The sequence below is a fragment of the Ipomoea nil genome, unplaced genomic scaffold (genome assembly GCF_001879475.1).
Source record: "Ipomoea nil cultivar Tokyo-kokei standard unplaced genomic scaffold, Asagao_1.1 scaffold0688, whole genome shotgun sequence".
NCBI lineage: Eukaryota > Viridiplantae > Streptophyta > Magnoliopsida > Solanales > Convolvulaceae > Ipomoea > Ipomoea nil.
The window spans coordinates 5,208,440-5,279,132 of record NW_017617116.1 but is presented as its reverse complement, the minus strand read 5'-3'; the positions used below and the strand labels follow the sequence as shown (position 1 = coordinate 5,279,132).

The following is a 70,693-nucleotide window of genomic DNA, read 5'->3' as shown; positions in this document are numbered from 1 at the left end:
GCATAAGAAAGTCCACTTAACACTTGCTTCTGGAAGTTCAATTCTTGCATTGAATATTGGAGTTTAGGTTTGAGTTGAATGCACATAAGTGTATAATTTGGTATAATTTTCATTCATGGGGTTGCTCGATATTCATAATTCAAAGCAAGTGATGAGTTTATAATTAAAATTTGGAATATATTATTTTTGGTTATAAAAACTCTTGTGATCCACACAAATTTGTTCATAGTACTTAGTACATGCATGTGTGAGTGTCTCAACCATATTCCAACGCAACTTAATTTGCCATGGTAAGCCATTAATAGTACGTGCTGGAATGATACCATCCAATTTTGTAAATATTTTTATTTTATTTGGAGTATGTAGTTTTCAGCTCTCGTGATTCGAATATAGAGACAAAAAGTCATATTAAGGTCATAACAACTTAGCTTAACTACTTATAACTGGTCTATATTCTTATTAAGAAGTTGATGTCAAAAAAAAAAAAAAAAAAAAAAAAATCTCGCCTCATTTCTGCAAGCGAATGTTAAATGGAGACTATGCCATATATTAAACATATACTTAAAATTTGATACATGATAGATAAAGGGAATCCAATCATGAGTCTACTCAGCTTGCTAGCTTCTAAATTAAAGAGTAAAAGTGTTGTAGGCAAATTGTTTGTCTCTCTATATATTGGGTAGGTATAGCAATCTAAAAGGTGGGATGGGATCATATTTTGTACTAAAAATTATAGTTATTAATAAATTAAATACACAGTTTTATTTCTTTATACTTGCATAATAATTAATATCGCATTTCGATAACAAAATTTTAGACTCCACTCTTCAAACTGTCACCTAAAAAAAAAAGGTGAACCATTAATTTTTTCTATTTTCATTTTATTATATTAATTTCTCCTATAAATTAGAATTAATATGAGGATGAGATTTTTAATTCTCTTTTCTCAAAAATACTGCCTACTAAATAACTAAACTAAGCATGTGTGGGCGAGATTTTTAATTCTTGTAAATACACTTATCATTTTCGAATAATAACTTTAGTAGAAATATTTAAAAAACACTCCAGTATATTTTGTATTCTCAAGCTATTCCACATGATCATATACCATTCCTTCTATGTAGTTTCGCAACTAAAGAATCCAAATATTTTTATTCCCCCCACCCCCCACATGAATAATTAACCACAAGTTGCAAAATTAAAATTAAGGAAAACCACAAATAATTAAATTAGTCTTTCCATCTTAACATGTACTGTACCCTCTATAAAAAGGATCTATCCCCTCCAAGCAAAACACTGCAACATACACACAAAGCTAATTAGGTTTCTTTCTTCTTCTTCTTCTTCTTCTTCTTCTTCTTCTACTTCTTCTTCTTCACACTACACACTACTAGACCCTAATTAAACCCAGAAGCTTTCTGAAATGGCAAGAATAGCTTACCCAAAGCAGAAGCTTGTGGATATAGGCTTAGATGGGTTTCAACATTTGGATAGGGAACCAATCTATGGAAGAACACCCTACCCCAGGCATCATCTTTATCCTCCTCAACCTATTAACTATTACCCACAGAAGCCCTTTTATCCTACTACTTATCATCACAAACCTAAATTTGCTGCTACCTCAGAACCCCAACAACCTAAAACTATGTTCTTCACCACCTATCAGGGCCCCCGGGCTTACACCCTACACCTCAACCCTGAAACCGGCAAAGAAGAGGTGATTTCTACTGTTAAGTATTGATGATATGCCCCCGGGCCGGCAGCTTTGAAAATAAGGATGGTATATATATTAGGTAGGTGCAGTATGGTGTCTGTCTTACGTTTTTAGTGACGAGAAAAATCTGCAGTAACTATGTTAATTAGGGTTTGCTGCAATTAAGGTGGTGTTGTTGTTGCATCATGCATGATACTAAGGAATTGCCTTTTTGTTTATTGAAGGAATTCCTTACTTGTATATTTTCTAAGTGTTGTACCAGGCCTATATGCTTTTATGTAAAAAAAAGTGTGGCTTTTTTATGGTTGTCTATATATATGAAGTTAATTTCCTAATTTTAGACTTTTTTATTCTTTCTCGAGATGATATTACAATATTAATATAATCTATATAAACAATCAATATTCTAAACACCTTGAATACTGAAGAATACGACCTTGACGGATTTGACCGAGAGTGGAGGACAAAGCAAGAGGATAATAATATTTGTTGAGCGAAATCTTATTTGGAGGGTCAAGTTCAACATCTTAACATCTAAACGTGCTATATATAAGTATAAGGACGAGTAGTAGTAAGTGTATGCAGGGGATATTGTATAAATTAAAGAAATAAAGTGGTAAACTAGTAAAATAGATCTTTGGTTAATTATATTAATTTCACGGTTTTAGTTCTCAACTTACCATTTCATCTTGTAATAATGTTCTTAATTATCATATATATTTTACCTATTTGAAGCTAAAATAGGTAAAACTTCGAAGAAACAATACATCCGAAGGACTAAATTAAAATAGACCCCTTACCACATTCGGAAATGGGCTATATATGTACTATCGGCACATTCAATTCAATAAAATTAAACTAAAAAAAAAAAAAAAAGTACCAAGCATGTGAAATATCAAAGAAAGATTAATTTTAGATATTTATTATAATTTTCAATTCAATTATATTCGATAATTTTTCGTCTTTTTCAAACTCATCTATCATCAAATCTATATATATGATCACTTAGCTTTGTAGTCTATAGTATGTATGTTCATACCTCGATCGTTTTAAATGTTCTGATCAAAATTTCATCTAATTAGATAATGTATGAACGCATACCCATTTGAGTGGTGAATTTAGCTTGCAGGCCTACAAGTTTTGCAACAAATTAAATAATCTTGAAAAGGGTGGCTGAATAAGTTAATTAATTATAATTTTCATATTAGAAGATTACAAATTTTATGTTTGTTCACTTTTTCGGTTTAATTCGTCGTACATGTGGTATAAAGTTTTGCACCAAACGGAAGGTTCAAAAGTTATAGATGTTGGCCTTGTTAGGTAACATAGTTAGCTTATGTCAATTTTGACTTGTTTGACCACTATTAATTATTTGACTTGAATTGGTTAAACAGTCCATATGAGTGCTTAATTAATTAGTTTTTTTGTAACAGCTTATTGCTCCAATACGCTTTCAAAACAGTTTTTTCGATCGCTTTTTTAAGAAAGTCATTTTTGCATATAATTAGCTATTTGCTAACAACTACTTTACTAATCATCTTTCAACAATTAGTTAATGTTATCAATTAGTCAAACACACTAACTCAATCAACTAACAGTTATTTACCAAACATGCCGTTGTCGTGTGAATGTGTGGTTTAACAAGAAAGCCAAGTTGATAATAATTTCCACCTAGTCCAGTAGTGCTCCGGGAATATTCTGATGTGTTATAAGTATTTTCGCATGGACCATTGACTCGTGACTTCCCAGTCGAAAACGTTACGAAGCAGCTTCTGATTTGTATGTATTTACTTTATAATATTACTTATTCCGAATTGATATTATCACTTTAATTTATTTTAAGACTTTGATTTACAAAAAATTGCATTGGTAATTGCTATTCGAATGTACATTTTGTGTGAAATTAAATAAAATATAGTATTACTAACTTGATTAAGTTGTCATAATTTTCTTGAAGAAATTTAAATTCATCACTGTGCTATATGTAGTAAACTAAACACTTAAAAATATTTTCGAATAAAATTTTTCATTTGCGTGCCCTTAAAAAAAAAAAAAAAAAAAACTTCAACAAGCGACCTAAGAATTTTGTACATGTTCTTGTATCTTATTCAAATCGCCCCATCTATCCTCCTGAGGAAGAGTTTGGTTTCAAACCCTAATTCGAACAGGAGTACGCCATGCTGATGTGCCTTGGATGATCCACATCTCAAGTTCAGGCGCTGATAAGCACATTAAACTATCCATGTGGCTGAGGCCTGAGAGTCCTCACAACCCAGACACAAAGACACAATTATCAGGGACGCACTCTACCTCTGAGTTAATGGCTCATTGTGAAAACCTCTAATCTCACTTGGGACTCGTTAATGGTCTACTATCTTTTTAAATCAATCAAAACGTGACACCTTTTAACCAGAAAGCAAAGTGAATAATAATTTCCACAAAGGTCAATAGTGCTCTGAGAATATGCTGTTCTTTACGAGTAGTATTTTTGTGTGGACCATAGACCCATGGCTTCCCAATGGGAAACGTTACGTTGCAGCTTCTGATTTGTATATATTGCTTTTTATATAAAACCCTTATTCCGATTTGGTATTATCACTTTAAATAAAAATATTATTCCAAAACTTGATCTTATCGAGTATGGATCAGAGTTGCAATTAACTATATTAATAATTTATTATAAGCTCCTTGCATGCACCTTACCAAGATGCTCAACCCCAAGATTATGTCATGGGTTTGCCGTCATCATTTCGCACTATATATGCCTTCCTACTCAATTATTGCATTATTTGATGATCTATGATTAATATCGGCATTTGATTCACGAAAGTGTGACTTTAATTAGATTATAAAATTATAAGTTTCGTCTTTAATTCCTTTGTGTGAATTAATTATTTGATTAATTTGTATGTGAAGTTACAAATTTTGAGATTCACCAAAATGTGACTTTAGATTATAAAATTTTCGAGTTTCGTCTCTAATTCTTTTGTGTGAATTAATTACTTGATTAATTTGTATGTGAAGTTACAAATTTTGAGATTCACCAAAATGTGACTTTAGATTATAAAATTTTCGAGTTTCGTCTCTAATTCTTTTGTGTGAATTAATTACTTGATTAATTTGTAAGTGATACAAAATTTGAGATTTTCAATCAACATAAAGTAATTAAAAATGACATTTTTGATAAATATTTCAACCATTTTGAGGATTAGATTTTTTTTTTTTTTTAAATTTTCTAACCACCCCATGCAATGGTTAGTAAAGTTAAAAAAATTATTGATCCTTTTAAAATTTTTTTATGATAAGAAAAATCTATTGTCAATACTTAGTTTTCAGACATGTATGGGGTAAACACTCCTCTTAATAATGTGTAAATCACACAAGAAAAATAAACTATACTAATATGATCATGTATGATAAACTCATCAAGATGGTATTAACAAAAATCGAATACGTAAAAGAATTATACTAATCATGGGCATAAAAGAAAGAATCCAATAAACACAACACTCCATTTAATTACTCTAAAACAAAAAATCCTCTATCTCATTTAATATGCTACCAATAATTGGAAGCATAGAAAAGGAAGTAATGGAATTGAAGAATCTTAGAAATCGATCCAATATTTACGTGCCACGGAAAGCAAAGCATATTCTTAGAGATTATTAATCACATATATATATATATATATTGGATAAAATGTGGATAGTATTTTTTGTAGGACCGGTGTGAATTCACCTTTAAATATGTAAAAATACACCACACAGTGTTCAGAAATGCACCACAAAATACACCACACCGCACCATACCCCAAAAAATGTACCACATCACACCACACACCAAAAAATGCACTAAACTGTACCACACCTAAGGCTGTATTTTTGAATACTTTGTGGTGTATTTATGCGTACCTAATGGTATGTGACGCACAATGGCACAGAAAGCACTATCCGAAAGAGTCTCTCTCTCTCTCTCTCTCTCTCTATATATATATATATATATATATATATATATATATATATATATATATATATATATATATATATATATATATATATATATATATATGAGAATGAATCAGCGCGCGACACGTGTCTTCGGTGCATGTAAAATGTGTTATATGTGCAAGTAGTTGGTGCACCTATCCAAGTAAAAAGTGCAGGTAAAATCACTTACAAGTGCACCTACTTTCACCTATAAGTGCATGTCATTTTGCCTTGTTAACATTCACTTATTTGAGTTCATTCTTGCAGAGGAGTTCACCGCGTAGTTAGTACCAGTGAAAATCACCCGCAAACATTCATGCACCTAGGTGCTACTTATAACTATAGGTGCACTTAGTATTGATGCTCAGTGTACATTTTACTTGCACCTATAATACATTTTACATGCACTTGTAATACATTTTGATGCTTGCACTTCGATGTTCAATTATTTACGAAAATGCCAACGTGATTTTTTTTAATCCATTAAATCTAGACACGTGTCGCGCACTAATTCGTTCGCATATTCTTTCTTCGGCACTTCATTCGCACCCGAGTGCAACTATATATATATATATATATATATATATATATATATATATATATATATAACGAATCTTGTAAGACACGGAACATTAAAAAAATATACTCCGTATATGAAATTAATAAAAGAGATTTTCATATATCAATTAATCTATACAACTTTTGCAGATTAAGAATTTCCCCAGAAATTACCTTTTTCATACTTCCCTTAGCTTCAATTCCACTCCTCTATATATATAGCTCCGGCCTTGCAGCCTTCTGATCTTCATCAGAAACTTAACAAAGTAAACCACTCAACAGTACATTTCTTGAAAATTTCTGCAGAAATGGCCCCTGCAAATTTCTACAGCAAGAAGGAGCTCGCAAAGATTGGGGTCGAGGGCTTTGCCATCCTTGATGAACATAATTATGGCAGAGGGCGAAACGGTAGAAGGCAGTTCCCTAATTACGGCGGCCATGCTACCTACATCGTAGCTTCCCGTCCACTTCCTCCGCCAGCGGCGGCGGCCGCCGCTCCCTTTGTTTCTGGTAATCGTTATTCCACCGCTAGTAGCAGTGGCGGCTACTCGCGGAGGCATCAGTACCAGAGTTACAACTATTATAATCGTTATTCACCCGCTGAATCTCACGTCGGGTGGGCTCCGGCGGCTGACATGACGGCGGAGACGGCTACGGTGGTCCGTGGTGGTTATGAAGCCGGTGACACCCAGGTCCTAATGAATAACTACAAGTACTAATGGTGTGAAAAGTTGGACTACACATCTATGTTTATATATATTATAGCTCAACGGAAATATTAGAATAAATATTGTATACTTAGTAATATATATATATATATATATATATATATATATATATATATATATATATATATGGCCATATGGGTGTGTGTATGTATGTATTATGCAATGGTTGCAGGTTTCTTGTGGTTTGGTCTCGAATATAATTGCCAGCCCAAGTTTGTAACAGTGATATAAACTTAATATTTATGAATATTTTAGTAGTTATTATTATGAGTACTTATATCAAGTTAATTTGACGAACAATTTTCTTTGTATAATTGAATTACAGCAATTTTTTTTTTTAAACAAATATATAGGATGTGTCTCAGAATCATATTGTACTTTAATTTGAACATATGCTCAATGTAAGTCATTAGTCATATAATATTCAAATAAATAAATGTACAGTTGAATTATTAATTTAAGTACCAGCCAAACCATCCAATAAACTAACACATTTGCTAATCTAAAATCTAAAATAATATAATGGTACTTTGGGATGAAACATTGTTTAATTTGCATCATTTAAACTTAAACAGGAGTACAGTAGCCTCGTTCAAGCAACAAATGATAAATGTTATAACTATCAGTATCATGTTTGGTACGATAAATGTTATAATTACCAGAGATCGAGTTTGTGGTCAATAGAAATATAATTTATTATAATATGAGAAAGTAAATTAGGTAACACTAAAAATATTAATTGTTTTGATACATTGATTTTGAGAAATTATTTTTCTGATAATTATATTAGTAGACGATGCATTATTAATTATGGATTAAGAAGAAAGGTGAGATAATGATTACCGGCCGGGCGGCCGGGCAACATGCAAGTAGTTAGTGGTCTGGGAATTTGCTTTATTATATTCCTCCGTGGCCGGCAGGCTTCCCACTCGGAAACGTACGTAAATTGCAGCTTCTCGATCGCTCATTTAATTTGTCTCACATATATATCTTTATGACTTTTAGGTTTGTTAGTTAATTCGTTTCATTTATTCCCATACTTAAAAGATGCTACAACTCTACTCAATTGGCACCTCAGACTGTAAATCATGGTAACTTAGCTGAACACAGAGGTTAGACATACAAAAAACCCCGTCAATCATTTTGAAAGGTTATTCCCACACTGCTACTGGTGAGACTCGATTTCGGATCATTGTTCCCAAATTTTACCTCTGTGACCGACTGAGCTCCCATGCCGGCATAATGTTGGTTAGTTATTGTTGTAGTTATTGGATGTTATTAATTAATCATTGAAAGAATAGAGAAGGAAGTAATGATGAAAGATTTATAAGAATCTTAGAAATTAATTAATACAATTGCATGCATTATTGTACCGAAAGCAGAACAGATTCTTAGAGACTACTGATAAATTATACATGGAAACTAACAGATTTTCATATTCGGATCTGAAACGAATCTTGATTATACTGTAAAACACGGAAGAGAATTAAAAATATATGAAATTAAAGAGATTTTCATATCCTTTCAAAAAAAGAAGAGATTTTCATATATATCAATCTGTATAACTTTTGCAGATTAAGAATTTCCATGGAATTTACTTATTTCACACTTCCCTTACCTCCCACTCCTCTGTATATATACCTCATACCTCTCAGCTAGGCTTCTTCATCAGAAACGAACTCAACATTCATTGAATATATACATTATTTCTTGAAAATTTCTGCAGAAATTAATGGCGCCTGCTAATTACTACAGCAAGAAGGAGCTTACAAAGATTGGGCTCGACGGCTTTGCTCTCATTGACGAATTTTATGGCCGGGGACGAAAGGGTAGAAAGCAGCAGCCTAATTACGGCGGCCGTGATTCCTACATGGTAACTTCTCGTCCACTTCCTCCGCCGCCGCCGGCGGCTGCGGCGGCGGCGGTCACACCCTTTGTTGCTGGTAATCACTATTCCACCGCTAATAGCAGTGGCTACTCGAGAAGACATCAGTACCAGGGTTATAATTATTATCACAATTCGCCTTCTGAATCTCACGTCGGTTGGGCTCCGGTGGTGGCCGTGACGGCGGAGACGGTGGTCCGTGGTGGCTATGAAGCGGGTGACGCCGACATCTTTATGGATAGCTACAAGTACTAATGTAATGAAAATGTAGTATATATATGTATACCAAGGAACATATATATGTACTATGGATGTATGGTGTGCTTAATGATTGGTTGCAGGTTTCTTGTGGTCTGGTCTCGAATAGGATTGCCAGCCCAGGCTTGTAACAATCATATACTACTTAATTTTGATTAATAGTTCTATCTGCAGTTATTATTGTGAATTGTGATCGAATATATATATGTAATATATCAAGCTTGAATAACGTTTCTCTTATTATTTTGAGTTGTTTGAATGAAAACTACTGTTATTTACCAGAATTGAAATCCAGACATATACTATTTATATGCAATTCAATAAGTTTGACTTCAATTCAGCGCGGGCATCTTAGCTTAATTATTGATCTTCGTTTGAGCTGGTCAGTTATGAAAATTTAAGTTAATTTGTATCCTTATAGTCTTTTACATGCACAAGGTTGAGTTTATCATATCATTCCAAAAATGTTGAAAAAAATCCTAGGTTCATTCAATTAAGGTAAGAAATTATGAGTAGACAAAAAAAAATTATTATAATTATTTTATTAACTAATTTTTACCATAAAATTGTTTCCAGTTAGTTTCTTTAGTACTATTAACTCTATTATAGCCGAGCTTGATCCTATGACTCTATTATAGCGGGGCTGGATCCGATGATGGCAATTTATAACGTGGACTCTGGTTCAATACACAAAATTTGATGACATAATACACATAAACACGATATAATTAACATGAATTCTGTGTATTATGTTAAATTTTTATGTGTCCTCAACTATATATACACATAATTCATGTTTATAACGCACATAATTCATGTTTATGTGTATATGCATTATGAATATGAATTTTGTGTATTGGATCAAAGTCCATAGTGCATTGTGAACTCTGGTCCACTATATAACGATTGATCCTGTGACCTTTCAAAAAGAGAGAGAAGTCAATTTAGCACAAGTTACTCGGCATAAATTTGGCCGGAAAATTTAATTGGTAATAAAGTAACAAACAACTTTGTGTTGATGAAAGATTGAAGTGAACCAAATAAGTTGGCATCGATCATTGATCAACCAGGCAAAAGATGTATGGAGTGATACGTTTTAATTTGCAAATAACAGGGAAGCTTCAATTCATTTGTGATAATTATATTAAAGGTGAGATGATGATAATTACCCGCCGGCCAGCATGGAATTTGCTTTATTTTATATTCCTTCCGTCCTCCGTGGACCGTTGACGGCTTGACTTGACCTGCGCTGGCCGGCGGGCATCCTACTCGGAAACTACATACTATACGCATATATTCTTCTGTAAAATGTTTCCGTTATGATCAATCGGAAAGGAATCATTTCAAACACCCACACATCAGAAGATTAGAAATATATGAAATAAATAAAAGAGATTTTAAGAATTTTCACTGAATTTACCTATTTCACACTTCTAGCTCGCTCTTAGCTTCCACTACTATACCACTCCCCTATATATACACCTCATTCCTCAGACCCTTCTTCATCACCAACAAACAACTCCATATTCATTATATATACACATTTCTTGAAGTATTAAATCTTCCCCAAAAAAATTCTGCAGATCAGAAATGGCGGCTTACTACACCAAGAAGGAGCTTACAAACATTGGGCTCGACGGCTTTGCTCTCATTGATGAATTTTATGGCAGAGCTGGAGGACGAAAGGGCGGTAGAAAGCAGCTGCCGCCTAATTACGGCGGCGCCCATGCTCGTTCACTTCCTCCGCCGTCGCCGGCGGCCGCCGCCACTCCTGTTGTTGCTCGTAATAATCATTATTCCACTGCTAGTAGCGGTGGCTACTCGCGAAGGGTTCAGTACCAGGGTTATAATTACCGTTATTCGCCCTCTGAATCTCACGTCGGTTGGGCTCCGGTGGTTGCCGTGACGGCGGAGACGACTACGGTGATCCGCGGTGGTTATGAAGCGAGTGACGCCGAGATCATTATGGATAAATACAAGTACTAACGTAAATCTTCTAGGTTCATTCTCACCGGAATAACTACTGTATACTTATATATGTACTATGTATGTAGCGGTGCATGCATGTATGCAGGTCTCTTGTGGTCTGGTGTCCTATATTATTGCCAGCCCAGGCTTGTAACAATCCTATGCTTTTCTGGATAAATTATTATTATAAATATATAAATTAAAGTTTGAAGAACCACCATTCTCCTTATGTTTTGAGTTATTATATATTATTGTTAGATGTTGGACTCACCTCTTTGAACCACTAATCGCCAGCCTCAACTACTACCCAACATGCTTTCAATACAATGAAGACATGCTTTGATACCATCACTAAGCCAAAAGTTATAGTGAATAATGAAGGCCCAATTTTTATTTATTTATTTATTTATTTTTATACTTGGATAGTAGTAAGTATCACGTTTCGATGACAGGATGTTGGCTCGACTTTTCGAGCTGCCACCCAACTGTTGCTTCAAATTGTTATCATATAAGATCATATTTTTTTTTACAATATGCATTGAATATTCATTTTTAATTTATACATATCCAAATTTTAATACAAATTGATACAATTTTATAGTCAATCAAAGCATGTTGAGATCGGGGCAACCCAGCCAAATTGTTCAGACAGTTAATGTGCTAATTATATGTTATAATTTTGATTGCCAGCGAGTTAGTTAGGATCACAAAATAAGTTTTACCCAGAGCATACATTTTTGTAGTAGTTGTAAATTTTCTTGTAAATAAAATATACGTAGAAGGCCAAGCACCTTGTGCTCAGATGACATATAGTGACCCTCTCATATGGTAGGTCATGAGATCGAGTCTCAAGTAGAGGTTGAGAAAATATGTATGAACAAACATTACAATAGCTTTCAAAAAAAAAAAAAAAAAAAAAAAAAAAAAAACACAAAAAAGAAAACACGAAGAAATAAAAAAACCACAATTTTGTCTTCTGATCAACTTGCTAAGCAACCGTCCAAACGGACATTTAGCATCTATAAATGTTGTTTTATGTTATCCGATCCCATATAATAAGAAGCTTTAGAATATGAACATATATGACAGCATCTTCTCTCCGATCTTAGGTTCCCTAATATGTAGTATTAATTAGGATAAAATCATTCCGTTATTAAAGTATGGATAAGTACTTAGGATCACAGTCATACGTGGATTATGTGACTCATATTCATTTATACATAACAACTACGATCTATTTAGGGTGATACCATACAGAGACCCAACTTTTCTCGCCTCGGCAAAACGTTAGATCGGGGACTAGGTTGGACAAATGGACATGTGGGCTAATGAGGGAATAACAACATAATTTTTTCTTTTAAAAAATTAATATTAAAATAAAGTGGTTCACTTTTAATATAATTATATTAATGGCACTTCGATCTTCATTTAATTATTAATTATTCTCCGTTAATTAATTTAAGAATTATACCTTACACTTTATGGTTTAAAAACTTAAAAACTTAAAAACAAAGGTGAGATGATAATAATTAATGGGTTCAATTTGCATTTTGCAGCAGCATGGAAGTAGTGGTGTGGGAATGTAGGTAGGTATGGTAATACATATACCATCTTTTCTCTAACTATTCGGAAACTTACCATCTTTTCTCTCTTATATCTTGTCCATAAAAAATAAAATTTATTAATCCCTACTACTCGTATCTCAGTTGAATAAGATAATGAATGAATAAATTATGTACGATAACTCAATCTGCTCATTTGATAATCCAAATGGATAGCTTAAGTGAAAAAATAAGCTTCTTTGTGGAGACGATTTTAGGAATAACCAAGGTTTGATTCTCACAAGTAATAATTTTCCTTGGGTCAGCTCACATGCCTCCCGAAATAAATGAGAATTAATCGGGTGTGGACTCGGACCTCTCCTATCTTTATGACTTTTAGGATTGTTAGTTCCTAGCTTGATTCCAAGACTTATGTTTTAATGCTGCAGATATGTATGTGTTACTTAAGATGGTGCACCTCAGGATTACATCAATGGATTTGTCGTCATCATTCTGACACCTGCCTTAAGATGCTCTCTCGTTGCAATTCAAGTTCAGATTATTTGTTATTATTATTAACTAGGATGACGATAGATTTTCGAGTATATATATAAAATGTTACATTTCGATCTAGTGATATAAAAAAAAAAAATGTTTTGCATAGTTTATGCCAACTATCACACAGTGTGATGGCATCCGGTTATCCATTCAAGTGGATGGTCAAAGGTTTGAACGCTTCTTTATGCTGAAAATGTTTGAGAAAGTATAGGACATAATACTACCTTGTAAAGAATCATAAGTATTTCAAAAAAAAATCAAAAATTTAAAATGATTTTAAAGGAGTAAAATTTAAACACTCCTTTAATTAAGGAGATAGTACTGATTCTAAGGCAAGCTAAGGTTGTTTAATTTCCACAGCCGCAATAATGGAAGAATATTAGAAATATATAGTGAAGAGGTAGGCTTCAGATGTGGATGGTAAACACATTCACCATTTTTTTAATTTTTTTTTTGTGCAAATGATTTGGAAAGTAAATTACATTAGGAAGAATCTGTTTGATAAATTTAAATAAAACAATATTGACAAAAAACTAAATTTGTGATATTCAAATACAAGATTTATGATTCACCTCTTTTGAACATTACCATGAGTACTTTAGTTTCTATTTCTGAAGTAGTTAAAAAAAAAATCATATTCCCACCCAACCACTTTAAAGATCTAAAAAAATACCCATTAGATCTCTTCCTAAGCTTAATTAATAACGGATTTATGGGATTCAAATATATATATATATATATATATATATATATATATATATATATAAAATCTTATACTGCTAATCTATAGTCTTAACAATTGAGAGGGTAGAAAAGAAATAATGATAGATGGATGGAAGAATCGTATAAATGCATGCAAATTAATTAATTAGCAAGGTAGGAAAGCAGCGCATGCAGAATCTTGAGTAGGGATGGCAACGGGGTGGGGCAGGGACGGGAAGTATACTCCCCGTCCCTATCCACGCGACCCCAACCCCGTTCCCGGTAGGGAATTGAAAAAAATTTTCTAACCCCATGAGAAATTTAGTGGGAACGAGGAATCCCCTTCACCGTTCAACCCATAATCAATGTGTGAAAGTAATACAATTTTAAAAAATAAAAAACAAAAAAAGTGAAATTCATAGTCAATATATTCTAATAATCTAATTAATCCAATATATACATATTCAATATTCACAGTGCATGCAATGTAATAAATATTCAATATATTCCAAATTTCAATTCATCCAATATATACACAGTGTTTGAATAGTTGAATAGTACTTATTGTGTTTTAAATTTTAATTTTAAAATATAATAAACTAATTAACTAAATAACTAATAATCTAATTCCTAATATAATATATAATATATATTTTTTAATTTTCAGGGACAAGGCGGGGCGGGGCGTCCCCGACGGGGAATTTAAAAAATTTTCTGTCTCCGTTCCTGGATTTTCGAAATTTTTCCCCATTTCCATCCCCACATCCCTACGGGGATGGGACACATTGTCATCCCTAATCTTGAAAGTATTATAGTGGTCTGAAAATTTTTATTGACTAACTACTTCTGTTGTGATCCGATCCATTTGAACAGAATCATATCATTCAAAACACGGAAGATTATTATAAATAAATATAATAATGTAACTACTTTTTGCAGATTAATTAACATATTTTCACTGAATTTATTACCTACGGAGTATTTCATTTCACACTTCCCTTTAGCTTCATTTCCACTACTCCTCTGATCTGATCTATATATAGGCCTCATGACTCACACCCTTCTTCATCACAAACAACACAACAACTCAGATCTCATCATATACATATATATCCTTCACATTAACACCAACATTTCTTGATAATATTAAACTTTCCCCAAAAAATTCTGCAGAAATATATAATGGCTTACTACACCAAAAAGGAGCTTAAAAACATTGGGCTCGAGGGCTTTGCTATCGTTGATGAATTCTATGGTGGCCGAAAGCGCGGCAGAAAGCAGCAGCAGCTGCCCAATTGCGGCGCCCATGCTCATCGTCCACTTCCTCCGCCACCGCCACCGCCGGCGGCGGCGGCGGCGGCGGTGGCCACTCCCTTTGTTTCTGGTAATTATCATTCCACAGATAGTAGCAGTGGCTACTCGCGAAGGGTTCAGTACCAGGGTTATAATTATCGTTATTCACCTTCTGAATCTCACGTCGGTTGGGCTCCGGTGGCTGCTGCCGTGACGGCGGAGACCACTACGGTGGTGGTCCGCCGTGGTTATGAAGCGGGTGACGCCGACATCCTTATGGATAAGTACAAGTACTAAATAACGTAAATCTTCTATGTTCACGTGAGAATAAATACTATATACTTAATACAATATAATATGCATGTATGGGTACTTAATGATTGGGTACGTTCAAGTTTCTTGTGGCCTGGTTTCTATTAGAATTGCCAGCCCAGCCTTGTAACAATCATTTACCACTTAATGTTTATTAATGTAGTAATTTTGCTTACTAAAGTCGATTTCTCCCTGAACACACTTTCTAGTAATCAACTTTGTTAAGTTCGAAATTATGGAATTTTCGACCACCTGAAAGTGATCTTATATCAAGCTGAAAGTAAAAAGTGGCTGGAAATAGCAAGAAAGGTTTTTCCAGATACTAAAAGTGGTCAGAACAAAGTTTCCGACTTGATTTAAGATAATTTTCAGGTGGTCGGAGATTGCATAATTTCCAACAGTGGTTGCCCCCTAAACACTACTGGAAATTCTGAAATTTCTGACCACCTGAAAGTAATCATAAATCAAGTTGAAAGTCTTGTTCCGACCACTTTTGGTATCTGGAAAAACCTTTGTTGCTATTTCCGACCACTTTTTGGTATCAACTTAATTTAAAATCATTTTCAGGTGGTCGGAAATTTTAAAATTTCCAGTAGTGAAAGTCCTTATTTTACACAATTTTATTGTCATCAAAATTTAAAAACATTGGGGCCGGGGCAACATAACCAAGCTAGTCAAGTTGTTCACTTGGTAATCACAATATTACAATTTCGACCCAGTAAAACTGACTTATTAACTTTCTTAATTTGAGCCGATCAATTTTTACTAGGGGTTTTCAAGTGCATACCCCTCAGGATACATGTCCAAAATTCATAACTATCCAACTCCGTCTAATTTTTAATAATGGTAATTCTTCATTTATTTGTTAATTATATTATAAAGGAAAAAAGAAAAGGAACGTAGTAAAATGACAATGATGGATTATTTCCAGTATGTAATTAAGTAGTGCTCTTGGAATGTACTGCTTTATTATATTCGTTCCTCCGTGGACCCTTGACCCGCAGTGGACCCTACTGGTTGGAAATGTTCGTACGTTGCAGCTTCTCAGTCATTTGTCTCTCACATCTTTATTCTGGTAGGTTTGGACGACTTGTCACTATTAAGATTATTGTTAGTTTGATTATATTCCAATTCCAAGATGTTTGGTCCCGATGATAAGTAAAAATTTATAACGGATTGAATAAGCTTTTTAATAAAATTTTGCTTTATTAAATATTTAATATAGAATACAAATTGATGAGTTTTTTACAAAGTTATGTTTGATCATCATTAACTCATGAGTAATATAATGTCTTTCAAAATTCCAGATATTCTGCAATTTCAAATCTATTGCAACTTTAGGTCTTTCGTAATTTGTTCTAGAATTTAACGTTATACCTTCTAGTAGCTTTATCAATGTTTAATAATTCGGGATTTGAAAGTAAAAATAAACAAATACATAAAAGGGGAAAAATTAATCATGCAAAAAGTTCACATAAAAAAGTGGCAAAATTTGAGTGCCTAATTTTTGTAGGGATGGAAAACATTTTTTTTTCAAAAAATATGTCATTTAATTTTTATTCATTTTTTTTTAGGGGAAAAATTACATTTTACTTAAAAAATATTTCTGAACAACACTTATTCAAAATTTAAAAAGAAAACTAATCCATGTATGTACAAACATTGGTTGCTAGTTCAATACTAGTAGTACTTGAAAGGGTAGAAAAAGAAGTAACAATAATGGAGTAGAAGAATCTTTAGTCTTCTTAGAAATCCAATTACCCCAAAGCACAAAGATTCTTAGGGACACTATATATATGTAAAAGAGTCAATACACATAATGTTCCCCAACCATTTCATAATTTCTAAATTAATTCTTAACTATTAATTTATTCAAAAACCATCTTTTAATTATATAAAATTTTACTTATTTTAGTTCTTGATATTTACACTAAGATTATATTAAATTGAGTAATTTTTGAGTAGATAAGGACTCATTTAGGGTGAATTGATAGTTCGAGAATTATGATTGTCAGCAGAGTCAAACACTTACCATTACATCTAAAAACTATATCAAATAGTGAAGGCCTAACTTCATTTCCTTATACTAACATAGCTAAGTCAGCCTTACATTGCAATAACGTAACAGGATGGTGGATTTGCCCTTTCAAAACGTTATCCAAAAATTATCCATATGAAAAGAATCATTTAACATACCCAACATCATTTTCATATATGAATCTATAACTTTTGCATGCAGATTAACAACTTCCATTCAATTTACATATTCCATTACACTTCCCTTAGCGTCCACTACATACTCCATCCCCTGGCCTATATATACACCCCATGCCTCATAGCCTTCTTCATCACCATCTAAAAAACAACTCAACATTCATTCATCATATATATATATATATATATATATATATATATATATATATATATATATATATATATATATATATACATTCAAAATTTCTGCAGAAATGGCTTATTACTACAGCAAGAAGGAGCTTACGAACATGGGGGTCGAGGGCTTTGCTCTCATCGATGAATTTTACGGCGGCGGAGGACGAAGGGGCAAAAAGCAGCTGCCGCCGCAGCCTAATTACGGCGCCCATGCTACATTCATGGTAACTTCTCGTCAACTTCCGCCGCCGCCGCCGCCGGCGGCGGCCCCCACTCCCGTTGTTGCTATCAATCACTATTGCACTGCTAGTAGCAGTGGCAACTCCCGGAGCTGGCGTCAACACGGCGGCTATAATAATTATCATCGTTATTCTCCTGCGGAATCCCGCGTCTGTTGGACTCCGGTGGTTGCCGTGACGACGGAGACCACTACGACGGTGGTCCACGGTGGTTATGACGCCCAGATGCTCATGGATGACTTCAAATACTAAATAATTTAACGTTAATGTTGTATGTTCCCAAGGGAACAAATATGTGTACTTGTAACAATCTTATCTATTTATACTTAACTGTATGTATGTGCTTTATATTTCTGTATAATTATTATGAATCAATAAAAAAGTTCCCTATGTTTTATTGTCAAATTGAATAGTTATCGCTACACTGTTTATTTTATGGAATAGGTCAGAAATGGAATACCTGATATCCAAATTTTAACATAAATTGATAAAATTTTGGAGCGTATTGAAATACGTTGGACTGTTCAAAATTCAAACAATTCAATTTTGTCTTAAACTCATAAAATTCTGTACTCTACTCTAAAATGATGTTAATAAAATATATACTACTCCCAATTAATTATTAGGTAACCTAGCTAAGAATTGAAGCTTTAGAACATGGCATATTATTCAATAGTCTTAGCTTCCCTAATACGTAGTTTTAATTTGGATAAAATTTTGTCCCCACCAAATTAGTTGGACAATTAGTTTGTAATCAAAAAGTTCTAAGATGATTCCTAATGAAAAAGTACTTTCGAATAACAGTTGCAGACTTTGTGCACTCAATTTGAAAGTCTTTTTAGAATTTATTATTTATATATATATATATATATATATATATATATATATATATATATATATATTAGTTTGGTTTAGTCTATTCTTGAGAAATGCACTCTAATAGAATTTAAAATTGGAATTATTTATAAAAATGTCATCTCATTTTTTCTTCTAAATTCAAATTCATTATTATATTATTTTTCCGAATGGATGACTATGTTTAGTTCATAATTCTCTCATGAGCGGTGGTTCTCACTTCAACGTCGTATACCCTATATAAACATATAACAGATAATAAATGTATTGTTAGTTTAATCATCAAATTGAGTAGGTAGAACGTTCTGCATTTAAACCAGTCATAAGTTGCAATGTTGAATATTGTAGTGATAAATTTTGCAGATCAGACAATGGAATCTTGGCTTTAATTCAGTTATTTTCCTCAGTTGTGACCATTATTTGCAGATTCTTATTGCTTAGCTTTATGCTTAAAGACGAAAGCCAGTAGAGATGACAATGATTTAAGGCTACCATCTATGGTCTGCAGGCTAGGGAATATGCTTTATTCCATCCTCCGATCCGTCGACGACCCTTGACCTAATCGAAGTCTTCCCTTCCTCGTCGGAAACCTTCTTTGTCTCTCGTATCTTTAATTAATTATTCCGGCATATATGGACTTATGACTTCTAAAGTTGTTTCATTCAATTGATTCGAAGCCCTAGGTGGTAATTAATAACATGTTTTTTTTTTTTTTTTGGGGGAATGTGGTTGAGTACGTGAAAGGGATTCATTCATCTAGCTTAATCAAACGTCAAGGGATCAATCATTGGCTTTGGGTATAGAGCAGTATGTGTTAAATTAAAACAACTAATATAAGGATTGCATCGTAACTATGACTTCCAGACATGTAAGAACCTTGCGGTGTGATATATATATAAATAAACTCACTCCTCACAATAACATAGTGAAATCTCTTTGACTAGCCACTGATCTAAATTCTCATAATTCTTTCCTTTCGAGTTCGTACATACAAATCTAGTTTTGTTCTTGAAATAATGTATAATTAAGTAATGTTCCTTCTGTTTGTCAAAGCATATAATTACCTAAACAAATTTGGTTCCTTATTTTGGTACCCCGGCCTAATATAAGTCCAAAACACCAACACCATAGTAACCTATTTCCATAAGCAAAATATATATATTCTTGAGGAACACAAAAGTAATGTTTTTGAAGATGGAATCGAATTATAAGTTGACGTCGTCGTCAACCTGCCACAACATGCATGCACTTATAAATTTTGCAGGTAATAATGGAAGCTTCGCTTCGGTTATTTTCCCTATTTTCAGATGCTTTATGCTTTAAGAAGAAAGCAGAGATGGCAAGTTGTGCTTTAATTATATTCCTCTTCTGACCCCTTCCTCGATACCAAATGTGAAATCTGTCTTCTAATTCGTAAATCAGCTTAGGTTGTTCATAATTTACTGTCTGAAACCAATAACGTCAGTAAATAAATAGATCTTATATTAAGTTAAACTTAAAATTTATAATTATCTAACTAACTGTCTGATAAATTCGATCTTCGCATAGCAGCAACTTCTGTGTCATTTGGCTCTAATATCTTTATTATATTCTGGTTTGGACTTATGACTTCTATATTAAAACTGTTTCAATTCATTGATTCCAAGACTTTTTAATGAACAATTTGGTGCAGATGAGATGTGTCTTGCTTAAGATGCTGCATGCACCACCTCAAGATTACATCACTGTGTTTATCGTCACCATTTGGGATTGATTGTGATCTTTAATTTAACTGTTAGCAGTAGTCACAACGCATTATGTTATAATAATTTAAACATATATTTTCTAATATAATTGTACATATTGGAATAAGTAGAGTGGGGCAGTAAATTTGATAACTACAAATTAAAGTTTAAGTATGACTCATTGTGAGAGTTGTTTATTTTTCTAAAAGGTTGAACCCCAACACTAAGGGCCCCCACACCCCGACCCAACCGAGCATTTGGGAGGAGCGAGTTGTTTATTAGTCTTTTTAGTTTAAGCCAGTCAGCTTGTGTAGCAAGTGCGCACCCTGGGACATGCTCTTATATCAATTATTAAGATAAAACGCTTATCACTGACAAACCTTAGTTAAAGCGCGTGTAACTATATGTCTTTATAATTACATAACATCCCGTGTCATGCGACATTTTAGTGATAAGATGCTGGAGTCAAGACTCAGCTCACTTGTAACATAATTTGTCATTATAAATTAATTTGTAAAATCCTATATCATATCGATGAGTGTAATTAGGTGAAGATTGTTGGTACCCTGCACACCAATAATGGAAGAATATTAGAAATGAAATGAAAATAAAAGGAAAATGCATGCTGCCGAAAGCACTGCACAACATACTGGGTAGACTTCCGATGTTGTCAACAAATCGGATTCACTATAGCTGGCTTCTTTGATTCCTGTTTCATTCGAATATGATGATAATGTGGGTTCAATGTATCCACCCCACTATTACTATATGCCCTAAACACACTACTTCCCAACTCTTTTTTCTTTTCTTCCTCCAACTATTATGTCTCATAATATAAGGTAAAGTGATTAGAAAATGATAATTTGTGTTTAAAAATGGTTGTTTCAGTAATTTTTGGCATTTAGAAAAACATTGATTCATACCAAGCGGCTTGTGGTCCACTGGTATCCGGTTGCTCCCTTATGTGTGAGGTTTAGGATCCGAGCTTAATAATATTGAAAAACTAATAAGGTTGATGAAAAATTCAGACAATTAATTTTTGACCACCTAAAAAGTGATATGACGATATCTTTTTCTATTCATTATAAGTTTTTGATGGAATTGGTCACACAGAGTCTTTCTAGATAGTGCTATTTACCTATGTGGTATTAAGTTTATTCAATATATACACACTCTTAAATAGTGGCTGTCAGATTTTTCACATCATCCAAAAAATAATAATAACATTATTCCTGGCATCTCCAACGTTCGATATACCTAATCCTTATCTGATCCAACTGAAAGAATTGAAGTAATCAAGAATATAATTCTTCAATAATTGGCCAATTTCACATTTGCCCTCCACCCTGAAATTAACCTCGTATAGTCCATTATATAAACACGTAATGCCGCTTAGGTTTTTTCATCAGAAACACACCAACTAACACAATCATTTCAAGAAAAAAAAAATAATAAAAATCTGCCCATTTTCCGAAGAAATAATGGCCGCTAATCGTTATTACAGCAAGAGGGAGCTTACAGAGATTGGAATGGAGGGCTTTGCTCTCATTGATGAATTCTACGGCGGTGGACGAAAGCGTAAAACCCTACCCAAACGCAATTATGTTTATTCTTCATACAAGGTAACTTATGTTCCATACCGTCCGCCGCCGCCGTCGGCGGCGCCGGCCACTTCCGTCATTGCTGTTAATCCTTTTACAGCCGGCAGCGGCGGCGGTGTTTCGGGAAAGGCTCAAAACTGTTGCAGTTACCGTTACCCACCGCCTCAATCTCTCGTCTGTTATGCTCCGGCGGTTGCCGCCACGCCGGAAACCGTTAGGGTGATCCGTGGTTACGATGAGAAAGGCAAAATTTCCGGCGGTGCGATATGATCCTTATGGATATATATACACAGTAATAAATTCTTAAATACTTGTATAATAATAATAATAATAATTATTATTATCGTACTATATATGTATTAAACAGTATATTTAGTAACATATGCACCATATAATGTAGCCATGCATGCAGGTTTATCGTGGCCTGGCTTGTAACAATGTTTATAGTTAATTACTAATATAAACTCGGACAATGTTATTTGTCACAGGAGTTGAACAGTATAGATATTAAAAAAAAAAAAAAAATCTATCTTGAGAACTTTTATGAATTGAAGAATTTTAGCTTATATATGGTTGTTATTCGTGATTTAATTTTTTTAATTTTTTTTTTTGAGTATTATTAACTTTATTATAAAAGCCTAAAAAGTCAATTTTTCTCTAGAGTTCAAACCTGTAATATATACATTGAACAATCTTTTATGGTGCATGCATATAATAGAGAAGATGCAAATTATATTAAAGGTGGGATACGCAGCCTAACCTAGCTAGTAGCTACCACCGTACCAGAAAATAGGAATAATTCGAACTAACTGTTTATTTTAAGGAAGAAACATGTCTAAAGTCTAAACTAATAGCACATATATCTAGAATTTAAAATTTGTCGCCATACGAGGAAAAAAAAAAACAAAATAAAATTATGGTATATGTCTCATATATTATCCGGATGTGAGAGATGTTGGAACGAAGCGAATGAAGCAGTGTTTTAAGGATTCACATATGATCTAACTAGGTTCGCCTGCAATACAATGTACTATAGGGTAGGATACCCTTGTAACCTTAAACATATGAACTGCTTTGCTCCTATAAACGTAGATACTTACACAATCAAACTATGTAAATCTTGTTTTGGTATTTTGTTTTTGTACTGTACTCAATGTTGAAAAAATCGCTAGGCTACTTACACAATCAAACTATGTAAATCTTATGTTGGTATTTTGTTTTTTATTGTATTCAATGTTGAAAAAATCGCTAGGCGCCTAGAACGCCTAGGCGTCGTTTTTTTTGCAACATTGACTGTACTATTTAATTTTTTTGTTGTATAGGTAACAGTGAGTTTTCAATGTCAAATATAAAGACTAATCTCTTTACTATTTAATTTTGATATAGATAATATTTGGTAAATAAAATGGATTACAATGATGACTAGTTGGAATCACAAATATAATTTAATTAGAATATTATATTAATTACATTTGAATATAATTTTGACTAATTGTGTAAGGGATATATGCCCATGGTATATACATAGATATATGTAAAATTCATTGTTTTCTATCCATAAAAATACTTTAACTATTCAGTCTTTTTAATTTAATTCACCATTTTAACTTAATAAAATCAATAAGAGATCCTAGGGGTGAAAAATGTTAGAGAATAATCATGCATGTTCCCATTAAAAATAATTCAAATTACTCATATCAATCCTTGCCCTAGCTATTTATTTTCCCCACCACCATAATCATCAAGTCTCAAGTCTAAAATAATCAATTTGATAACCACAAACTTTATTGATCTTCTTCATTTAAATCAATCAACTATGAATAACTTAGACTGATTTATATCATCTTAATCCTAGCTTTATCCACTAACCAAGGATCTTGTGGTCTAATGACACCAAGCTCCTCCTTCTTCATAGGAGAGGTTGTGAGTTCGAATTTTAGTGGAGGCCATATTAGCTCGAAAATAGTTATGAACAGATACTAAATTGTAATAGAGTCAATAGCATGAAAAGATCCTTTATCCACTAAAATAACAAGAGTCTCCTGGTCTCGGTCAAGGTTTTAAAAAATTTATGGCATTCAATTCCACAAGAATCTTAGAATTAAACCCAATTGACGCCGAAAGCACAACGCGCCACCGTCAACACCTTCACCATAGCATCTTCCATGGCCGGAGCATCTCCGATCCTTCGTCGAAAGTGCAGCAACCTTATCTCATCTCACCCGTCTGAAACCAACTAATTAACTAACAATTTCAATTTCACATTAATTTGTTTTTGAGTCTGAACAGTCCAGTATATAAACACACTGCCTCATAATCTTCTTCTTCATCAATCACCACAAACAACTCCTCATCTCCTTCATAGCCCCACTGCACATATTTCTTGGGTTAAAAAAAAAATGGCACCTGCGAACTATTACAGCCAGAAGGAGCTTGCGAAGATCGGGATCGATGGCTTCGCTGAAGGTACTAGAAAGCAGCAGCGGCCTAACTACGCCGCCGCCTACAGGGAAACTTCTCGTCCAACACCTCCGCCGCCGCCGTCACCACCCACAATCGGTGTTAGGTTTCCGGCGGCTAGTAGCGGTGGCAACACGCGGAATATTCAGCAGATTTGCAGGTATCCTTATTCGCCGGCGGAATCTCTGGTTTGCTGGACTCCGGTGGTTTCTGCGACCACAGAAACGACTACGGTGATCCGAGGTTATGAAGCTGCCGGTAAATTACAAGGTGGCGGCGCAACCCTTATGGATGAATAGCTAGTATACTTAGATACATATACGTATTACGTGCCAATACATGCATGCATGCATGCTACTTAGTGATCGTATATATATACTTATGTTTTGTATTGATCAAGTTGTTACCATTACGTCAAATTCAAACTCGTGACATGTTTTAATATCCATAATTTTTTTTTAATCATGATATCCATAATTAAATTAGACACTTATTCATACTTATTTAGTTGTCGGTGCCATGTTTCAATAGTGACTTAACCCTCTAAACCACTGTTTAACATATTCTTGTGTCGCCCCCGGTCTTAGTGCATAGTTGGTTTGTCGCCGCCTGATTTAAAGGTCATAATTGGAGACGGTAATATGAGATTCGAATCGCACTAGAAACATGTATAGAAAAAAAGTGTAAAGGATGCTGAAAAGTATGGATTAAACCTTGTGTGCGCACATGAACACTATAATTTGCATGAAGACTAGGCTCTAGGGATGGATCCTGTGAGCTTATGATTAGTCCGGCGGGATCACCTAAGTTTTTTTGTTTTTTTTTTTTTTTAAAAATTTTGTGCCACTTGTACTGTCCTGAATATATGATTGGATGCACTCAACATAACCTCGGAGGGTTGCTGCATGCATACGTGGAGGGTAACCTTTGGATAGGATCGAATATTATTGAGATATATTTTATGTTTTTAACTTGCCTTTGATCAAACCTTATAAGGAATCTGATTTGTACCCAACATTATTAAATCCTTGTTAAAACGAAGAATATTAAAAAAAAAAAAAATTGTAAATTTTGTACTGATGATTGTCGGGTGAAAAACCAAACGAATAAGGAAAGGATACAAGTGTTAAGAGATTTTAATTTCCAGTGATGGCGGGCCTTTTGGAGATACGCTTGAATTGAGGATTATGTATGAATAAAATATTAGATGTCCGTACGGACTTAGCTTAATGATTCAATACGCAGTATTTGAGAAAAAAGATCATAGTTCGAACCTCAGTCGTAGCAGCATGGGGATTCTGCCGACAAATCCCTTATGCGCACCGACATTTGATCATGTTTGTTGAACCATTGAGTCACCGTGATTTACATCTTTTTAAATATTCTGTCGGGTAGGATTGGAGATTCAACCTTTTGGAAGAAAAAAAATAATAGAAGAAACTAAATTGAATGAACTAAAATATAATTACGAATCTTAATTACTTGCGGCAAAGGACGTGGACACGTCGTAATTAAACATGGACAATATTTTATTAGTCCGTGGCAATTGCTCCATGTATTATAGTATATACGACATTCCCCATTTGATATGATGTATCCTAAAGATCAGAATCAAGTTAAGTGGTCGGGACTGCATAATAATTTATAAATACTACATGGTTAGTTAGTTTAATCATTAATGAGCTAGCTAGGTACTGATGCTGCATTGCATGCTCCTTATTAATTAAATTTTATCCATTATTGTGACCTTTAATTTGGAATAAAATCATACCCTCTCAATCTTATAAAGAGTCCAGTTGCTTTTGGTTTATAAGTTAAAGAAATAAAGAATAGGAACCAAAACGCTTATTGTTATGTCAAAAGTTATAACTAATAGCAAATATGTAAATTTATTTCATTATACTTGTGTAATAGTTAAAATTACGTACATTTTTATGACAGAATGTTAAACTTGATCTTCCTAACATCCTCGCCAATACGACATAATTTACGTCACATATGACATATATTATATTATAACAACATCCATAAAAGAAATAGTGAATATTTTCCTCAGGTGATATGATTGTTTGCACTTTGCTGGGAGTGGATGGATTCTCGGCCGGTGCAATCCCACGACACAAAGAATGATTCTTGGCCGGTGCACTTCATCACTCTACTCAACCTTAACTTAATCATATTATACCATATATAATCACTTTAATTGGCGCAAGTGTCCGTGCACTCTCATCTCTTAAGAACCTTTCTCGTATGAAAAAAAAAAAAAAAACAATATAATTAACACTTTACCTCTTAATTGAATCAACCGTACCCAGTCCTCCCATAAATAAGACCTACTTAGGAGTTAGGACACCTCATGGTCTGACTAAAAACAAAAAATTGTATCTTACCATATATATATATATATATATATATATATATATATATATATATATATATATATATATATATATATATATATATAACTTGCTACTCCGTAATACAAATATATTACAAAATAAGCTTACTCTTACATGACCATACTTTTGTAAATAGTCCTCCTTTGTACATAAACTTAATGTATAACTCACTAGTATACGTACTCTTACATGACCATATCTTGTAATTAAATAGTAAAAGTATACCACCTCTCTTAGTATTCCGAAGTAATCTGCCGAGCATAATATAATGCCGCATATTGAATATTCAAGACACTTTAGGATTATATTTCTCAAAGTGAATGCTTTAGAATTTAGTCAATTTACTATAATAAATGGACATCTCACATGTAACGATATTTTCGTATCAAACAATATACTTGATCTAGCTTTGCCTTGTCAACTTGTGGAATCGTTTGGAAGAGATCATTTATTGAGTTACAATTTATATAAAAAGTTATCGCATTTGTTATAATTTTCATCATTTAATATGATATCTTTTTCAAAAGAGCGATACTACATACATATATTCCCCTCATGATTTCAACCGTTTAACTTATAATATTCACTTCTTTACGTAGCAAAAGATTATTGGTTAAAAAAACAAAACAAAACAAAAACAAACAGGAGGGGGTGACAAATTATAGTGGGTCCACACAGTGTTATGTGGATCATAACAAAAAGTACATTTTTAATATACTAAGTGTATATTATTTTTGTACTAAATGTATATTATACAATATAATGTACACTCAGTATAAAAATAATGTACATCCCCTGAATATAATGTACATTATTTTTATATTGAATGTATATTATTTTTATACTGAATGTACATTATTTTACAATATACAAAATATGGTCCACACAATAATGATTGGGAGGGGTCACCCCAACAAAGCAATCGCTTAGCTTCATCTCACAGGACACATTTTCGGCAAATTATGTTGTGCATCCGTATGCACCATGATGCAAAAACGACGTCGTTTTAATAAAACGCGCGTCTCCCCTTTAAAAAAAAAATCAGGTTCGATTCCCAGCAACAACATATGAACTAAAATTTCAGAATCGATGAACTATAATTCCATAATCTAATCTATGAACTAAAATTCTAGAATCTATGAACTAAAATTTCAGAATCGATGAACTACAATTCCAAAATCGATGAACTATAATTCCAGAATCAATAAACTATAATTCCATAATATATGAACTAAAATTCCATAATGAATGAACAACATAATGTTGTTGCTAGGAATCGAACCTGAATTTTTTTTTAAAGGAGAGACGCGCGTTTTTAATAAAACGACGTCGTTTCTGCATCCGTATGCACCATGCATGGTGCATACGGATGCACAGCATAACTATTGTCCAAGAACCCATGCGGCCATGCCCCAATGCATTCCATTAAGAAGAGCCCACCCTTCCGCTTCGGAGTTGTTATACCATGGACCAAGGTTCATCTTGCAAGGTGAATCCCAGTCCTAAACGACGTATAAATTGTGTATTTTTAGTATTGGAATTGTAAATTTCTAGAATATAAATTGTGTTTCTGAGTCAAAACACATAGCAGTTGTAGAAGAGAATTTGTGAATACAATAGAAGGTCATCAAATCTTAATCTATTACTAGAGTATTTGAAAGGAACTTATGAATACAAAACAAAGTAATCATTTACATATATATATATATATATATATATATATATATATATATATATATATATATATATATATATATATATATATATGTTAACATTGTGTATTCGTAGCATACAAATGGTAAATTTTAAAAGATAAATTGTGAACATTTAAACCCGGGACCATAGAATAATCTGCGTCCGCTTCGATCGAGCTAGTTGCCTGAACCCTTCCCATAATATAATAGGGATACCATACTTAATTGGTATTCCATGGAAATTCTCAAAAATCTATCTAAAGACCAGCATCAAAGCATATAGACCTCAAAAAAGCTACACCCCGTATCCTAAAATTTAATATTTGCAACTTATATACATGCACTCCGATCCCAGTCCTATATAAAGGATCAAAGCTGCATAGTGTTAGAAACATACAGTACAACACAATACAATCCTCTAGATCAGTTTGTTTGAGTGTTGGTTTGGTGCATGGCCATGGCACGTCCTCGTCCAGCAGACAAGGCAGATCTGGTTAAGATCGGGATGGAAGGCTTTGCCATTGCGGACAAGGAATATCCTCGTAAGAGGTATAACTGGTGGAACTTTGTTGTTCCTGCAGCGAAAGAATCGCCGCCTTCACCAGCTGCTGCTGCCAAAAATGTTATGGACTGCAATCAAGCTGCGAAAGCATATGGAGGTGTGGTGGTGAAGGACTACTTTTTCCCCAGGAAAATGGCCAAGTTCAGGAAGAAGCAAGGTTACTAGCTACTCGGCTCATCTTCATCTCTTTCAACCATCAATACACCCATGGAAGCTGTTTAGTAGTATGTAGCAAAAAGCTAGCTTGGTGGTTGGGTTCAAGTTTGAGTTTAATGTGTCTCTGATCTTCAGGGGAAGGATCACTATATCTTGTATGGTTGTTTCACTAGCTTAACTTGTTTGTATGGTGTGTTTTTAAGTATAATAACCCGTTTTCCATAGCCCCAGGATTCGAGCAGAGCTCAAGTTTCCTTAACCTTAAACAAGCTAGGCCGATATCTAAGAAAATAAACATGTTAATGACATCAAAACAGCCATTTCCCTGTTATTGATCAAAGAAACATAAACTCAAAAATCTATGCTCCATAATACTGTGTAAAAGAAACATCCTCAAAGAAATGTTCCATTCATCAACAAGCACAACACATATCAAGAACAGTATACTTTAGAATAATCCCAGTCAAGTTGGTCAGGCTATTGAGCGGCCTATTGGCCTTCTTAGTTTCAGCCGGTCAACTATGTACACTTTCAAGTTGAAAGTAACCCCTACTCACCTACCCCACCAACTCCAACTTGGTCAAATATATGATTGGGATCAAAAGAAGAGAGACCAGAGACGTATACGCCATCATTGGAGTTCCATAGAAGCAACTAGCAAGTATTGAAAGTGAATTGAAGCAAGATTTGCAATTAATTTATTTCAAATCCAAGAGCCAATTATATGTTCAGGAGAATGAATATATACATTATTTACATTGAAATGTGTTCTAAACAATGAATCAGAGCACTGGAATCCTACACAATCATGAAATTCAAGAATGGAATTCAGTGAAGGATAGTTTTACCAATTCAGCAGACAGGGGTGAGTCTCATCGGAACCTTCTCCCTTGCAGGATCACCAAGTCCACCGGCCACGATTCTGACCACCTTCTTGAACGCGAAATGTAAGCAATTCGAGAACACTATCCAGCTTAAGACCTCGTAGACGAAATCAAAAGCCGGGTCGGAAATTGAATTGGACGAGGGTTCATCCCAATTTGCCCCGCCAAATCCACCGAAATTCCACCCGCCTCCTCCGCCGCCGCCCCAGCTATTCCCACCGCCAAAGGCTCCATCGTCGTCTCCCCCATCAAAGAAAAATCCGAACTCCCCGCCGTCATCCTCGCCCTCGCCGCCGCCGCACAACAACTTCCGCCTAACGCGCCTTGTTTTGCGGGTAAGTCTCCGCGGCGCCGTTCTGATCCGATTCATTATCACCGGCGGTGGAGCCACGGCGTCCGTAGGGGAGAACGCCGCTGAAATCGGGATGAAGCCGGAGGCGGAGGACGGCAGTGATTGCTGATCATCGGAGAGAGACACGACATTGTTTGAGGTGAAACCATGGTGGCGATTCAGAAGGAATTTCGAGCTGTGGGTGGAGGCTAGCGCCGTTATCGCATCGGAAAACACAGAAATTTCCATTGATTTTGGATCCGAACCCCGAATTGAACAAACTAGGGCTTCGCAAGAAAAGGAATTGGTGATTTTCGAGGGAAATTTGCAGAAGAAACAATGTTTCCTTTTTGGTTTGGATGAAAAAAGTTAGGATATTTATTTATTTTTCATGAAACGGACAAAACATGGTCAGATTCTTAAAGAAAATCTCAGGCGGCAAGCAATAGACAACCACGTATCCTCCGCCCGCCCTACTGCATTAGGCAACTATTGTTGTTTAGGGGGAAGTCAAAGGATACTTCAACCTAACGTGATCAAGAGATGTTCCATTTTGAATTCAATCATGGTTAAGTTTTTGATAAAATTTCCAAAAGAAAAAAAAAATATATATATATATATATATATATATATTGTAATTAAGTATTTTAACTAAAAAAATATTTCAAAGAAATCTCTTCTTCTTTCCAAAAGGTTGAACCCAATCCTAAGGGCCTCCACACCCCGACCCGACAGAGCATCTGAGAGGATGTAAATCATGGTAACTCAACTGAACATAAACCACATAGGCTAGACATTTGCTTACTGCGTACGAGAATCCCCTCACTTTGAAATCTCTTGAATCTATAAAATAGTGCAATTTGTTTTAAGGGTTAATTCCCAAAATATCATTCGATTATGATTTTTTCTTAAATTGGTTCATTGACTTTTAATTGTATCCAAAGTAATCCTCCGACTGGTGAATTTTAAGCCAAAACGATCATATGTTAACTTTGTAGGTGTTAAAATGAAGGGTAAAACAGGTAATTCAAATTTTGCCCTCCAATTTAATGAATATGCGACTCCCTTTCCGCAGCCTGAGCACTTTTTTCTTCAAATTAAGTTGTTGTTCTCCTCAATTTGCGATCAAAATGTGGATAATAAACTAGAAGACTAAAAAAGTTTGTCTTAAACTTCATCTACAAAATTCCCAAAGCAAATATTTCACTATGGGGATGTTCTTGTTCGTTTTTGTCAGTGCGGCACGCAATGAAGCATCCAAATATCATGAACTAATGAAAATCCCAGTCAAAAATTCTGGGTTTGTGGAAGAAGCAATGTTAGTCAAAATTGTTATTTAATTTTTAAAATTTTTGTTATTAATTTTACGGTTTGCAATGTTATTATTAATTTTGATTGTAGGTTGAGGTAGCAACAACCTAATTTCAAGAAAATCTTACGCAGGCCGCTGAAAGGGAGTCACAGATTTATTAAATTGGAGTACAAACTGTAAAATTAATAACAAAAATTTAACTCTTTGTTTGCAATTAAAAGTCAAAGAACCAATTTAAGAAAATACTATAGTCGGAGGACCATTTTGGGAATTAACTCTTTATTCTAATATTACATATTCATCATTTTGTCACTAATGGTGTGTTTGAAAACCAGGAAAATGGCTTCTGAAAAATGGGTCATTTTCAATAAAGCATTTTCCTTTCCAATGTTTGGTTGCATTCCAGAAATTGTTTTGGTGTGTTTGGTTCATTTTCCAGAAAAGGAGCAGAATTGTATTTATTTATTTTTTTTTTAAAAAAAAAACTCACTACAAATTTATATATATAAAATAAAATCAAAACACAATAACATTGTCTAGAAAAACACACAAAATCACAGCAAAATAATCGAAAACAATACAACAAAATCTGATTTTCAAAGCAAAAATCAATATGGCCGACTGGTTGACTAGTTTCCGGCCCGGCAACCATTTCAGAAGAAGTGGGAGGAAGAGGTGGTCTCAGTGCTCTGGTAGAGGGAGGGGGGACATGGTAGAAACTAGGGGTGGGCGTTTCGGGTTTCGGTTCGGTTTTTTCGTTTCGGTTTCGATTTTTCGCTTTTAAAAAAGTTAAACCATTCGGTTTAACATTAGAGTTCGGTTCAGTTTGAAACGGTTCGGTTTAAGATCCCCTAATTTCAACATTTCATAATTTTTCGAAATTGAAGCATGTGCTCCATCTCAACTAAAAGCTTAAGCTGATAGTTGGATACACATTAATGGATATATGCTCACACGCCCCCTCACGTGTACGATGGATTCCAACCAACACGTGGACCGGTAAACCGTAGTCGCTTACGAGTGGCGTTGAGATTCGAACCCATGACCTTTGGTCTGGCTCTGATACCAAATTGAAGCATGTGCTCCATCTCAACTAAAAGCTTAAGCTGATAGTTGGATACACATTAATGGATATATGCTCACATTCGAACATACTACCAAACAATACATAATCACATAATCCAAATCCAAACTCTAAACATTATATAACAAAATAGCAATCCAAAATTCAAACACAATACTAAATACTAATTACCAAGTATCAATTAACTTTTTTTGCACAACCGACTCTTCAGTTGGTTCATTTGAAATATTTTTATTGACAAGATGAATAATCATCTATCTGTATAGTTGATATTAGAAGAACAATGGTAAAGTACTATATAATTAATTTTTAGACACAATCTGTCATTGCTAGTGCACTTGCAATATATTCCAATGCTAGAAAATAATTCTAGTGCACTGGAAATCAAAATTAGAATGACGGTAAAGCACATTAAATTTATAGAAACATGAAACTAAGGAAAATACTGAATATTGTAAATATAACTCAAGTTAGATATAATTGTGAGGTAAAAAATAATTGCGACAAACAACAAAAGTGCAATGTAGAGAACAAGTTATAAAGAAATCAAATAAAAATTTAAGGGAGATACCAATGAGAATAAGAACTAAACGGCGGAGCAGGCATCAAGGGGCTTCGATTTACTTATTATTATTATTATTATTATTATTATTATAAAAAATCATATGATATTCATTTTGGTTCAGTTTTTGTCAAACTGTTCGGTTTCGGTTCGGTTCGGTATCGAACCATTCGATTTACAAGAATTCCGAACCGTTCGATTTTCTAATACTAGTTCGGTTCGGTTCGGTTCGATTCGATTCGGATAACCTGAACCCAAGTGCCCACCCCTAATAGAAACACTTGGAAAATGACTTCTTAAAAAAAAAAAAAAAGGAAAGTCATTTTATTAAAAATCTGATGTATTTTTTATTGACCAAGACATGATTTTCCATTGACTTTAAGTTTCCTCCTTGCCAAACACTGAAAATTCGAAAAATAATTTTTAAAATATTATTTTTTCAAGTTTCCAAACACATCCTAATTAAATACAGTACAAACTAGACTAATACTATGTACTTGGTATCTTAATGGTTATGGTTACTCTTTGTAACTAATTAATTATATAAATTTTAATCTAATAAAATTACTTTTATATAAATAAAATCATAATTTAAATTGGAGCATGACAGTATGTTATGTTAGAACATGAAACTTTATTGTATTACAATTATTATTATTATCATTATTCAAATAATAATTATTTTGTTTATAAAATAGACCAAAAAGAAAAAAATAAAAGTTTTATGAATTAATTTTCTTTGACTGCACCATTAGTATATGTCAGTCTGTAATAATTATGCATGTATGGACAGTTCAACTGATCATAGAGGTGAAGTTTTGAAAGAAAAAAAAAAAAGAAGTTACAATAAATATAAAGACAATTGTTTCAGAATAAAAGTATAACTTGCAGTTAATGTATATTATATATTAATAATAATTAACAATAACAAAAGTGACAAAAAAATTATCTGTTGTTGTTTGGCCCGATCCGGATAAATCGGGCTATCTGAACTGCGCTTATATATGACTTCGCTGCATGCCATTATCAGAAACCAACCTTTCCTCCGATCACAGCGCTCCCGCACAAGAAGAAGCCTTCTCTTCCTCTTCGCCGTGCATTTCTACTTTTTCCGATCGATCATCCATTTTTTCTCTTTCTAGACCTCATCACAAGCTCACATGAATTAATTAATACGGCTACGCTGATGATATGATGATCTTATACGTACGCAGCTATAATTATTAATTAATTAATGTCATTGAAAATGGCGTCGAAGCCGCCGCAGCCGACTGCTCCCAGCAGAGGAGGGTCAAAGTACGTGCAGATGCAATCGGAGCCTTCGCCGTCGGTCACCTCGTCGCTGCTGCCGCACCACCAGCAGACGAGCTCCGAGTTGACTCGGATTTTCGATGAGCTGCCTAAGGCTACCATCATCCATGTCTCCCGTCCTGACGCCAGCGATATCAGCCCCTTGCTCCTCACCTACACCATTGAATTCAAATACAAACAGGTTCGGGGCACTACTTGTATGTTTCGTAATTTTTTTTTTTTTTTCGTGCATGTGTGTATATTAGTAGTCGATCACTCAACAATCAGCGGTTAGCTTAGCTGCTTTAGAAGTTTGATGTTTAGAATTCTAGGAGTTGGATTAAGGTGGCGGGAACTTTTTCTAATATAATATTAAAACACATTTCACATGAACTTCAAAAGCTGGATCATAAGGCAATACGCCATCTCAAATTAGATATATAGGTGGGCAATTTGGTACAATATATTACTATGATACGAAAGGCCTTTTGTCCAACGGGATAATTGCATAAAACTTGAGATCTCAATTAAGAAATCACAAGTTGTGTGTGTGTGTGTATATATATATAGTAAATTTACTGATAACCTATAGTCCAAGTAGTGGAAGGAGTTTGGTTCCCTTAATTTGAACTCGCGAATGGAGCAGCAGGGATTAGGAAAGCTCCCCTAGTGGGAATATGGGATGCAATGGCAGCTCAACTCTGGATTAGCAGAAAACGCTGTGGGAGCTTAGGGGTGCTCTATTTTGAGATTGAACGATCAAGTGTGGCTTGTGATTAAAATAAAGTGATGTTCAATATTATCAGGAATGCAATTTGGATTTTTACTGGCTTAGAAGAAGAATATTGTTCAATGATGGATATAGTTTTTCCAATTAAACATCTTCCTTGGCTAACTATATCCCATTTCCCCCAGAATATTAGGTTGAATCTTTTCTAGACATAATTCATCATATCATTATCTGCAGTGTTTACATTTTTGTATGTTGGAGGGATGGCTCCTGTTTAAAAATTATATTTGATGTCTGATATGTTATACTATGGTTTTACCATGCAGTTCAAGTGGCAACTAGTCAAGAAAGCTCCTCAAGTGTTTTATTTACATTTTACATTAAAGAAGCGCTTATTTATTGAGGAGATAACTGAGAAGCAAGAGCAGGTATATTTGAATTTTCATCCATCTGTCTATAATCAAAACTCCATTTTGTTACAGAATTTAATCCCGAATAGCTGCTCTGTTACTTGCATTTTCGTATCTGCTTTAACAGTGAAGTTTTCATTATTTATGACTGGTGTTTTACTTTTAAAGGTTAAAGAATTACTTCAAAACTTGGGATTAGGAGAGAACATACCTCACACACCAACCATGCATGAAGATGATGACCCAGATGATGAGTCTCTCCCAATGCGTACTGACGAAAGTGTCAGAAACAGGTGATTTTTCATTCAGTGTGACTTTTCATAGTAGAAAGAAGGTATTAGATTCATTGTTCCCCTTATAATAGTTATCGTTCTTACAGGTGATTTTTTGTTCAGAGATGTTCCTTCTAGTGCTGCTCTGCCAATAATTCGCCCCACACTTGGAAGGCAACATTCTATGTCAGACACAGCAAAAGTTGCCATGCAAGGGTATTTAAATCATTTTCTTGGGAATATGGATATTGTCAATTCTCCTGAGGTATGTTAGTCTATCTTTTACTCCATAGTTGTTTAGTTTTCATAGTCCCATGAATCATAATAAGGTTATTGTAGTGTTTCTTCGTGAATGTTTTTGTTGGAATACTCTTTTTTTTTTTTCCTAACTTATCATGCCAAGGAATTATGCCTTGTAGGTTTGCAAGTTTTTGGAGGTTTCGAAATTATCTTTTTCTCCAGAATATGGTCCTAAGCTTAAAGAAGACTATCTTATGGTGAAACATTTGCCCAAGATACAATTTGATGGTGATAAAAGAAGATGTTGTTCATGTGACTGGCTCAGTTGTTGTAAAGACATTTGGCAGAGGGTAACACAATTATTTCATGAAATTAGCCCTTAGGTTGATATAATCTTGACCTGGATTTTCTGTATTTTAAGGATCTTTTTGTGTTTTAAGTGCAACCTTGAAAGGTGAAGTTTATCCTTTTGGTACATCTTGCTCCCATCAGGTTCACCTTTGTATGTTCTATTAGAGCTTCAAATTACCTTATTTTTCTTGAATACTTGTATTAGTTTGAGTTGTAATTAGGATGAAAATTACACAAAAAGTTTGGTGATATTAATTGTGTGTAGAACTATAGAAATGGAGGCATTTGCTGCATTTATTTGCATGACTAAGAGAGTATAGCTGTAAACATGAAAATAACTATGTTCATTTTATTTAATTGCCTCTTCAATTATCAGTTTACCATCCTAATACCTCTTATAATTACCATGTGGTGGTTGTTGTATTGTATGTAATATTTATTACCTTGAATTAAATGCTCGAAATAATTTTTCCGGTAGTGATAATTTAAGTTCCTCCATGGTGACTTGTGTCATGAACATGCTTGTTTCATGTTTCTTAGAGATATGCCTTCATTTATCAATTTCTGTCTGAACTTTCCCTTTCAAGTTCCTTGATTATCAATTTGGGTAATTTGCAGGTATGGGCTGTGCTGAAGCCTGGATTCTTGGCTTTTCTTAGAGATCCTTTTGACAATGTGCCTTTGGATATTGTTGTTTTTGACGTTCTACCAGTGTCAGATGGAGAAGGTCAAGTATCATTAACAAAAGAAATAAATGAAGGAAAACCATTACGCCATTATTTCAGGGTAAGGAACAGGTGTATGAATGCTTATCTGTTCTGAAGCACCTTTTGGAAGGCTGTGTTTTAACTCAATTAGTTTCATTTTGTTGTAGTGTCATGCTGAAAATCAGAAATTTACTTTTCAGTGCTAGAACTGAATTCTATAGTAGTGAACTGTAAAAGTTTTGGTACAATTTTATGTCCCAGGAAGTTGTGCAATGATTTTTCTCATATTTACATTGCACGCCTAATTGTTTGAATTTATAGATCAATTATGGAATCTGACTGTGAAGTTGTGCAGATGTTATGACTCATTATGTTATTCATGTTTGAGATAACTAACACATCCCAGTGTAACCTATTTAAAGGTATTATGATGTGTGTTTTCCCTCTGTCATTATTGCCTCCTTGCTGACACCTCACTACCTGACATACGATCTTAGTGAATGAAAAGCTTCTATAATTACTTTTATTCCATATCTATATCTATGTCATTGGCAATTCCCTTTTCTGTAGTTGAAATTGCATTTTTTGAACTAACTGAATTTAAAATAGGTGTCTTCTGGAACTCGTAGCGTAAAACTAAGAGTAAAGAGTGATGCTAAAGTTAAAGATTGGGTTGCTGCAATTAATGATGCTGGGTTTAGACCACGTGAAGGTTGGTGTCATCCTCATCGTTTTGGTTCTTTTGCTCCTCCTCGTGGGTTTACAGAAGATGGCAGCCAGGCTCAGTGGTTTGTAGATGGTCGAGCAGCATTTGAAGCCATTGCTCTGGCGATTGAGGAAGCAAAATCAGAGGTGCATTACTTTTTCCTAATTCATGAATGCATAACTCTTCATTATACCTCTTTTTAAGGATGTTGTGGGCCATTTGAGAGTGCAGATATTTATATGTGGCTGGTGGCTTTGCCCAGAGCTGTATCTGCGACGCCCTTTTCAGAGTCATTTATCTTCTCGACTTGATTTGTTAATGGAAGCAAAGGCCAAACAAGGTGTTCAGGTACATATCATAGTCTCATGCTAATGTTCAATTAGTTTCTTATGTAGCATAAAGTGCTTTCAGTTTGTTAAACTTTTTAGAAACCTACCTTCCAGTTCCAGCTTTTTAGTTCATTATTGAACCCAATATGTATGCGCACATACTTCAAGATCATCTTTGTTGATATGCATGTTTCATATTTTGTTCATTAATTAATGTCATCAGATTTGAGGTCTAGTTAGTTTGACTAATTTTGTTCCCCAATCAAGTATTTGTTGTTGAGACTTTTGAGCATTCACTAATTGATCTCTATGCTATGTGGAAATAACTAATTAAGCATAGTGAACTTGAAACGAAAATGAACTAATAAGATTGCTCTACGCTGTGTCCATGCATGTGCATAATCTGTTCCTAGTAATGGTGGCAACAAAACTTACATTCCCCTATATTTTTAAATTGCAGATTCCACCCCTATTTCCTTCCTTTTCTTATTCATTGTCTTCAAGCTACAATACTGCCAATGGCCAACACCATGCAAGTTCCCATCTTTCACTATAACGAAATGCCTTCAAATACCAAAAGATTTTCCCAGATCCATGCATAGATCTAGTCCAACCACTTACGCTCAAGTTCATAAACATTTTTGTATATACCTATGTTCATCAATGCCTAGATCTAGTGTGAGAGGGAGAATGGTAAAGAATGGCATGGATATTTCTAACTATAAAGTGATGACAACAATATCATTTCATATCCTATTTCAGTCCTGTTAGGAGACAAACTCTACTGGTGTGGTTTTTGTAAACAATTGAAAAAGCGGGCGTGTCAATGTGAGTTTGATTAAAATTATCCCTTTTCTCAATTGGCTTGTCAATAGGCAATTTATGGTATGACACGTCTGGTAAAATACTGTCTTAATGCTGTTGCTATGTTGCCTCTTCACTCATGCGGTAGTTACTTATTTCTCTTTCTGAACCTCTATATTTTTAACTGGCTGATGGTTTTGACCTATATCTTTGCTTCAGATTCATATTCTGCTTTACAAGGAGGTTGCTCTTGCTTTAAAAATCAACAGTGTGTACAGCAAGAAGAAGCTTTTAGGCATACACAAAAATATCAGAGTACTTCGTTATCCTGATCATTTTTCTAGTGGTGTCTATTTATGGTATGCACTATTAAAGGAAAATCCACTAGGCTTTCCTTTGTATTGTTTCTTGGAACTGGGAACTTTGGTTAATTATTTGAAAAATCTGGGAACTTTGGAACAAATATGCAGCTGCTGATATTACTTTATGCATATGTATAGGTCTCATCACGAAAAAATTGTGATCGTTGACCATCAGATTTGTTTTATTGGGGGACTAGATCTTTGCTTTGGTCGGTATGACTCTTTAGAACATAAAGTTGGTGATTGCCCTCCTATTACTTGGCCCGGAAAAGACTACTACAATCCCAGGTATGATTTCACATTCTACTAAATGGCATTTACCTTCATTGTATCTTTATGTTGCATTCCTTATTTGAAAATTTTGATCAAGAAGCAAATATTTAAATAAATAACTAAGGCCTTTTAGCAGGCACCATTCTTTCTAGGAATTTCCAAGTTGCTCATGCAGATCTATTTTCAGGGAGTCTGAACCAAATTCATGGGAAGATACTATGAAGGATGAATTGGATAGGAGAAAATATCCACGCATGCCATGGCATGACGTCCATTGCGCCCTTTGGGGACCACCTTGCCGTGATGTTGCTCGACATTTTGTTCAGCGCTGGAACTATGCTAAGGTTCATATTTTGCTCTTAACTACTATTACTAGTGTATCTAAACTTTTTTGGTAACCCTTAATAGTGCTATGTCATCTTTCAGAGGAATAAAGCCCCAAATGAGCAAGCAATTCCACTACTCATGCCTCAGCACCACATGGTTATTCCTCATTACATGGGAAAATTCAGCGAGAAACACACTGCAAATAAAGATGTTAGTATTGCTCATGACATTGAGAGACAAGAACAAGAGTCATTTTCATGCAGGTCGTCTTTCCAAGATATTCCCTTGCTTATTCCCCAAGAAGCTGATAGGATGGATATCAATGGTGAATCAAAACTGAGTGGGTTCAGTACAGGACATGATTTTCATAAACAGCCAAGCAAAAAAATTAGATCTCTTTCTCTCCGAAGGGGTAAAATGGAACCTTTAGTACCAGACATGCCTATGAAAGGATTTGCAAATGGAGTTGATGCGTTAGATCTTCAGCAGGATTTGTCTTCCAATTTGATGCACCGTGGCATCAAATCCTTAGATAGAGAATTGTGGGAAACACAAGATCAAGACGATCAAGTTGGTTTGTTGGATGAAGCTGGGGAAGTTGGACCATGTGTTCCATGTCACTGTCAGGTGAGATACAACCAGTCTAACCTGGTTAGGAATTAAGGAATTCTATTAGCTATTCCAAGTTTCTGATTACCATAGGCTATTCTGTACTGTTTTGCTCAATGCTCGAGATACATTCAGTGTCTAAACTGGTTAGGAATTTCATTTTTTCTTCCAAGTTTCTGAGTATCATCGGCTATGCTTTAGTTTTTTGCTTAATGCTCTGTATGGAACACCAAGAGTCTGATTTTAAACCAAATTTTCTGGTATAAATTCTAGTCTTTTACATAGAAACGTTACAATGAAAGCATGATTTTTGTTGCTTTTGACTCTCCCAAGTCTACTTCCTATATTATGTTTTCTTGATTAGCTATGGCTTTCTGTTTCAGGTTATAAGGAGTGTCAGTCAATGGTCTGCTGGAACAAGCCGAATTGAAGGAAGCATACACAATGCTTACTGCTCTCTAATTGAGAAGGCAGAACACTTTGTTTATATAGAGGTTTGTAATATGCTTTTTCTTTAAAGAATCTTTGTCAATTGAAGAGATTATAAATCGTCTTCATATTGCAATCTTCTTTGCTCTTGAGGTTATCAAGACTTCTAAGCAACTCTTGAATATTTTCTGAACTTGATGGGATTTTTTTTGCAGAATCAGTTTTTCATTTCAGGTCTTACTGGAGATGACATTATACAGAATCGTGTGTTAGATGCATTGTATAAGCGAATCATGAGAGCTTATAATGAGAAGAATTGTTTCAGGGTTATTGTTATCATACCTCTCCTTCCTGGATTTCAGGTATTGATACACTTGCTGGATGTATCTGGAATATTAACAACAGAGAAATATTACTGAACTATGTATTCCAATATAACGTGAATGTATCTGGAATGCATGAAAATTACAATAGCTCACTAGCATTTATTCTAAACTATGGGACATGTGATAGTGAAACTAGGAATCTTATAATCTACTCCTAAGGTATAAGGAAACCCAAATTCCTAAGTTGAGTTTAGGAAACATTCCTTAAACTCCACATAGGAATACCCAACCTATTCTAATACATATTTTACTCTAATGTAATAAGTTTTGACAGGGTGGTTTGGATGATAGTGGTGCTGCAGCTGTCAGAGCTATCATGCATTGGCAATATCGGACAATATGCAGAGGACATAGTTCAATATTGCAGAATCTTCATGATCGGATTGGCCCTAGAGTGAATGATTATATATCATTCTATGGTCTCAGGGCCTACGGTAGACTGTTTGATGGTGGTCCTTTGGTATCTAGCCAGGTTTTTTTTTTTTTTTTACTTCCACCTCACTGCTCATATATGTTAGTGGCATCTATTTTCTGAATTCCACTTCTCCTCTCTCATGTTTCTCAGTTTTCATAGCTATTGTTCATTCACGGTGGATTCATGTGTTTGCCAATTTTCTAGATTTATGTGCACAGCAAGATCATGATAATTGATGACTCTACAACCTTGATTGGATCGGCAAATATAAATGACCGGAGCTTGCTTGGATCAAGAGACTCTGAGGTATGCATTTCTCTCTTTGAAATTTACACTTCAAATTATAAACTACGGAGTAAAAGTTATTTCATGTATGAAGCCAATCAACTTAACTGGAACAATATGTGTAATGTGGTTAGCTTATTTTTGGAAGAAATGTGAAAATATTACATTAATACAGATGTATGATCCACTTGGTAATTCTTATACTGCTGTCTATCCTATGCATATGCATTGAATAGAACTCTTCTATAGTTGATATGATTTTTCCCCCTTTCAGATTGGTCTAATCATTGAGGACAAAGAATTTGTGGATTCATATATGGGAGGCAAACCATGGAAGGCTGGGAAATTTACATCAAGTCTTCGGCTCTCACTATGGTCTGAGCATCTTTGTCTAAATGCTGAGGAGGTTCTACTCTGTTAACCACACCTCTTTCTTATTTCCTTCTTCAGGAATAGAAGGGGGGGCATGGATTATGAGCTGTAGGTACGCTGTTAATGATTATTTCTTCTCATTTGCTAGGTTGGTAAAATTAACGATCCAGTGATTGATTCGACATACAAGGATATATGGATGGCAACTGCAAAGGTAAGAGTGGTAAATGCTTCTTGTTTTCTGAACTTTTTATACATCGTTGTCCAGAGTGATCCTTTTTTATTGTTTTCCCTCCTCCAGTTAGCATTCTGCTTCTTAAATAACCTGGTAGTTTTGTCATCTACAGACAAATACCATGATTTTCCAAGATGTTTTCTCCTGCTTACCAAATGATCTTATACATTCTAGGTATGGCATAACTTCCAGCACAGCATCTTTCATCCTTTTTCTACTTTCCCTCTCCTCTTTCATTCAATTCAAGTAGCAGTAATATATATCCCCTTGCAGGTCTGCTCTTCGACACTGCACAGCGCAATTGAAAGGCAAAATCAGTCATGGTACCATAGACTTAGGAGTAGCTCCAGGTAAGCTAGAGCCTCAGCAAGATAGAGACGCGAAGGGAACAAATCCCATGGAACGGTTAGAGTCTGTGAAGGGCCATCTCGTTTGTTTCCCATTGGATTTCATGTCCAAAGAAGACTTGAGGCCTGTTTTCAATGAAAGCGAGTACTACGCTTCACCTCAGGTTTTCCATTAGGCGCAATTCTGTAGGGCCAGATCAAAGAGGTTTGTCAATTGTCACATGCTATGGTTCTTGTCCTTGCATGCATAAACATAAAGGAGAATGGACCATCTCACATCAAGACACACATCTCCTACGCTGCCTCCTTGTCTCATTCGAGATTAGATACATACCGAAGAGATGGGTTCTGGATTTGGGAAGCTCTGAATTTCTGCAATGCTTTCAGTGAACAAAAGGGAATGCAGACAGAACCAGATAATGGACTGTCTTCTGCAAAGGAAAATCATCTTTCATAGTTCATACACATGGATTGTATACCTAAGTGTTTGCAGATTGTAGATTGCAGACTGTAGATTGCTTGTTTCAATATGCCATCATACCATGATGAATAAATTTATATTCTTTGATTTATGTTTTATACAATTTCTTTCATCCTAAATTACGTGTCAAGTTATATAAATAAATAGGGGATAATTTTAACTGAGTTGACAAGACTGTTGGTTTGGGTGGCGGTAGATTGTGAAACATTGGTGTGACAATGATAATTTGCTAATGAGCATTCACATTGCCTGGCATTCTCCATCAAGAAGAATCCATTCAATTGTGTGCCTGTGGAGGTTTGCTGCATGCTCTTCTCACCTTGAAAGACAAATCACATATTCTTTAGGTCATCATATCCAATATTCTAACCCCATAAAGAAAGCTACTAAAAGCAAAAAACAATTCAACCATAAAGCAACGGGCCATAAATAATTTTGCTTTCTATATTTTTAATTTTAAATTAAGTTTAGAATGGAAAATGAAAAACTAAAAAATTGGAATAAATGCAGAGATAACTCAAAACTATCAAAATGCATTGATTGACATTCATTCCTGCTTATTTTATTTTATATAATAAATTAAATGGAAAAACAGAATAGAGAGATAAGGGAGAAAATGGAGAATCTCTTATTACTAACCAACATGTTGCCGTGGTGGTTCAGCATCTCGTCCCTCCATTTGACCAGCCCCCTACCATTTAGTGTGCTGACAGTAGGGACGATGGACTATTACATAATCAACTCATAATGTCCACACTTAACTATATTTATAACAACGACGTTATATTAGAAAAATGCTAATTTGTTTTACTCTTTGACATGACAATTTGTGTATAGTGATTTATATTTGTAGGATTTTTATGAGCTAAATTCCTGCGATTAAGAGGTCATGAATATAGAAAGCAAAATTATTCAGCCAAACACATTCATAGAAAAAAAAAATTAATTATTCTATAGACTCATTATAATCTCTCATCGTAACTTACATATCTTTTAGAGTTTCCCAAAAGGTATAAAAACAAATAATCCTACAATTGTCATCAAGAACTATATAATTCTTTTGTAAACCAACCAAAAGTGATCATATGCTATGTAAAAGGAGAAATAAAGCCCTTGACAAAGTAGTCATGATTGTACGAGGAATTGATACTGTACATTGAAGATATGAATTGTAAAGCCAATATGTCTATCTGTGGTCAAAGATTATTTTATTTTTCTGCAAAGTAATTGTTCATTTTTCTAAACTTGTTTAGTTTAGATTCTTGGTTGATAGTACACTCAATCGATGCAAAAAATCACCACTTCAACTCCACCTCAAATATTTTCAGCTTATGAATTTCAAATTCTATATTTACCAACGAAACAAATCTTTTAAACATCGTGTTTTTATTAGATTATTATAATATAATAATGAACAACTAATAACTTTTACGTATCCCTCATCTTCATAAACACCACTCTGACATGCCATATTGACTTTTTTTCTTGTACATTTATAATCAATTAAAATCTATTTCAGATATGGTAGCTGATTTTATGCTATTTAGTGAAATTTGTAAACCATAGCCGGTTAAACTATCAACAACGGTTTTAATTGAAATGAAAATTATTCCTAAACTAAAGCAAATTCCTAGGTGTTTAATATTTTAGGCCTAGCAGAAATATCCCTTCCTTTTCACCTTCTTTGTTGAAAGGGAGAGGCAAAAAACAAGAATTTCAACATTGAAAACCTTCCTAAAAGCAGATTCTTCCCGCACTTGCTTCCTTTTAAATCTTCCATCTCCATCCACACACACACACGCCATTAATGGATTCTCCATTCCACCCATAAACTCCAGCCATACAATCACCCCACCTTGTTTCTTCCTCCCTGCCATTCCCCTTTCTCCGCTTATTATGGCGCTTCAATCACAGGTATATATGCTTAGTTATTATCAACTTGCATGTCATATTATGTGAAAAAATCTAATCTTTAGATGTGTAGCAATCTTCTGATCTGTGAAGTTGTGTGTGCAGAAAATGCAGAGAACTCAGATCACTGAGATACAGGTAAGGATGGACTGTAATGGGTGTGTCCAGAAAATCAAGAAGGCCTTGCATGGGATTCATGGTGAGTATTACATGATTCTGCAGAAAAAAGTTCTGCTTTTTTTTTTTTGTTTTTAACCTTGTGATTACCAAGCCAATAGCCCGACCAATTTGATTTCTGGTTGCCCATGTGATTTTTTTTCTTGTTTTTGAAGATGGTATTGTGGGATGCTTCATATTTCTGCAGATTGTGAGAGTAAAGTTTGGATTTTTATTTTCTTGTTTGAAGATGAGATTGTTGAATGGTTCATCTTTCTGCAGGTATCTCTGATCTCTACATTGATTTTCCTGGGCAGAAGATTACATTGGTTGGATGGGCAGACCCTGAGAAAATAGTGAAGGCGATTAAGAAAACCCGAAAGAGTGCAGTCATATGTTCTCATACAGAGGCAGAGCTGCCGGAGCCACCACCTCAGCCGCCGGAGCAAGGCTCTGAGGGTGAGTCCACTAGTCCTCCGGCGGAAGCTCCACCAGCTGAAGCGGCACAGCCTGCAGAGCCGCCGAAGGAGCCACCCAAAGATCCGGGGCCGGAAAATCATTATCCTGCAGAGGAAAAGCCATGTCCTGAGGCCAAAATCCAGGCAGACCAGCCTGCTAAGCAAAAGGATGTGGAAGAGGTTCATGTGGTTTACCACTATCCACCAGACTACAGCTATGGCTATGGTGGACAATGGAGTTACTATCACCCTGGCGGTACTGGGTTCAGACATGACCAGCCTCCACCGCCTCTCGGTTCAAGATTCAGACACGAGCCATTTGCAGCAAACAATAGTCCATCTTTCAGATATGAGCCACCTTCGCCTCCACCTCCCGGTGGGTCAAGATTCAGACAAGAGCCGCCACCGCCCCAAAATCCAGGGTTCCGACAAGACCCACCTCCACCACCCTACAGTTCAGGATTCCGACAAGAACCACCGCCACCTCCACCCCCGAGTAGTTCAAGAACCAGACAAGAGCCGCCACCCCCTAGTAGTTCAAGATCCAGACAAGAGCCGCCACCACCACCACCAACCTACACTCCAGAACTCAAACATTCGGGATTCAGGCAAGAACCGCCTCAACCCCCCGGTAGTTCAAGACTCAGACAAGAACCACCACCACCGCCACCAACCTACAGTCCAGAGTTCAAACATCCAGGGTTCAGGCAAGAACCGCCTCAACCCCCGAGTAATTCAAGACTCAGACAAGAACCACCACCACAACCACCACCGACCTACAGTCCAGAGTACAAACATTCAGGATACAGGCAAGAACCACCTCAACGCCCCAGTAGTTCACGGCTCCGACAAGAACCACCACCACCACCGCCACCATCCTACAGTCAAGAACTCAAACACGAGCCTCCTCCATACCAAAACGGTTCAGGATTTAGACAAGAGTTCCCACAACCCATATACGTCTCTCATAGCTACAACACCTACAAGCCATCGCCTTATGTCACTGGATATGAATATGTCAGGTCACCTCCAAGAAACATGAATTACAATAGGCCCGATCCATATCCGGAGGACATGTACCCTAGACCAAGGCGTTACACAGGTTATGATTACGTCCAGTCACAAAACTCGCCTCCAAGATACACACATTATGATCATTACACACAGGATTACCGTAGACCCGAGCCTTACTCCGAGGACTACCACAACGGGAATCTCTCCTCGATGTTCAGTGAAGAAAATCCTAATGCATGCACAATATCATAGGATTGCCAACAAGGTCTGTATAACTGATTTCGAATAACTTGTTCAAGTGCCAAAACTCATCTTCTCGTTGACAATTACTGAGTGAATAGTGTGAAATTGTCAAGAGAAGAGATTCTTAGCTTCAAAAGGCAGATGGAATTTATTCTTCAGTCCACTTTGCCTTGGCAATGCATATTGCCTGGCATTCATTTCATGTACACGAAAACAATTAAAGTCACTTTATTCTTGGATTAGATTCCGCAGCTCCATTTTCTTACACAAGGCCACCTTTTGCTAATAAAGCTAATAGACGGTGTACATCTGAGCTTAGAAACCAAAAGAAAGGAATATTGATATTTATTTACTTTGCTAGGTGTAGAAATGGGGAAATGGGGAATCTGGAATCTTATTTCTTTGCATCAAAACAAGGTCGGTTGATTATATTCTAAATAATCAAATCATTAAAGCAGGCAAGATCAAACACTATATTCTAGTAAAATGTATTGCTGATAAGACAAGACAAAACAAAAATTTAGCTAAAACATCCTAATTTGAAAGATAAACACTGGTCTGAGGAAACAGTTTTCTTTATCATTCTTGATGAACTTTCTCGAGATGTAATATCATTCCCAACACAAATATTTCAAAAAAAAAAAAAATGAAAGAATGCCAGACAAAATTGCTCAACAATAAGGAGACATGGCATCGATACATTGTATGCTGGAAAGAAGTTGCGGGCTCAAGAGTGGTAGTTCCAAATTTTGTGCGAAGTAATTGTACAATACCAGCAGAAGAGGGAATCTTACAAATCCCGAAGATTGTAGACAATTCAAGCAGCTGTCCTTGAAATTCACGTGATGTGCTATTGAGAAGTTGGATCAGAGGGGCATATTTAATGCATTTGGCGGCCCAAGGTTTGAAAAAACTAGAGAATTAAGAGCAATAAACCCTGCAAGATTGAAAAACTCTCAAACAAGATCGAACCACAAGAGATAGCTAGATATGCAGTGAAACAGCAAACAATGGGTTCATAAGATTAAATATCAAATACAAAACTTGCTTAATCATCGTTGTCGCTACTAGTTTGTGACTCATCCTCTAAGCCATAACGAACTTCATCAACATCTTCATCCTCACTTTCCTCCATTTGTTCATCACGTAGTAGCATGTTGCTTTGGCTATTAGCAGCCTTCTCAAACTGTAGCAGATTCCAAGCACAAGCCAAAATAGCATCAATAAAAATGCCGAAAAAAAGTAAAATTTTAATTGAATTCTGAATTTAGCAACCTGAGCTGTTACAAGTTGCAAACGCCCACATAGCTGCAATAAAGAGTTCAGAGCTGCTCCTTTAGACTTCGTAAGCTGGGAAGGAAAGTTAAGAGTTCAGACTACGTAAAATACCTGACCATGTACAAAAAGCAGAAGGGGGGGTATGAAAGAACTTCAAACGTATAATACCTTATATAAGGAATCTAGAAGATGGGTATATGGTTCCTGAGATGTAAGATAATCATGGTGATTGGCCATTATACAATATATCCATGGAAGAATATATTTTGCCTTGTACAATCTGTTGAGAATTAAATTTAAAATATTCAAAGATAACTGAATGAGTACACATATTTAATTATCATGTAGTTTGAGAAGCGATATTTGTCAATATGAAGATTATTATTCGAAACAGATATTCCACCTCTTGCAAAAAAAAATAAAAAGAAGAGAAAGATGAAAAGATCAAACGCTACAAACGATGTCAATATGCTATCAGACCTGGAATGCCATCCAGCAATCAGCATTTCTAACAAGCTGCATGCATCACTGGGTTCCATAGATAAAACAGCTTTCTTTATCTGTAAAAAGAAAAAATTGAAAAAATAGTGTTGGGAAACAAATCTTTTCACAGATGGTTTATTATAACTTGTAAGGAATTAATCTCTGTAAATAGGAATCCGTAAACTCAGACCTCCTTCTGCGTAATACTAGCTTCAAGATTGATACCATTGATTTTGTCAGATTCAAATGTTGGCTTAGAAGTGGGATCATCATTATCACGAACAATCCCCATGGATCTCAGTTGCTCCTCCATGCATATCGTAACAGTATCAGCATCATATTGGCACTCGTCATCTGAATGCAAAAGAAATAATCAGACATCTTTTTTTTTTTTTGAAAAGAACCTGTGCTTCATGACAATTAGACTACTTTAGAAATATTAGGATATCATACTAAAGAACAGATTGTTTAGCATACCTTTACTAACCACTAGCTTAGCTCCAGTCTTTGCACCAGGCAAATCAAGAATATGAGGCATAGGAAGTAAGGCATTCTCCGCATTCGCACGATCCAATGCAGTAACTGTTTTTAAGCAATACAATTGTTATTAATGGGGATAGTTGGAGAAAGCAAGGAACTTAGATTCAGTTACCTTGATTCTGTAATTTGGACAATGTTCTTTTGCGAGATTGACTGATGGGAAGAAGAAGTCCATCGAGTGAAGTGTTTAACTTTAGGTCTGTCCCAGACTGCAGCAGAACTTTCTCAAAAGATGGCTTTATGTGCAAACCATGGGCCAGAAACGCATGGCAAGAAGCAGGTTTAACAACAGTCTCCAATTTTGCAGCAAAAATACCGGGCACTGTGCCATTGTATTTCTTCAGCATTTCCTCATCAGAGGATATCTTGGTGGGCTTGCAATGGCGCAACTCCTTGGTACTCTTCCCATGCCAAAAATAACAGACACCTGTCTCAGAGATAGCCAAAACACAAAGGCCTCCTTCATCTGCATCAGTAGCAATGCATCGACTTTCCAAAAAGACAGCAGGGTGATCCATTGCAAGCAAACAGCACGCTGATTGCTTTTTGCTGCCACCTAACTTCCAGACTGCAATATATCTCTCACCAACAGCAGAAGAAAGCAGATACTTTCCATCTTCAGAGAATACCATACACCGAACAGGACCCTATTCACAATGGAGATAATAAGATTGGTAGATATAAAAAGCAAATGGAGAAGGCATGTTCTTGATTTCTTTGAGAAAAATAAACAGATCATAAGAGATGTAAAATTAAATGGCCAGAAAACTTCAGAACAACTCACAGGGTGGCCAGAAAACTTCTGCAGTTTTTTGTGGTCCGAACAGTTAACAATCTTCAACTGAGAAGCTGCAGTTGCTAATACTTCCCCACCTGACATGATATATTACAATTGCAACATTAAATAAGGTAAAAAATGACTTAATAAAACAAAAGTAATGTGTCAACTACTTAATTGCTAAGTGGAGTTGTCTCTGCAGATAATCACAAAGCAATTAAAATGCTAATTACTTGAGTTTCATTAGAAAAAAGTACAAACCTGACGAAATGGACATAGATGATATTCTCTTTGTAGAAGCTTTGAACTTCTGCAACAAGTTACCGGACATAGTATCAAGTTCACAAACCATCCCATCTGCACCTGCAGTATAGATGAGCCGACCACTTTTAGGAAACGATATGGCAGTGACACCCCTGCACAGTGAGATATAAAAAGAGGAAAAATGAAAATCACCTTAGTCTCTACATAATTTCCCCTCAAACTCTAATTATAATATTAGAGAAAGCTAAAAAGAGAGCATTGTAAGAAAGGACTCACCCAGGATGGCAATCACAAGCTCTCCATTTCAACTGACCAGCAGATACATCCAATGCCAAAACATCCCCACCGCCAGTTCCCAATACCAATAATGAACTTCCAAGCTTCCTTTTTTTCTACAACCCATTAAAATTTTACAATTTGCAAGATTTGAACTTGGGACAAATAAACAAAAGTATCAAACAATTTGAACTGAAACCAAGCAGTAGATGCCTGGAGAATATGTAACAAACCTTTTTGTCCATAGAAATCCATTTCATACAAGTATAGTCCATGGAAAGGTGCCCTTCTTGCTTTTTAGCAAACATGTTTGGGGCCTCAGAAGACTCAATATCTGCAAACTCAGTTTGTATCTGACCTTTCACCGTATCCCATATCTGAAATATACCCAAACAAAGCCTTCAACTACAGAAACTATATAGAGTCCACAAACAAATTCACACAAGCAGCCTACTTAGCTCATTAAGAAAACAAATTACTAAGGGCAACCAAGTTGGTCGGACTGTTGATTTGGTAACCTCAAGGTTACAAGTTCAACTCGCAACCTAGACTACTTTAGGTCCTTTGCAGCTAGGATTATAAGGCGGGATTTACCCAATACACACCATCGAGTAGTGGTTGCGGGTTTTCCAGTCCCCTAAAAGAAAACAAATTACTACATCCAACTAAATGCATGCATATATGGGAAAATTCTCAGCTCAAACCCATTCCCTCATCCTCACATTCGATAAGAAAGAGTTTTACTTGCAAACGGTAAATACACATTCATAAACGTAACAATTTCAATCATTTCAAACTATGAAAAGTACAAATAACATAAATGCAAAAATTGGAACCCAAAAAAAAAAAGGCACCTTTATACGACCATCACCGGTGCTGATAGCAAAGAAGTCCAGAGAAGGACTGAAGGCCGTCAAGAAGTCTCTGATGTTTGGTGACCCCATAGCTGAAGAGACAAACCAAACAATAAAAATAAGAGCTTTACAAGTAAACAACTAACTATTCACATATAGCTAGAGCGACAAATACATGCCGGAGAAAACAGAGGTTCCGAGCAGAGTCGTGCGGTTGGGCCGCTGGGCAGTGGCAGACGGCGCGGCGGAGGTAAATTTTTTTAGCTGTTGCCTGTTGGTTGCAGTATTGTCTTCTTGAAGATCGCTGGATTTTTGCCCTCGCAAAGAAGAAAAGAAAAATAGACTAAGTATGAGTTTTTGGGCTTTGTATTTTTGGGATCTGTAATTTGGGCCATATGACACTTCAGCCCAATTCGTAAAATGACATAATTTCACATTAGCTTCCACACGGCAAATTATTGTCTAGAGCACTGTCCAAAACATTATTGTGAATATTATAAGTAAAAATAATGTATATTATGTGTTAAAATAATGTACATTACGTGTTTAGAATAATAAAACATTTAGAGTAACATAATGTATATTATGCTTTAGAATAATATACATTATGAGTTATACAAATGTATGTTACAATTAAACGTACGAAAAAATAAAATTAAGCAAAATGACATCGATTTTGGAACGTGGTCTACCTAGCTGTGTGACCACAGTCTATGCAATAACTATTGGTTTTTGACGGCATAACTTAAAATCTTAAATTCTCTGTATATTTCGTAATTACATTTGCACCCATTATCAACCTATAAATATATATATAGAGGAGATTATCAAAAGAGAACATAAAATATGTGGACAAATCTTATTCGGCTCATTGATTTTGTGATCAATTTGAACAATTTAGAGTTATTTTACTCAAAATAGCAATAGTCAATTGGTATCTAAGCGCGATTTTTGTAACAATGGTTAAAACTTGAAAGTTTTAATAAAAAAAATGATCACTTTTATAAATATAATAAACTCTGTTCATTTACTCAAATAATTGTACTTTGAAGAATGTTACTAATCAAAGGGTTTTAGTAAAAAATATATATATTTTTCAACAATCATGATTTACTTAAATCGAGTAATTTCATCAAATTATATAGTCCATGGGTGTGAGCTAACCTTTTGTAATTTCTTTAAGTGGTAAATCTAATCTCACTAACCTAACACTAACTTAAAGTAAAAAAAAGACTTGAGAGTTCTTTTTAAGCAAGTTTTTGTGCCCTTTCTGTTCTATGCTCAAACACTGCAGATTGATACTTCTTGCCCACTACAATCTGATTCCTGTGGTGAGGATAGCCATGGAACGACACATAATCAGAAGGATTGAAGATCGGATACTCGCAGCGCCGTATTCTGGCATTTGCATTCATCTTCACACACTTCTCTATCACTGTTGCCTCCTGGGAAAATCTGGCTTTAAGCTCCCTCACAATCTGGCTCACATTCCTGGGCTTCGCCTGGGGAGGAGGGTTGGAGTTCAGATATGGATTGTTGCAGCACTCATTGCAGAAGCTACTGTGTCTCTGCAGATCAAAAGCCCCCCTCCGGACATCATCTGCTAAACAAACATATGCCTGTCCCAACACCAGAAATATTAGTGTATATGCAGTGTGCAATCCAACTATCACATGTTTCAATTTGGTATCAGAGTCATGCCAAAGGTCATGACACCTTAATATAAATTGGTTTGAGTCGATCAGCTATGGGCAAATGGTTTGAGTCGATCAGCTATGGGCAAAAACTTACCTCAGATACTAGTTTGAATGCAACCTCAGCCTTGGGATGTTTGTTCTTGTCAGGATGAAGCTGCAAAGCTGCAATCACAACCAAAAAAAATTATTCATCTCTACACAGTCTGATCTGCAAAATCAAAGATTCAATCTGTATTAGCCTACCAAGTCCACGGTAACGTTTCTTGATGGCATCTACCCCAGAACTCTCATCAATCTATACACCAGAAACCACAAACACACAGTACACATCAAAAAACAACCCCAAAACTGCAACAAAAAACACAACACCAATAATCATGAAAGAAAAAACATACTCCAAGAACGAGGTACCAGTCGACGAAACCCGGTTTTTCGGGGCGAAAACGATGATGCCTGTGAGCGCAGGAACTAGCACGGAGAGAAACGTTGCAAATGTCTATAACCAGCTGAGATTTCTTGGTATTATCTGCAGACTCATTTCTTGATCTCCCCATACTAAATGAGAGTGGCAAATGTGAGCTGAAAATGCAGAAGATCAGAGTTGCAAGGAAGAATAAAGGGGTGCAGTGGAGCGGTTAAGAATTTAGGGGGGATTGTTAGGGAGAAGATGGTGGGATTTTGAAAGTGGATTAGTTGGTGGGAATAAGGAGAGCGAGAGAGATTAACGTTAATCTGCACATGTGGCGGCATCCTGGGAGTAATTTGCATATAAATCATCGTTAAATTTCAAATGGCATGCCCAATAATCTTGCGGAATCTCAACTATAACTGCTATAATATTTCATCTTTAATGTATGCATTATTAGTAGACTATATATTGCGTAACCTTAGTTTTATTCTTTGCCAACAAATCGATTATTTTATGCTTAATAACATTTAACATAAGTTAAAACATTTTAACAATTTAACGTCTGTCGTCTAATGTTGTTTATAGTGTTGAAAATATGAACTCGATCACAGGGCCGGATTTTAGGTTTGTGTGGCCCTGTTCTGGTAAATAATTGAGGCCCTTCAAAATCTGAATTTTTAAAAATAACATATGGGAGTTTCGAACCTTTGACCTCCAAGTTAAAATACAATATATACATATTTTTACCATCTCTTCATAGAACCTTTTTAAATTAATTGTAAACTTTTAATTTTTATTCTAAACAAGCTAGGTAAATATTAAATATTGGACCTCTAAAATTTGGGGCCCCTCTAAAATTGGGGGCCCTGTGCGGTAGCCCAGCTTGCACAGCCTAAAATCCGGTCCTGCTCGATCACTCTAGGGTGCATGGATAATACCCACTATGTCGGCAAGCGTTTAATTCTTTTAGGAGGAATCTCAAAATTTTGGAAGGCAATATATAGAGAGTATAGTCATAGAAGATTGTCAACCAGTCAGCACAAAAATTTGTTTCATGATGAATATGCCTAGTTGAATAGAACTAGTATTTATTTATCAATTGCTTAATTGCTCTCTCTCCTTTGTATCACAAAAATTTGTTTCATGATGAATATGCCTAGTTGAATAGAACTAGTATTTATTTATCAATTGCTTAATTGCTCTCTCTCCTTTGTATCAAACAAAAATTTATGTATTAGGACCGCCATAACTAAGTTGGTTAGACTATTGACTTTATAATAAACTAGTTAAAGCAAATAGTATGACTAATTAATCATATCATATTTATTAGTCATTGTATTAATTATATCCAAAAATTATTGGCTAACATATTTGACCTTTTCTTTTTTAGGATAAAATACAAATAAGCCATTGAACTATTTGGGAAATAGCAATTAATGAATGCATTATGAAACTTTACCTATTGTATTATTATATTATATATTATATATTATAAAAATGTCACATCATTTTTTTTTTTTGATTTTTTTAATATTTGATCAATTTAGATTGATAAGATTATTTTACAGTGTCGAGCACATTGTGCTCATATGGCATGTAGTGACATCTCTCATGTGGGAGGTCATGTGATCGAACTTCAGTATAGGCGTAAAAAAAATACGTTTAAACAGATACTACAATGTAACAATAGAGTTAGTAGCATAAAAAAAAAGATTATTTTACAGTTTCTACTAAAAGCATCGTAAACGGCACCGTTACTGTTAACGGAGTCCGTATGTTTTGGTGTAACTGTTAACGGAGTCCGTATGTTTTGGTGTAACTGTTAACGGAGTCCGTATGTTTTGGTGTATTAAACACCAACTAACACTACAGTACATCTAAATCGACACTACATCACGTATTATTTTTATATTATTAAATGATACTGTAGTTGTGGTGAAATGAAACTGCAATGTATATAAAATGAAACTGAATAACATTTCACATATTTGAGTGTATATTGTACATTGGAGCTGTAATTATATCAAAATGATCATATAGTTGTGTTTTAATCAAACTATAGTGTATATAAAATAAAATTAAATAACATTTTCACATATTTGAGCCTATAAATATCGAATGAACTGTAGTTATATCGAAATGAAACTGTAATTGTGTTGAACTGAAACTGCAGTGTATACAAAATGAAATGAAACTGAATAATAGACTTACTTTTTGTGGAATGGTGCGGAACGACGAAAAACGAATGCCGTTTCTTTTCATTTAACAAAATGACGTCGTTTTGATGCGCGGTGCACGATATAATTTGACAACCCAAAAATACCAAACCCGATTTATCTGTGATCCAGCTGGAGCCGCGGATCCAATTGACCATGGACTGGGCCAACCCAAAAATACCAAACCCGATTTATCTTTACCCGACCCATTTGGTGGGCCCACATATTAATTTCTTAATCCAATCCAAATCCCACCTTCCCTACACGCCAATATAGATGCTTTGTCCAAGTCCAACATAGCGCGCACATCTTCTACTCTAAATTACTGTTATGCCCTCATTCCCGTGTCGTACTTCCCTTTCCAAAGCCCCATTTTCGTCATTCCGAGACATCACCGTCGTCCCCAACTCCGTTTCGCCCCTTCTCCGAACCCTCCCCTCCACCGTAAATATTATACTCCGTACAAGCAATTAGGTATATCTATATGTGTATATATATATATATATATATAGTATATATTATATATTATTGTATATATGTTTATATGCGTGTAATTGTTTGTTGTATTTGTGGGCTAGATCAATTTCAATTGTGTCTCAAATTTTGATTTTCAGAGGCTAAAATTTTCTCAATTTTTGTGGGGGTTTTTGAGCTGTGATCTAGGCTCTAGAGCTGTTGTTTCGTTTAATTCGGTGCGTGTATGTGTATGCTGAGAATCGGGCGGTGGTGGTGAGTGGCTAGGGAGTGGTGATCTAATGGCGGCTACGACGATGGCGACGGCGGCGGGGGCGGTGGTTCTGATGTACTATGTGCTCAGTCGGAGGTTGTCGGCCAAAGAAGAGGATGAGGTGGGCGGAGAGTACTCGAAATCGCCTGGTTGTAGATCTGTTAAACGGAGGCTGTCTCGGAGGCCAGCTCAGGCTCCGGCGACGTGGCTAGAGACGATTTCTACGTTGGCGGAGACGCTTAGGTTTACATATTCGGAGACACTAGGGAAATGGCCCATCGGAGACTTGGCTTTCGGGATTAATTACCTCATCCGAAGGCAGGTAGGTGTAGGTTCTTTTGTGTTGTTTTCCCCAACCTCAAGGGATTTTAGCTGTGATTACTTGCTTTATCTCAAAGTTATCACCTTCTTCTCAACTGTTCTACTGCTTCGTCAGTTTTATGGAAATTGGGGTTGTTGGATTGGACTGTTTTCTAATCAAACTGTTATTTTGAGCTGTTCTAGTGAGTAGATGGTTTTTATAATTATTTTAACTGTAATATTTCCATTTATCATGTGTTTCAGTAGGTAAAGTTGAGTTCTTTTTGCAAATAGGTGCTTTCAGCCTTCTGATGTTCTAGTTATAATGGTCTGGGGAAAGGCTGAATCTGGGCCAGATAGCATAGTGCTAGTTTGCTTCTCCTTTTTTGGCATTTACTGCCACAACCTTGTGGAGTGACATAATTTTGTTGATTGTAAGGCCTTGGGAATATATTTGTTGATTGACTTTGAACATGAATTTAAAATTTTTACTTTCCTGCAACATTTGTGATAGTTGTGCTCCACAGACACATTTATATACAAGTTTGACTCACTATTTTTTATGGCATCAAATTCTCTTCCTAACATTATTAAATTTTGTTGTTAGTGAATGAATTGTTGTACTGCTTTCTGTGTTTTAAATTTAGTCTGTAAAAATTCAGGGTTCAATATCATTGTGAAAGACATCAACGAACTAGAAATGCTTTATTGTGAAAGAATGCAGTAACAAATTAGAACTTCCCAAATCTCTCCTGGATGTTTTATACTTTTATGCCTGCCTTTTGTTTGATGCTATATTATGTTACCTCAACTGATGATGTGAATTGTGTTCAGGGTAACTTAAGAGTTGCAAGTGTATATGCTGGTGATAATTGCTTGCAGCTGAAGGGTGCTGATATTATTGCACAGTTGTATGATTATTTGAGGTTGTTGACCCTTTGTTACCTTTTCTCAAAGAAGCCATTCCCTGTATTTTTGGAGACTGCTGGCTACTGTCAAGAAGATGTTCTTCTTCAGAAGCCTAAAGCAGGGGTATGTAATTGTGTACTATGTAATATTTGGGCTGCTTCATCAAAATAAAGTTTTTTTTCCCATAAGCTAATGTTTTTTTAATTTGTTTTTGCAGCTCCTAATGCCTGCCTTCACAATTTTACGGGATAAAAACTTAAAGTGCTTCCTTCTTCTAATTCGAGGCACTCATAGTATCAAGGATACATTGACTGCTGCAACAGGGGCAGTTGTCCCTTTCCACCATTCGGTTTTAAATGATGGTGGAATTGGCAATCTTGTTTTGGGATATGCACACTGTGGGATGGTTGCAGCTGCTCGGTGGATTGCAAAACTTAGTATTCCTTTCCTTCTCAAGGCACTTGAGGAAAACCCTGATTATGAAGTGAAGGTGAGCAGCAACCTGATTAATCATTTTGGTTTACTATTTTCTCTATTTTCTTTACGTATATTAACTTGATACGTTTCTATTAAGTAAATTATTTCAATGTACTTAGCATGATCCAAAAAAAAAAAAAAACGGAGTTGCAATTAGTAGGTAAAGGTCATAGTATATAGCAACCGTGTAGTTAATGGCTCATGATGGCTTGAAAATGATTTGCACTCTCATATTTGTCCATTTTTCTAAATGAAAAGAAATATTATTGAAAAGAAAAAAGTGTAGCTGTTATAGTTTCCAAGAATATTTAGTATTTGACTTGTGCTTTGCGAGGATTGAGAGGTTAATTTCTTGTTTATCCAGTTTACTATGTCTCCAAGTAAATGCCTATTTAAACTTCTCAACTACCGTTACTTTTTGTCAACTTTAGGTTGTCGGTCACTCTCTTGGAGGTGGCACTGCTGCACTACTTACCTATATCCTTCGAGAGCAGAAAGATTTATCTTCAATCACTTGCGTTACCTTTGCACCGGGTATGGAACAATCTGCAAAACTAACGTTTGATACAACAACAATGCTCTTCTCTCATTCTCTGATTTCTTTGGATTTTTTTCTAGCTGCCTGTATGACATGGGAATTGGCGGAGTCTGGAAAGCACTTCATTACAACAATAATCAATGGTGCTGATCTTGTGCCTACATTCTCAACTGCTTCCATAGATGTCCTTCGCACAGAGGTGTGGCAACCTTGGTCTAACAAATTCAGCTTTGGAAACTGTTTTTTAAAAAAAAATTAAAAATGTTTTAACTGCTATGTTATCTTGTTATCATTTCTCATCAGGTTACAGCATCATCTTGGTTGAATGATCTTCGTGATCAAGTTGAGCGTAATAGAGTTTTGAAAGTCATTTATCGCTCTGCCACTGCACTCGGCCCATCAATAGCTGTGGCTAAAGCAAGAGTTGCCGGTGCAGGTGCACTTCTGCGGCCAGTCTCCAGCAGTACGCAGGTAAGAGATTGCTACCTTTGTGTGGTCTGTTAGCCTGCTGATTTTCCTCCTTTTAGAACACAGATTAAATTTCTCGTAAATGAGTTTGTGCAATGAGTGGACATTTTTCATATATAAATTTTGGTAGATGATATCATGGCACTCTTCTGCTGCTTATTTTTCGTATAGCAAAAGCTGATTTTGGTAGTGAAATTACAGGTTGTGATGAAGCGTGCACAGGATGTAGCCCAAGCGGTGGTTAAGACGAGATCTACGCTATCATCATGGTCATGTATTGGTCCACGGCGGCGTGTTGTGTCTCATTCCCCAAGCTCTAAAGAAGACGATTTGCCCGAGGCTCCCCTCATAACTCAGAGAACATCTGAATCTTTTGTGAGTGAAATCGTGACCAGCGCCCCCGAGGCAAGTGAGGTTGAATATTGTTCTTCAAGCAGCGGGTCTGGGCAGGAGGACACAGACGAAGAGGATGATACGAAGCAGGTGGAGAAAGCCATTGCTGCTGCTTCTACTATAGAAGCAGCTATAACCGAAGGCGAGCTGTGGTACGAACTCGAGAAGGAGCTCGAGAAGCAGAAGCAAGAGGCCGACGATGTCCACGACCAGGAAGAAGCAGCTGCAGCTATAGAAATCGCGGAAGAGGAGAAAGTATTGGTCGATGCAGTAGAAAGCCACACGCCGATCTCATCGGCAGATGTTTCTGACAACCTCCAATTCTACCCTCCTGGCAGGATAATGCACATGGTCTCGATACCTTCATCGGACGACACAAGCGATTCAGGCGGCCACGATGCTTCTTCATCGACCGAAGAGCGTGTTGGCATCTACGAGACGCCCCGGGAACTATACAGTAAACTTCGTCTGTCCAAGACAATGATAAACGACCATTATATGCCAATGTACAAGAAAATGATGGAATTGTTGATTAGGGAATTAGAAAAGGAAGAAGACATGTTGTGATGTATCTGTAAACGGCGGCGACAATGGAACCAACCCATTGTCTACGCCGAGGAAGCTGTTAGTGATGATCTGTTAATGTCTAATGATATGAATCATGAATTGACACTTCACATATTTGTAGAATGGATAATAGGCATCATTCCTTCCTACTATTACTTCTTACTAAACATTACTCCGCATTTAATGTAGTAAGACTAATTCAGTCGAGACTCGATGAGATTGACAGATTTTATCTATAGTCCTAATTCATACCATCCCATTCATATATAGATCAACTTAACACGCACAATTTGGAAACAGACGTAACTTAACAGTTTGACTAATTGGGAACCGACCATTCGAGACTCGATGGATAAGCGGAGCGGGAACAATTTGACTAATTCATTCGAGAACAGTATTTGAGACCAACGTAACTCTTTAACTAATTCATTCGAGACTCCATCGGTAAGTGGAGTCTTGTCAGGTGTAAAGGGGATGAAATGAGGGTGTCGGAGAGGGAGGAGGTAGATAGGAATATATATATGTCCGGTCTCGTCGTCTGTACGTAAATTGATAAGTGTAATGTTAATCGGATCTGATCTGAAATGTAACTCACTAACTCCATTTTCATTTCCATTTCCATCTCATCCGATCCTCTATTGCCATATCCTTTTCTGTCTAACACTTTTCAACTTTTGTCTTCTCTTTCATGCTTTCTCCCCTAATTATTTCACTTCTTCAAGCAATCAACCCACCCACTCGCTATTATATTCTTGTTGGGGAGCGCATGCATGCATGCATGCCCATCTGATCTATATATACTATACACGGCCCGTTTTAGTATACTTTTACGTTGCTCATTTTGACATCTATATATATATTCTCTTACCAGTAATAATGCGGTTAAGGTTTTATTTGAAAACTCAAAAATGACTTTTAGAAGTTGTATTTTATATTTTATTTTTTTTACTTTTTTAGTGTTTGGTTATAGATATAAAGTATTCATCCTCTCAAATGAAAAAATGACATATTTTAAGGGTTGTCTTATACCTATTCTTTGAAGTACAACCATTGTAATGAACTCAGCATGTCAAAAAGCATAGGTAATAAATAAATTAAAAAGAATTTTATATTTATTTTAAATGTAAAATATAATAATAATAATTTAAAAAGAAATGTGAATGAGCCCTCTTGAGATGGAACATCAACAACATTAAACAATGCCAAATGTCCAAATTCACAAACGTGTGGACTTGGCCAATGGCGGTGGATGGTTACCTACTCTCCATATTCCTATTTCATAGGCAACATAACAACAACATTGAAGAGGAGACTCCCATTCGATCTTCGAATGTAAGAAAATTTGGGCCCACTTTCCACGTGTTATCGGTTTTTCCACCTTCGATTCGTCCTACACATCACGTCTAATATTCAGGTTGTTGAAGTTCTTGATCTTTCACTGGTTCGGTGTGGTCCGATCTGTTTACATTTTGCTATTCACGTGCATTTAGCCAAGCAAAGAATTGCTTTTAGTTACAAAAAATTAATTAATCAAACACTTATATTGGTTATTTAACCAAATCAAACAGCTAATAGTGGTCAAATAAGTCAGGATCACAAGGCAAACTTCACCAAGAATGTACATTCGTACAGTGACGGTGAACTTTCCTGTAAATCAAACTAGACATACAAATTACTCAAAAGAATATAAAGCTAGCTATTTAAGTTTAGTCCAAATTAATTTAAGAATTAAACTTAATTTCTTTATACCCTTAGGCCTTAATCCATCATATTCATAATAAAGATGATTAAATATAAATGAAAGCCTCCAAAGGGTATGGTAGTGGGATGGCACTAATCATTCAAGTTGCAGAGGGAGATAAGGGCAAAACAGTCAGAGGAAAAAGTTGAGTGCAAGCCCAAGTAGCGCAGAAGCTTTTTTATGCAACAGCCACGTGTCGAGACGCGATTAGCTGAAAGCCGATGAACCCACCATTAAAGGCAGCAGGGATTAGTTGAATGATTAATAATTAATCCCGCGCGTGAAAGCATGCTTATGTATCCTTTTCACCTTAAAAGCATATACTTATCTCACTCACCTCATTCATCAAAAGCCAACACAACAAACCGTGATTAAGAATTAATTAATCCAACATTCCTATGTTAAAAAGATGAAAATATATCCCGGAACAGGCCAGGTAACTGAGTGAATGAAATATGATTCTTACACTTGAACAGCCATACGTTTTAATTTTTACTAACACTCTCTTGGTCGAACCAGCTGTACAATAATTATATGATGTCAGCTAGTAAGAATGCATATAGTATCCGATATATCCCAGCTCGGTGAGATTGTTGGATTAATAAGAATAATGTTCTTGTTTTTTTTTTCTTCCTTTTGATCTTACCTCTAAACCTTCAACTCCTAAAGCAGTAATAAAATTATTTTTATTTTCATTAATTACTGTAAATTGAATTATCGCACCAATAGTTAAAAAAGAATCTACATATTAATTAAAATAAAATAAATCAATTAAATATTATCACATAATAATGTAAAATCGGAAGGAGAATATAATATTTCGACTAATAATAATTTTACTTTCACTTTTTACAAAAAATGTCATCATCTCCTTTCTATTTATACTTGTCGATATTCTTGTTGTTTCGTCTTATAAAAAAATATTTAAAGAAAAGGACATAATTTAATCTCACAACCCATAATGTTTTCTTTAGGGAAGTCATGTATTAATGGTTGGTCATTTTTGTAGCTGACGTGGAAGTTGATGCTGACAAAGACTATTCTATATTATTTTAAAAAAATTTATTCTTTAACAAAAAAAAGTATTTGGACAGTATTTTGTGGAGAAGGTGAAGCTTTATTTATTATTTATTCTATATAATGGATGAGAGAAAAAGGGTAATAGAGAATATACTGTTGTCTCAGTTTGATGCTGTTTGTTGAATGAATTTACGTTAATTATTAGTTGCTCTCATAGTACCACGTAGTTCTCATACCTGTTGATAAAGATCATAATATGTATTACTGTGTATGTATCAGAATCAAATGCTTACCATTACGTTAAATATTATAGTTCATTGACCATTGTGAATGTATATTTTTATTTTTTTATATTCATTGCCACCACATTTTTGAGAGGCAGAATGCTGGACTTGATCCTTCAAGTCTCTACCGAATAATTTTTCCAGTCACCGAATGTTGGATTTGGCCTTTTACTGATCTCTGCCAAACAATATTCATACATAATGCACATAATGTATATACAAAATATCGTGTGAATCTAGACTCAATGACTGGTGATGTAGATAAATCCAGTGTAGTAGTCGGTGAATGTATGTATACAGAGAGTATATTGTATGAACAAGTGTATGTACGTAGTAGAGATGAGGAGATAGCTCAAATGTCTTTTATTTATTGATGTTCGTATTTATAGAGAGAAGGGGGAGCATTTAGAGAGAGAAAGTGTCTCTAGGGAGAAAGAGGGGAAGGACCCCTAAAATGGAGGGCCAATGCCCCTTTTATATAGGCCCAAGCGTAAGCGAGTTTGACTTTGACCCGTGAATCGGGACTGTCTTTTATTTATTGATGTTCGTATTTATAGAGAGAAGGGAGAGCATTTAGAGAGAGAGAGTGTCTCTAGGGAGGAAGAGGGGAAGGACCCCTAAAATGGAGGGCCAATGCCCCTTTTATAGGCCCAAGCGTAAGCGAGTTTGACTTTGACCCGTGAATCGGGACTGTCTTTTATTTATTGATGTTCGTATTTATAGAGAGAAGGGAGAGCATTTAGAGAGAGAAAGTGTCTCTAGGGAGGAAGAGGGGAAGGACCCCTAAAATGGAGGGCCAATGCCCCTTTTATAGGCCCAAGCGTAAGTGAGTTTGACTTTGACCCGTGATTCGGGATTCGAGCCGTTTCACCCCGACCCAAACAGGAGCACGGAGCATGCATGGAGCCTGAACCTGGGGTATATTCCCCATCAACTGGAAAGGAAATTGCAAATTTGCAATATAAATTGATGCATGTTCATCAGAAAGTTAAACTAATTTTTGTGCAGATTGAATGACTTTGTTTGTCCAAAATTTAGAGTTTGGTTTCCATGAGTTCATGGATCTCTTGTGATAGGGAATATATCTTAGGCTACGCACTCTTTTTTACGATGGGGATTTGGTCGGATACTAGTCACCGCTAGACGGGGTCAATTTCTGACCTAATAGTACCCGACCTGACCTGGAGGCTAGGAGTCCCAGTGGCTTAGTGGGCCTTGCATTTACCTTGTTGTGCTCGGTCCCGAGCTGATAACTTTGATAGGACCCTGAGCACCCACACTTGACCCCTGAAGATCTAAAATGACATGCAGTAACACCCAGACTGAGCCCAGTAGCAAACAGCTAGACAAACATATCCTTACATGTGCACGCTCTTCCCTAGGCCCTCAAGCCAATTGCATGAGAGACACGTGTCACACATGTTGGCCTCCTAACATGTGTCCCTTCCTCTTGCTTATATATATCTCACAAGACGCCTGTAGAAAGGACTTTTGGCTCTTTCTCTCTACAGCCTTTACTAGCTCGGAAACCTCCGACCCTCGGATCACGTAACCCGAGCTACCATTCATACATAACTTGAGATAACGATACACAAATACGTGGTAGAATTGGATGGCATGAATCATGTTTTAACGGCAGACAATTTAAATTGTGTGATCTCATTTTATTTAACTCTTAACTTTAAGTGGGTCTTCATTGACTGTTTTAACATATTGTGTGTTACGATACATCATATTCTTCCTAACATCTTTACGTGTGCAAAATTGTATTATGCACACTAGATAGTACTATGTGATGGTCCAATATTAAATGCATATATATAGTACTAATGTAAAGATAGAAACTCGTGATATGCAGAGAGGCAATCTTATACAAATAATTAAAGCATACATATCTAACCACCAACTTACAAAAAGAGTTTTTTTTTTTTTGGTAAGGTTTCGAGTTCAAATATTATAAAAAGAGCCATTCGAAGAACTCTTTAGTACGCAATTCAGCTACAACTCCGACATGATTATTAAATACTTCCTACTACGCTAGCATGGTTAAAAGTAAAAAGAAAAAATAGAAAGCAAATGTGCGGTAAAAATATAAATATTGGTACAAAAGAGTAATACTACATATAAATATATAATTACTTCATTTTGTACTCTTTGCTTACGTGGTATATTTTGAATCATCAAGTGGACTACAATTATAACACGGGACAAGAGTTTTACTCTCTAAGAGTACATGTGTAATTTTACGGTAAAAAAACATTGTCCCAAAACATAGTACAAATGTCTGGGCTGATGAGCCAAAAGGTTTGGAGTATTAAACAAGTTGGAATTTTACTTTAGAGAAGAATTGATCCTGTTTGATGTAAATAATGTTCTTGTATTCCTTTTCCCTCCAAATAAAATTCATAGCCATACTTCGTACTATCCATCTTGTTTAATCTTCAATGTTCATTTGTGGACCGAATCAATCCAATGACTTGTTCCAAGTGTACTCCCTCAGCTCGACATGGAACAATATGTCCTTTCATCGCATTTACATATAATATTTAATTTAATTTTAATCTATAAACATCCGGCTCGTGTCACATTCTTAATGGGAATTGAAGTATTTTGTATGTCAATAATTTTTGGGATTTTTTTTTTTGGGTGATAATGGAAATTCACAACTACTACTTGATAATATGCACTAGATAAACATGTTTTTTTTTTTTTTTTTTTTTTTTTTTTTTTTTTGTATAATAGCTCACAAATTACATATGATAAGAAAATCACACATATATTTCTTAAAACTAAATAACAATATTTATACTTTTCGATTTTGATTTAATAAAAATACTAAATTAAAATTTTGAAACAACCACATACCACCCCTTGCCGTAGGTGTAACGCAAAGGATTCACGGGAAACAATATCAATATACACCAACTGGTTCAAATTTTATTTTATTTTATTTTTCAGTTTGTATTATTATTATTATTATTATTATTATTATTATTATTATTATTATTATTATTATTTTCCGAGGATTATTAAATCACAACCCTTAAAAGAAAAGCCTAATTGCACAAAGCTTTTTGAGAGCTTAGCTGCCGCAGCCCAAATGGAGTAATAAATTATCGATTTTTAAAAAATAAATATATAACCAGTTGCAATAATAAATAAATAAATAAATAAGGGGCAACTCGGCCAACCCCTTACAATTTCGACTTTCAGTTGGAGCGGCTTATTGATCTTCTTGATTTGAATCAATTAATTAATAATAACTTCCACAATTTACCTCATTGTAATCAATCTTTTGTTAGTTAATTCAGAAAGTAGAAAAGCAAAATGGTTGTACGGAAAAGGGAAAGAGTAGTAGTGTATATGGTAGGACTCCGTAGGAGTATAATAGTGAGTTAATTTATCCTTGAATTGAAAAAAAAAAAAAAAAAATTGTTAGTAGAATCATTGATCATGTGTTGAGTTGCATGTTATTTTGTTTTGAGTTGGCAAGACATGTTAGCCATAATTGTAACCATGTGTTTGTTTATTTCTTTGTCTTGTTTTTATAACTTTTTTTTTTTTTTTCTTTTTTCAATTCCTCTATCATAAACAAAAATATACCTAAAAGGAGTGACTGATTGGATGAAACATGATTATTGTATCAGAAAATTACGAATTCGATTCTTGTCAATATCTTCTTGGTCGAGCTTGTCATACAGATCAAGAGTGTTCCTAATGCATTGTACCTCTCTTCTCAGAATCTCAGTGTATACCCTCGAATAGTACGTTTTCCTAGTGTGGTTTATCTCTTCTCCCATTGCACACTATCAGATAGTGTGATTTACTCTTTAATTTTTCATAGTGTACACTCTCGGATGGTAATACAATATCAGTAACGTGCATCGATTGTTAACAAAGATTAATGTCTCAATTAATTAGGTTAATGTATTAATATTTAAAGATTCTTGGGTGAGTATTTAATATGGTCCCCAAAATATGGGCATGCAAAATTGCAAAAATGTTCCAAGTTACAAGCCAGCAAACTTTATCTTTTTTTTTTTTTCTTTTCTTTCTTCATTTTGTTTCTAGTAATTAAAATATAGTTAATATAATTATTAAAATTTTAAGATGCAAGAGGAGTGCATGAAGCCAAGGTGGCATATATACCTGGCTAGCTGGCCTGGTCCAGGTTAATTATCTTTGTTTACTTGTTTAGCAACTTTGAGGTTCAGATCATGGCACAGCTTGTATGTCCAACTAGGGTAATAATAATAATAATAATAATAATAATAATAATAATAATAATAATAATAATAATAATAATAATAATAAAATAATAATAATAATAATAATAATAATAATAATAATAATAATAATAATAATAATAATAATAATAATAATAATAATAATAATAATAATAATAATAATAATAATAATAATAATAATAATAATAATAATATAATAATAATAATAATAATAATAATAATAATAATAATAATAATAATAATAATAATAATAATAATAATAATAATAATAATAATAATAATAATAATAATAATAATAATAATAATAATAATAATAATAATAATAATAATAATAATAATAATAATAATAATAATAATAATAATAATAATATTATTATTATTATTATTATTATTATTATTATTATTATTATTATTATTATTATTATTATTATTATTATTATTATTATTATTATTATTATTATATTTGACATGTGGCCATGCAACATTGCAGCTGCCTAGGTGTAAACCAAATAGCCCATTATATATACCTAACAAATACATTTACACCTATCCTACAATTTTTTATTTTTTTTATTTTTTATTTTTTTTTTTTTTTGCGTGTAAAGAGAGACTAGGCCTCGGAACTATATGACATACTACTCAATTAAGAAGGCAACCATGAGCCCCGAAAGGGGTGCTTGAATGTGTAAAGAATGATTCGCGTACCAGAAAGTTGCGAGTTTAATTTTTATCAACAATTTATCGGTTGAGTTTGTCGTACATAAACTTTTTAATGCGATTTACCTTTCTTAAGTGATTTGTGACTATTAAACAGGAACAAAGTTTACCACACGAGTGTACACCATCAAGTAATGACTGGAAATTTTCATCGCTACAAAAAAGAAAAAAGAAAAAGAAAAAGGAACCATCTATTAATTTAATTAATAGATGTAAGTTATAATAGTGCCTATGTTACTATGTGCTTTCTATTTTATATTTGGAAAATTCGTATTTCATTTTTTACTATTACTAAAATTAAAAGAGATATAATTACATTGTTACTATGTGCTGTATATTTTGTATTTGGTAAATTTGTATTTCCTTTTATACTATTTTTACTAAAAAGAGATATAATTACTTATGAGTTATGACATGATTTTTTGTTCAAAATAATGTATTTTTTTTCTTGTTTCCTTTTCTTCACGTGCCACTTTTTGCATTGCCATTGATGTGATAGACTTCACAAAAACGTTATGATATAAATGTAGGAAGTGGTAACGAAACAAAAAGTATTTATAAAAATGATTTTTTTAAAAATATTTATTAAAAAGTATTTAGATAGAAAGTATTTTTAAAAACATATTTTTCAAAAGTAACCATTTTTTTATTTACATAACTAGTTGAATTTTATAATATATCAAAGCAAGTTGATTGCCCAAAGTAATTTAATTTGTACTAATTTCGACACGTCTAAATCAACATATAATTATTTTAAACCGATTGAAAAATCGTCTAATTTTTCCTTCTGTACATTTAAGGAAGATTTTTAAAAATGACATTTTTATTGATATTTATTGTATTGTTTTATTTTAAATTCATTTCCAAGTTCCAACAATACCCCATCTTTCGGGGGTTTCTTGGATTGAAACGAATATAAAAATATAGAAGAAAATATTGTCTTCATTGGGGAAAGATCATTACCCAATTTTATCAATGCTGCATTAAATACAATTAATTTGTGTATATTTTTAGTTACAATTCATACTATTTCCATTATTTGAATTATTGACTAAAATAAAGTGTACAATTGAAATACATAATATATAAGATCGATAAATATATGGTAATACCAAGAACATATAGTGCACAAATACTTTTAACGTATTTCATTCTCTAATATAGTTATGTATAAATGATACTGCCTAATTCAGGTATGAATTATTTCTACTTTTAGCCCGACGATTGTTATGTAAATTTCACATTTCGTTATCAAGTATTTTTTTGTTTTATTTGGTACGTAACTTTTATTATCTTTTTGCTGCATTTGACCATTCTGATCAAATCTTTGATGGAAAACAATTGAAATTCACCACAATTCAAGTTCAAAATTAGACTTTTTTTTTCTTAAAAGCACTGAAGCATTCAAGTCGGCATAATTTTGAATTGAAAATATGACACATTTAAGTTTTTTTTTTTTAATTTTTTTAATTTATTTATTGGATATTTGGACAATGGATTGAATGTTTAACAAATATAAAAATCGTATACCAAATGTGCCAAAAATAAAATTTAAAGCCGAAATATAGAATCACTGCTGAAAATTATGGAATTTCCGACAACCTGAAAGTA

The 70,693-nt window shown here is 34.8% G+C and overlaps 8 protein-coding genes across 17 annotated transcripts; 5 read left to right on the top strand and 3 right to left on the bottom strand.

Annotated features, from left to right (window-relative positions):
* The first annotated feature begins 10,655 nt into the window (after positions 1-10,655).
* LOC109176261 lies at positions 10,656-22,700 on the top strand. 2 transcript variants are annotated; one of them, XM_019325720.1, is made up of 3 exons: positions 10,656-10,831; positions 15,175-15,532; positions 22,681-22,700. In XM_019325720.1, the coding sequence occupies exons 1-2, from the start codon at positions 10,720-10,722 to the stop codon at positions 15,486-15,488; spliced, it is 426 nt and encodes a 141-aa protein (XP_019181265.1). In that variant the 5' UTR covers positions 10,656-10,719; the 3' UTR covers positions 15,489-15,532; positions 22,681-22,700. The 2 variants fall into 2 exon arrangements, with proteins under 2 accessions (XP_019181265.1, XP_019181264.1); XM_019325719.1 differs by lacking the exon at positions 22,681-22,700 and having other exon boundaries at positions 15,175-15,678.
* On the top strand, positions 17,816-18,538 carry LOC109176262. Of its 3 annotated transcripts, none has more exons than XM_019325721.1 (2): positions 17,816-17,881; positions 17,940-18,538. In XM_019325721.1, the coding sequence occupies exon 2, from the start codon at positions 17,972-17,974 to the stop codon at positions 18,383-18,385; it is 414 nt and encodes a 137-aa protein (XP_019181266.1). In that variant the 5' UTR covers positions 17,816-17,881; positions 17,940-17,971; the 3' UTR covers positions 18,386-18,538. The 3 variants fall into 3 exon arrangements, with proteins under 3 accessions (XP_019181266.1, XP_019181268.1, XP_019181267.1); XM_019325723.1 differs by having other exon boundaries at positions 17,860-17,881; positions 17,930-18,538; XM_019325722.1 differs by having other exon boundaries at positions 17,866-17,881; positions 17,936-18,538.
* A 5,956-nt stretch (positions 22,701-28,656) lies between the features above and the next one.
* LOC109175971 lies at positions 28,657-31,295 on the bottom strand. 3 transcript variants are annotated; one of them, XM_019325362.1, is made up of 2 exons: positions 30,433-31,295; positions 28,657-28,674 (listed from the first exon to the last, which is right to left on the bottom strand). In XM_019325362.1, exon 1 carries the CDS (start codon positions 31,046-31,048, stop codon positions 30,437-30,439), a length of 612 nt encoding a protein of 203 aa, XP_019180907.1. In that variant the 5' UTR covers positions 31,049-31,295; the 3' UTR covers positions 28,657-28,674; positions 30,433-30,436. The 3 variants fall into 3 exon arrangements, with proteins under 3 accessions (XP_019180907.1, XP_019180905.1, XP_019180906.1); XM_019325360.1 differs by lacking the exon at positions 28,657-28,674 and adding an exon at positions 29,761-29,836; XM_019325361.1 differs by lacking the exon at positions 28,657-28,674 and adding an exon at positions 29,892-29,909.
* A 3,708-nt stretch (positions 31,296-35,003) lies between these two features.
* LOC109175443 (phospholipase D zeta 1-like) lies at positions 35,004-44,166 on the top strand. The gene is made up of 20 exons (XM_019324703.1): positions 35,004-35,249; positions 36,104-36,205; positions 36,356-36,480; positions 36,583-36,724; positions 36,879-37,049; positions 37,669-37,836; positions 38,367-38,609; positions 38,695-38,811; positions 39,816-39,955; positions 40,097-40,246; positions 40,419-40,575; positions 40,658-41,185; positions 41,551-41,661; positions 41,812-41,958; positions 42,257-42,454; positions 42,602-42,703; positions 42,957-43,088; positions 43,203-43,268; positions 43,402-43,463; positions 43,563-44,166. Exons 1-20 carry the CDS (start codon positions 35,004-35,006, stop codon positions 43,810-43,812), a joined length of 3,357 nt encoding a protein of 1,118 aa, XP_019180248.1. The 3' UTR covers positions 43,813-44,166.
* Positions 44,167-45,913: 1,747 nt separating this feature from the next.
* LOC109175970 (leucine-rich repeat extensin-like protein 2) lies at positions 45,914-48,254 on the top strand. Its single transcript, XM_019325359.1, has 3 exons — positions 45,914-46,031; positions 46,134-46,227; positions 46,467-48,254. Exons 1-3 carry the CDS (start codon positions 46,014-46,016, stop codon positions 47,906-47,908), a joined length of 1,554 nt encoding a protein of 517 aa, XP_019180904.1. The 5' UTR covers positions 45,914-46,013; the 3' UTR covers positions 47,909-48,254.
* A 164-nt stretch (positions 48,255-48,418) lies between these two features.
* Positions 48,419-52,688, bottom strand: LOC109175968. Of its 4 annotated transcripts, none has more exons than XM_019325357.1 (14): positions 52,548-52,688; positions 52,373-52,464; positions 51,752-51,895; positions 51,519-51,634; positions 51,240-51,394; positions 50,985-51,073; positions 50,313-50,847; positions 50,138-50,242; positions 49,851-50,014; positions 49,658-49,737; positions 49,346-49,457; positions 49,175-49,249; positions 48,931-49,085; positions 48,454-48,838 (listed from the first exon to the last, which is right to left on the bottom strand). In XM_019325357.1, exons 2-13 carry the CDS (start codon positions 52,460-52,462, stop codon positions 48,948-48,950), a joined length of 1,803 nt encoding a protein of 600 aa, XP_019180902.1. In that variant the 5' UTR covers positions 52,463-52,464; positions 52,548-52,688; the 3' UTR covers positions 48,454-48,838; positions 48,931-48,947. The 4 variants fall into 4 exon arrangements, with proteins under 4 accessions (XP_019180903.1, XP_019180902.1, XP_019180900.1 ...); XM_019325355.1 differs by having other exon boundaries at positions 48,454-48,836; positions 48,939-49,085; XM_019325356.1 differs by having other exon boundaries at positions 48,454-48,836; positions 48,939-49,085; positions 52,552-52,688.
* Positions 52,689-53,543: 855 nt separating this feature from the next.
* On the bottom strand, positions 53,544-54,648 carry LOC109175552 (dnaJ homolog subfamily A member 4). Its single transcript, XM_019324825.1, has 4 exons — positions 54,465-54,648; positions 54,313-54,364; positions 54,164-54,231; positions 53,544-53,991 (listed from the first exon to the last, which is right to left on the bottom strand). The coding sequence occupies exons 1-4, from the start codon at positions 54,621-54,623 to the stop codon at positions 53,620-53,622; spliced, it is 651 nt and encodes a 216-aa protein (XP_019180370.1). The 5' UTR covers positions 54,624-54,648; the 3' UTR covers positions 53,544-53,619.
* A 2,405-nt stretch (positions 54,649-57,053) lies between these two features.
* On the top strand, positions 57,054-61,240 carry LOC109176061. 2 transcript variants are annotated; one of them, XM_019325481.1, is made up of 8 exons: positions 57,054-57,743; positions 58,556-58,753; positions 58,848-59,120; positions 59,539-59,641; positions 59,726-59,844; positions 59,949-60,116; positions 60,315-61,078; positions 61,143-61,240. In XM_019325481.1, exons 1-7 carry the CDS (start codon positions 57,450-57,452, stop codon positions 61,071-61,073), a joined length of 1,914 nt encoding a protein of 637 aa, XP_019181026.1. In that variant the 5' UTR covers positions 57,054-57,449; the 3' UTR covers positions 61,074-61,078; positions 61,143-61,240. The 2 variants fall into 2 exon arrangements, with proteins under 2 accessions (XP_019181026.1, XP_019181027.1); XM_019325482.1 differs by having other exon boundaries at positions 60,315-61,074; positions 61,129-61,225.
* The last annotated feature ends 9,453 nt before the right edge of the window (positions 61,241-70,693 follow it).

What these genes read in the sequence shown, in the direction of transcription:
- LOC109175970 (XM_019325359.1), top strand. An exon ending in GGCCTTGCATGGGATTCATG is followed by an intron (nt 46,228 to 46,466) that starts GTGAGTATTACA and finishes ATCTTTCTGCAG; the next exon opens with GTATCTCTGATCTCTACATT.
- LOC109175443 (XM_019324703.1), top strand. Translation starts at nt 35,004, where the DNA reads ATGGCGTCGAAGCCGCCGCAGCCGACTGCTCCCAGCAGAGGAGGGTCA. An exon ending in GACGAAAGTGTCAGAAACAG is followed by an intron (nt 36,481 to 36,582) that starts GTGATTTTTCAT and finishes TTTTTTGTTCAG; the next exon opens with AGATGTTCCTTCTAGTGCTG. An exon ending in TCTAGTGGTGTCTATTTATG is followed by an intron (nt 39,956 to 40,096) that starts GTATGCACTATT and finishes GCATATGTATAG; the next exon opens with GTCTCATCACGAAAAAATTG.
- LOC109175552 (XM_019324825.1), bottom strand. Translation starts at nt 54,623, where the DNA reads ATGGGGAGATCAAGAAATGAGTCTGCAGATAATACCAAGAAATCTCAG. An exon ending in ACTGGTACCTCGTTCTTGGA is followed by an intron (nt 54,365 to 54,464) that starts GTATGTTTTTTC and finishes TCTGGTGTATAG; the next exon opens with ATTGATGAGAGTTCTGGGGT. An exon ending in GAAACGTTACCGTGGACTTG is followed by an intron (nt 54,232 to 54,312) that starts GTAGGCTAATAC and finishes TTGTGATTGCAG; the next exon opens with CTTTGCAGCTTCATCCTGAC.
- LOC109176262 (XM_019325721.1), top strand. Translation starts at nt 17,972, where the DNA reads ATGGCTTATTACTACAGCAAGAAGGAGCTTACGAACATGGGGGTCGAG.
- LOC109176061 (XM_019325481.1), top strand. Translation starts at nt 57,450, where the DNA reads ATGGCGGCTACGACGATGGCGACGGCGGCGGGGGCGGTGGTTCTGATG. An exon ending in ATTACCTCATCCGAAGGCAG is followed by an intron (nt 57,744 to 58,555) that starts GTAGGTGTAGGT and finishes AATTGTGTTCAG; the next exon opens with GGTAACTTAAGAGTTGCAAG. An exon ending in CAGTCTCCAGCAGTACGCAG is followed by an intron (nt 60,117 to 60,314) that starts GTAAGAGATTGC and finishes GTGAAATTACAG; the next exon opens with GTTGTGATGAAGCGTGCACA.
- LOC109175971 (XM_019325362.1), bottom strand. Translation starts at nt 31,048, where the DNA reads ATGGAAATTTCTGTGTTTTCCGATGCGATAACGGCGCTAGCCTCCACC.
- LOC109176261 (XM_019325720.1), top strand. Translation starts at nt 10,720, where the DNA reads ATGGCGGCTTACTACACCAAGAAGGAGCTTACAAACATTGGGCTCGAC. An exon ending in AAAGGGCGGTAGAAAGCAGC is followed by an intron (nt 10,832 to 15,174) that starts TGCCGCCTAATT and finishes AGCGCGGCAGAA; the next exon opens with AGCAGCAGCAGCTGCCCAAT.
- LOC109175968 (XM_019325357.1), bottom strand. Translation starts at nt 52,462, where the DNA reads ATGGGGTCACCAAACATCAGAGACTTCTTGACGGCCTTCAGTCCTTCT. An exon ending in GCTTGTGATTGCCATCCTGG is followed by an intron (nt 51,395 to 51,518) that starts GTGAGTCCTTTC and finishes CTCACTGTGCAG; the next exon opens with GGGTGTCACTGCCATATCGT. An exon ending in TAAGCTAGTGGTTAGTAAAG is followed by an intron (nt 50,015 to 50,137) that starts GTATGCTAAACA and finishes TTTTGCATTCAG; the next exon opens with ATGACGAGTGCCAATATGAT.